Source organism: Rhinoderma darwinii, chromosome 8 (assembly GCF_050947455.1).
Source record: "Rhinoderma darwinii isolate aRhiDar2 chromosome 8, aRhiDar2.hap1, whole genome shotgun sequence".
NCBI classification, from domain to species: Eukaryota; Metazoa; Chordata; class Amphibia; order Anura; family Rhinodermatidae; genus Rhinoderma; species Rhinoderma darwinii.
In genome coordinates this window covers 124,947,408-125,019,496 of record NC_134694.1, presented here as the reverse complement: position 1 = coordinate 125,019,496, position 72,089 = coordinate 124,947,408, and the positions used below count along the sequence as shown (strand labels likewise).

General features: G+C 44.1%; 1 long non-coding RNA gene across 1 annotated transcript; it reads left to right on the top strand.

Moving 5' to 3' along the window:
• The first annotated feature begins 35,351 nt into the window (after positions 1-35,351).
• LOC142658909 (uncharacterized) lies at positions 35,352-51,112 on the top strand. The gene is made up of 4 exons (XR_012850224.1): positions 35,352-35,451; positions 40,038-40,126; positions 48,657-48,740; positions 50,863-51,112. It is a non-coding gene; the product is annotated as an uncharacterized LOC142658909 (long non-coding RNA).
• Positions 51,113-72,089: the final 20,977 nt, after the last annotated feature.

Genomic DNA, 72,089 nt, shown 5'->3' with positions numbered 1-72,089 from the left:
ATGGTAAGAGGTGTGAAAAGGCGCAAATTATAGAGAAAATATGGAGAGCACCATAATTTGCTACTTTTCTTCGCAATAAATGTGGCGTAAAAGCTTTAATTCCCTTTTATGTTGGTATTTTGTCTCAGATAGTATTTGAGCACTGTATGGTGATATTTGAGCACTGTATGGTGATATTTGAGCACTGTATGGTGATATTGAGCACTGTATGTTGGTATTATTTGAGCTCTGTATGGTGGTATTTTTCGGGCACTGTATGTTGGCATTTGAGCGCTGTATGGCGGCATTATTTGAGCACTGTATGGTGGTATTATGTGAGCAGTGTATGGCGGCATTATTTGAGCACTGTATGGTGGTATTATGTGAGCAGTGTATGGTGGTATTATGTGAGCAGTGTATGGTGGTATTATGTGAGCACTGTATGGTGGTATTATTTGAGCAGTGTATGGTGGTATTATGTGAGCACTGTATGGTGGTATTATGCGAGTTCTGTATGGTGGTATTATGTGAGCAGTGTATGGTGGTATTATTTGAGCATTGTATGATGGTATTATTTGAGCATTGTATGGTCGTATTATTTGAGCACTGTATGGTGATATTATTTGAGCAGTGTATGGTGGTATTATGTGAGCACTGTATGTTGGTATTATTTGAGCAGTGTATGGTGGTATTATGTGAGCACTGTATGGTGGTATTATGTGAGCAGTGTATGGTGGTATTATGTGAGCACTGTATGGTGGTATTATTTGAGCAGTGTATGGTGGTATTATGTGAGCACTGTATGGTGGTATTATGTGAGCACTGTATGGTGGTATTATGTGAGCAGTGTATGGTGGTATTATGTGAGCACTGTATGTTGGTATTTGAGCGCTGTATGGCGGCATTATTTGAGCACTGTATGATGGTATTATTTGAGCACTGTATGGTGGTATTATTTGAGCACTGTATGGTGGTATTATTTGAGCACTGTATGGTGGTATTATTTGAGCACTGTATGGTGGTATTATTTGAGCACTGTATGATGGTATTATTTGAGCACTATATGGTGGTATTATTTGAGCACTGTATAGTGGTATTGAGCACTGTATGGCGGCATTATTTGAGCACTGTATGGTGGTATTATGTGAGCAGTGTGTGGTGGTATTATGTGAGCACTGTATGGTGGTATTATTTGAGCATTGTATGATGGTATTATTTGAGCATTGTATGGTGGTATTTGGGCACTGTATGGTGGTATTATATGAGCAGTTTATGGTGGTATTATATGAGCAGTGTATGGTGGTATTATTTGGGCTCTGTATGGTGGTATTATTTGGGCTCTGTATGGTGGTATTATTTGAGCAGTGTATGGTGGTATTATTTGAGCATTGTATGGTGGTATTTGAGCATTGTATGGTGGTATTTGAGCGTTGTATGGTGGTATTTGAGCGTTGTATGGTGGTATGTGAGCACTGTATGGTTGTATTTGGGCACTGTACGGCGGTATTTGAGCACTGTTTGGTGGTATTATTTGAGCAGTGTTTGGTGGTATGTACTGAGGCGTTGTGTGGCACTCTACAGTATATTATATTTGCAGTGTTTGGTGGCAGGGTCTTTGTGTAATGTTATTTAGGCATCTATATATAAGTGTAATTTGTCCAACATATTGTGCTATATAATATATAGGGCTCCAACAGGAGGTACCTCACAGGCCACCATCCAATGTGAGGCCGGCCTTGAATGTACTAGTTGCTTATAGGAATGAATGGAAGTTCTTTCCCCCTTGATCCCCACACCGTCCTATTCAAGAATATGGAAATCCTGTCACCTGGGGCAGTAATAATTCAACAGTCTCCGCTGATAACATTGTAACGTTTTTTTTCTACATTTTTTTCGGACCTCGTGTTTTGTATCATGTGACTCCGCCGGTCACTTCGCCTTCTGTAGATCATGGGGAGGAATTCTATTTATTAGTCATTTAAAAATGTCCTTCAATATCACCCATAGGTCCCATCTGCAGATCCGCGCTACGACCGCACCATGTCATTAACCCCTTATACTTCACATGCCAGATTAATAGCATTTCCCTGTCTGGATCTAGATGTAAAATAATATCACCCTCCGATTATACCGTAGAACCGTCTTGTAAAGTCGCCTGGTGATGTGACTTATTACGGGTGAGGTAGCGGCTTAGAGAACAACAATATATATAATTATTTTTATTGATTCCCGGCTCAGCCGTCTCTCTCCACGTGATGGATACGGGCGGTGACAGGAGCGCTCGCGCCATTCCATCATTTTCTACGTATGAGGATGTTTTCTGCCTCCTCGGCACTTTCTTCATTAGTAAATTTGCTTTCAGTCGTTATTAACTCTACAATGTACACTAGTGGCTTCTGGGGCGACGGATCCTCCTGTTTTGTAGCCTCGGCACAATGTATTTACATCCTTATAATCCCAGTGTCTATTATGTAAAGCTTCACTGGGTGTTACATGATCCAAACCTTTCACCCCATGGTGGGGGATGGGGGGGGGGTCTATATACTTCGTATAGGTAAAGCTGCAAAGATAAAAAATGAGTCATTCTATAATATAAACCTTCTGTTTTGTTTCTAGTGTTCGGCTGCAGGCAGCAGTGTAAAGAATGGAGGTTATAGCTACGTGTCAGGTCTATATTTATGCATGTAAATACTTTGTATCCTCTGGTGTATACGAGATATAACAATGTGTGCGCTTATTATTACATGTGACATTTATTAAGCCGCATACATCCAAATACAATTGAGAAATTTACATATCATTAAACAGCCATGGTGACTAGAAAACCTCCATTCTTTACACTGCAGGCTGCACTCCAAGAATTGGGGAGGGGTGCAGACTGAGGAGTAACATGTAACCCCTCTGTGATAATGCAAAGTCTGTAACGCCCCCCCCCCCTATATACCATATGTTCTTTATAATACTGCTGTCGTCTTACGTGGCACCTCTCGGGCAGCAGGGATCTGGGGGTGACTGCCACCTCTGCTCCCCCTATAGCAACGCCCCTGGGTGCCGAATACGGCACAATTCTAGGCAGACAGCTTTTTGTTTTTTCTCTCCGAGTCGCGTCGAGTGGCTAATATTTCTCAAGGAGCGGATTATATAAACCAATCAGATTCAGTCATTTATTCTTATTTTGCAATGTAAGCTGCATTCTGATTGGTCTGCGCTTGCTCCTCCTACTAGTTTTTATACATGAGGCCTGTGCCACGACACTTTCCAGGCAGAGAATGAGTCTGATAGTTGAGCCAAAGTTGTCCAAATAGGCGCATTCTACGTAGTAAAGCGGATGTAACTTGGGGTGTAGCTGACGCATTTCTCCTCTGTCATGGGTGTCGTCCGTCCGTATTTTGCACCCATTTGTGAAGTATGTGCATAATGGAGACGGCGCAACAATTGAATGTTTTTTACAATAATATGCTGCACGCCGCCATCCATAGAGTCGACCGTTAGAAAAAAAAAGGGTTAAATAATGGCGCCATCGAAGGCACGAATATCAGGAGCAGTTCTACTTCAGCTCATATTGTCCAGTCTCCGTTCCTCTCCCGACATTGTCCGTTGCCATTATTAATGTTTTTGTATTTTGTCACCGAGCGCCAGAACCCGTTACGGAGTGACAGGCGGGATCTGCAGACGTCGGCAGAAAACCCAGCGCAGGCAGCAATGAGAAATACTGTTTGTCTGGCGCGTCCTGAGGCCGTCGGCAATATTTTTCCTGTTTGTTTGTACAGTCGCGACTCCTCATGGCGCGGCCGGCTCTCTCTCCGGCCGGGATCGCGGTGTCGGCAGATTATACTTTTTACTCAAACACCTCTAATTTCTGAACCGCAATTAGATCTAAACTTTTCGCCTGGCCCCGGCTTCACTCCGAGCTTTTGAGGAGAGCAATTAGGAAGAGTCGGGTGAACAGGTTACAAATTTATCCGTCTCTATTACTCTGACTGATTGAGCTATTAAGCCGCGCCAAACTCATTCTTTACCCGGCTGCTTTTCTGCCGCACTTTGACCTGCGCAGGTTCTGCATTCAAGATGAGACTTATTGAAAACTGTTCAGAAAATGTTAAGCAACTTCTGCAGTCAATAAAGTGGATTCTGCAGGCGCTGATAGCACCGGAGACTGAAACAGTGTAACAGTGAAGCAGCTGTGATGTGTCTGCTGACTGAGCCCGCAGGGGTTAATTGACGTTAGCTGCGCATTTCTGTAACCGCGTTGTGATTTAGTAATAAAAGTGACAACATATAAAAAAACAAACATCAAAACCTATAGTTCCGGGTCATTGTATCCCTCACGGTCCTATCCCTGCTGCCTGGGCCGAGAACATGAAGACGTATCATTGTATCGCCCGCACAAGTGGACAACGATGGCTGATGGTGCCCTGTACTGGAGCGTCAATCTCAAACTCATTTACGGCAAATGCGCCAAATCTAAAGATTTGCGCACCTTTTAATATATTTGGCGGATCTTTGGCTGTCCGTGCGACAGAAATGCAAATCTACAGCTGCTATAAGACCGTCTAGATTTACACCATAACTTATGCCGGTTTCTGACGTAAATGATGATAAATCTGTTACGGTTGAGGTCGCCCCTTCAGATAAACCCTGCCCCATTTTCTTGCCACTTTGGGAAAGGAGCTAAAAAAGTAAAAATAAGTAGATATGCGTGTACCCAAATGTGAAACTTTTCTACAGCAGAAAACCGGTGTAAAGCTTTTGCTATATCTCCCCCCCCCCCCCCCCCGTTAAATGATACAATTCTGTCTACCTGTAGCCACCAGTAGGGGGAGCTGACTGCATAGGAATTATACATTGATCTAAAAAAAACTATATTATGTGAGCTCCCCCTAATGGTGGCTGCAGGCAGCAGAATGTTATGATGTAACACTATGGGATCTGTATATGTAGAGAGCTCCCTCTAGTGATGACTTCAGACAGCAGAATGTTATGATGTAACTCTATGGGATCTGTATATGTAGAGAGCTCCCTCTAGTGATGACTTCAGACAGCAGAATGTTATGATGTAACTCTATGGGATCTGTATATGTAGAGAGCTCCCTCTAGTGATGACTTCAGACAGCAGAATGTTATCATGTAACTCTATGGGAGCTGTATATATCTGTATGTAGTGAGCTCCCCCTAGTGGTGGCTGCAGGCAGCAGAATGTTATCATGTAACTCTATGGCAGCTGTATATATCTGTATGTAGTGAGCTGCCCCTAGTGGTGACTGCAGGTAGCAGAATGTTATCATGGAACTCTATGGGAGCTGTATATATCTGTATGTAGTGAGCTCCCCCTAGTGGTGGCTGCAGGCAGCAGAATGTTATCATGTAACTCTATGGCAGCTGTATATATCTGTATGTAGTGAGCTGCCCCTAGTGGTGACTGCAGGCAGCAGAATATTATCATGGAACTCTATGGGAGCTGTATATATCTGTATGTAGTGAGCTCCCCCTAGTGGTGGCTGCAGGCAGCAGAATGTTATCATGTAACTCTATGGCAGCTGTATATATCTGTATGTAGTGAGCTGCCCCTAGTGGTGACTGCAGGCAGCAGAATATTATCATGGAACTCTATGGGAGCTGTATATATCTGTATGTAGTGAGCTCCCTCTAGTGGTGGCTGCAGGCAGCAGAATGTTATTATGTGACTGTGTGAAGTGAAGGAGAGGATTTTGTGGCAGATTCATCTTTAAAGACTTCATCGAATATAGCGGACCACCCCTATAAGAGCCATAATGGCCGTCGTTTCTTTTAATCACTTTTTGTAAAACACAAAAGAGAGAGAGTGTTGGGCACGCGCGTGTGATTGTAGCCCGTTTTGCGTGTGCAAAAAACGGAGCAAATTTCCTATATCTCATGTCCGTGTGTCTTTAGTGCGCTTTGCGTATTTTTTTTATTTTTATTTTTTATTTCTCTGCATTTCTTAGCAACTGATGCGTGAAACACGGACAGCACACGGATACTCTTCCATGGGCGACCACGTCCGCAAAAAGGCAGCAATTCTAGGACATCCAGTGAGGTCCACAAAATGGACACTCGCTGCATGGAAACTCGCGCATGTCTGAATAGCCCCATTGAAATGAATGGGTCCGTGTGCTTTCCACAGACAGCACATTGACGAGGAGCACGCTCGTCTGAGCCGCCACTACAGAATGTGCGCAGCGGACGGAGGGCGCGTCATGTATTTTATAGATTACTGTCATTTGTTTCCGGTTGTATTTGTAGAATTCTGTAACTTTGTCATTTTACAAACACTTCACCTCTGTGTGATCGACAGTCACGCTGACCACACGCTGAGGATTGTGCGCTGGAATTGGTGGCCTGTAGCGGGCCGGTCACCTGATGTTGGCTCCTCCCAGTTTTTCATGGTTTTCTTGATGGCCGTTCTTACTTTGATGCTTCTGATATAAGTTTTTTCCTTCCATTAATAAATGTGAGGAGTCGTCCCCTGCGCTTGGCCATCAGGTAAATGAGTGGCATGGCGGTTATGGCGAGTATAAGACCTCGGCGGGGGGGACGCGGATGTGACCGCGCGTTCTGTCCCGTCGGTTTGATGAATAAGATTCTGTGGAATTAGTGAAGTCTTCATCTCCAGCCTCTCCGCGTCCTCCTAGACTCCCACAGTCTTCCAGGTAAATGGCGTCTTGTACGATGGATGAACGGGTCTCGTCCAGACAAGTAAGCGATTTTTCTGCCACCTCGGTGGGGTCGAGGAGTGAAGTCATTACCTAATAACCTGTGAACACGCGGAAATGTTCAGCGCATTTCTTTACCTTTTCTCTCTTTTTTTGGACGTGATGAATCCGTTGGGACGCGCGGCGGTGAAATCTGATTAAATGGATGCCTGGGGTCACGACCTTGTCTAAACGCGCTGCAGCTCTCAGCATCAATCCTGCAGCGTTAAAAATGTCTGACCTTGCCGCGTGCGAGCGCCGCTGCGCTGTGAAACGACGGCTGCGGAGAAGAACCGGTCGCTTCAATGGGAAACCAGTGTCTTGTCCGTGTCGTGTGAGACGGTCGTAGGCGGGAAGAATGCCGCCATCTTGATGAACGTTATTTGACTTTTTTTTTTTTATGACTTTTTATTTCTTTGCAGCTCAGTCCAGGGATCTATATTTATTGCCCCCCCAGTCACTGTGGACAGATCATATGTGAATATACGTCATTACATCATTCCTCCCCTCCCCCGCAGTGCCCGGGTATATACTCTAGTCATATATTATAGTAAATCCAGTGGTCACCTGGAAAACCTCCACCACTACAAACAGGTGGAGTAAGAAAGACGCAAATCCACGTTCCAGACCCCGCAGGGAGCAGCGCAGCTCAATGTCCGATATTCACAAAGACCAAATATTTTCCATCCGTGACACAAAATCTCAGTCAACCTGCGGACAGGGGGGGCGCTATTTATGATACCGGAGCCGCCAATTGTATTCTGTTCACTATTACGTGTGACTTAGTATGAAATACTGGAGCCGGCAGTTGTGATTTCTTTTGTGCGCTATGATTGTGGAGTCTTACATTTGTGTGATATTGTGCAAATGACAAGCTCAGCTCTGCTACATCTGTACGGTTTTGTGGACTTGGAAGGAAACCCGTGTAAACATGAGGGAAAAGATTCAAACCTCGAGGTGTTGCCGTGTTTAGGAATCTTGACTGTGAACTTTGGGTGGTGAGATGATTATATTCTGTTTGACCTATAATGACCCCCAGATTTTGGGGGTTTTAGGGTAAGTGTGAGCACCTCCCTCCTTCAAAGGGTTTGTAGAAAGTGATCGGCCACAGAGTTTTGGGCACGGCCCTGTTGCTAACGCGTCGTGTGGCTTCCTATTGGTTAATGTTGGGGATCTGCGGTTTTAACCCCTTTAGGCTGTTGGAGGGTCGTCCGGGACACGTGACTACCACAAGGTGGGGGGTTGGGGTATCGCTCGTCATTGACCGGGTTATTTGGGTGACTACGAGTCCTGGGATGAGTACGACGCACACCTCACTATATCTAGCCCTGCCTTACACCACAATGTCACTTTGCTGATTATAACCCCCATCTTCCTCCATTTACTGTTAATCCTCTTCTAGTTTTTAAACTATTTACTTGACTTTTTGTGGAAATTTCTGAATTCTAGGGGGGGGGGGGTGGGCGGGGGGGATGAGTTCAACATTCGTTATAATAAAAGGTTTTTAGTTTCTTCTTTTTCTATGTTTGTCTTTGTTACCTCTCGCTGCTCCTAGAACATAGACATCGGGGTAGTGGCGGCTGCAGATGGCCGGGGTCCGGAAACGCGCTGTGTGAACAGGGACATCCGAGCGCTGGGCTTTTTGCGGTCGACGTGAATTAACACCCAAAATTACAGCCAAAAAAAATAAAATATAAAATTGCGAAAACTCCTAAAAAACGAAACCAATCTGGGTGCAGCATCTAGACGGTTATTTGCTGCGATGAGTTGGGGAAGTGCCGGCAGCAACGTGCAATATCCTTGGTCAAATATTCTTCCTGATTACTGATGTTATCGCCGCACTACGTTTAATTGCCACATTGCTGCGCGGCTCTCATTCTGATTTCATCGGTCTCCCTTTTGTTTATTATTTTACCCTCGGACTTTAACCATTGCATGTCCAGGAGTTGTGTAACCCATGTTAATAACTGGAGGGCGACATTGGTGGCGGAGTGACCTGCGTGGCTGAAGAAGAAAAAAGCTTAAAAGCCATCGAACCCGCTGTCACCCCGGGACCAGGTCCCTGTAAAAGAGAGGACTGATACTTTCCGTGCACGCTTATTATTTTATTTTTTTTCACTTTGGCGCGATCCCTATAAATGAGGGCGGCCGTAAGTTCTCTAGTAGAGATCAGATGGAGCATTTGTCTCTCTGACTTCTTGATTGATCTGTCCAAAAAAAATGCTGTCAGGGAAGGGGCGCAGAATGGAGCGTACGGTGTGCAAATAGAGCCCCCCCTCCTGCCATTGAGAAGGGTCGAGGAAACCGTATACATACGGCACCCAACACATTTCACCCTCCTTATCCCACTGGACCCTCCTCATATCCCTGATAAATGTGTTCACCCTACTAAATGGTCACCTGATCGAGGTGCTGATGGGAGAGACCCCCCCCCCCCCCCCCCTGTCAGAATCATGGGGCAATTCCTGCTGAGAAGGAAGCATCTTCCAATAGTCTGATTATATGCAAATGTTTTCCAACGCATTTCGCCCTCCTCCCCCTCTAACTTCTCTTATTATGCCCTAATCTAGAGGGGCCTTCCGGTGACTGATGCCCTTTAAACAATTGCCCTTCTTCATGAACAGATCGACACGTTTGATACATTTGGAGTGTTGATACTTTGTATCATTGTTACTAGGAAGAATTTATAGATTGAAATGAAGTCTGTGCCCCCTCGGTCCAGGTGCTTCTCATCTGCCAGTGTTTTCTGGGTATTCTGTGCTGCGTCGTCCCCTTGCAGCGATCCCGCACCACATGCTGCCGGCCTTTCACTCCTCCTGTCACTTCGCCCGGCGTTTGTATCTTTTGTTGGTGATCACATCGCTGGCTGAACAATGGCTGGATCCAAAGACGCTGAATTCCATTCCCACACGATTCTCCTCTCGGCTCGTCCATGTGCTCTTCTTTGTGTGGGGTGTCCTGCCGTTCTCATGGCCCCGATAAAGCTCTGTTACAGGCTGACACACTGTGACGCCTGCCTGCGCTGGGACTTGGGATATGCAGGTAGCAGGGACTCATGAACATTTGTGGGATCATGTTTCCTATTTCTTACGGGACCATGAAGGCCCAAACTACACGCCAGATTTTAGTGACCTCCTGACACCGTGATAACATTGTCGCAACAAAATTGCAACATGCGACACTTTGTCGTTACAACGTACCAGGCGGATCTTCTCATCATCTGTTCAGAGAATTGTCACTGCAATGAAAAGGACACGGCGTGTGACAAGTCTCGATCATATGATTGGCCGCCGTGCTGCGCCAGTACGCGATTATTCCCGTCTATTCACAATCATGTTTTTTTTTGTTTTTTTTTAAATGTCACTTTGCAATAAAAAATTCCAGAAAATAGTTGCCTGCACTTTGGGCCTCACAGCGAGTTTTGAGGTGCGACAGACGCGTGTATAGGAATACCTAGAATCACACGCACTCGGGGACGAAAATACAAAAATTGATGGCACTTTGAAGTCACTTTACACCGCAACGACGGCTTAGCACAACTCTGTAGCCAGATCGCCGCGCACTCCGTAAATTCATTGGGACTTTTTGTTGCACAATTTTTTATCACATCCTTAAATGAACCTGGACTTGACTCAGAAACAAAAGTTGCGCAACAAAGTCTGACCGCTGGGAACCGTGCAACAAAAGTCGCCTCATAGCCATAGTATATCATCGTACAGCGGCCGCGCAGTCATGGGACCGCCGCAGGGGAGTGTTACTGGATGTGGCAATTGAGTAACTTTTTTTATCTTTTCTTATTTCAACTGTTGCGTCGGAGGCTGAGAAAAGTTTCTTAAAATTGTAACTTCTGACCGATTCCTTGAATCTCCCTTTTCAAAAAATTTCAATCGACTGATGTTTCTATGTGCGTCAAATACTTGTGATTGATTTCCCTTGTTTTGTGGCGTTGCGGGTCCGGTTTTCATAGTTGGTGTGTTATATATGATTGTGGTGTTGCGGGTCAGGTTTTCATAGTTGGCGGCGTGTTATACATGATTGTGGTGTTGCGGGTCAGGTTTTCATAGTTGGCGTGTTATATATGATTGTGGTGTTGCGGGTCAGGTTTTCATAGTTGGTGTGTTATATATGATTGTGGTGTTGCGGGCCAGGTTTTCATAGTTGGCGTGTTATATATGATTGTGGTGTTGCGGGTCAGGTTTTCATAGTTGGCGGTGTGTTATATATGATTGTGGTGTTGCGGGTCAGGTTTTCATAGTTGGCGGTGTGTTATATATGATTGTGACGTTGCGGGTCAGGTTTTCATAGTTGGTGTGTTATATATGATTGTGGTGTTGCGGGTCAGGTTTTCATAGTTGGTGTGTTATATATGATTGTGGTGTTGCGGGTCAGGTTTTCATAGTTGGCGGTGTGTTATATATGATTGTGGTGTTGCGGGTCAGGTTTTCATAGTTGGCGGTGTGTTATATATGATTGTGACGTTGCGGGTCAGGTTTTCATAGTTGGTGTGTTATATATGATTGTGGTGTTGCGGGTCAGGTTTTCATAGTTGGCGGTGTGTTATATATGATTGTGGCGTTGCGGGTCAGGTTTTCATAGTTGGCGGTGTGTTATATATGATTGTGGCGTTGCGGGTCAGGTATTCATAGTTAGCGTGTTATATATGATTGTGGTGTTGCGGGCCAGGTTTTCATAGTTGGCGTGTTATATATGATTGTGGTGTTGCAGGTCCGGTTTTCATAGTTGGCGGTGTGTTATATATGATTGTGGTGTTGCGGGTCAGGTTTTCATAGTTGGCGGTGTGTTATATATGATTGTGGTGTTGCGGGTCAGGTTTTCATAGTTGGCGGTGTGTTATATATGATTGTGGTGTTGCGGGTCAGGTTTTCATAGTTGGCGGTGTGTTATATATGATTGTGGTGTTGCGGGTCAGGTTTTCATAGTTGGCGGTGTGTTATATATGATTGTGGCGTTGCGGGTCAGGTTTTCATAGTTGGCGTGTTATATATGATTGTGGCGTTGCGGGTCAGATTTTCATAGTTGGCGTGTTATATATGATTGTGGTGTTGCGGGTCAGGTTTTCATAGTTGGTGTGTTATATATGATTGTGGTGTTGCGGGTCAGGTTTTCATAGTTGGCGGCGTGTTATATATGATTGTGGTGTTGCGGGTCAGGTTTTCATAGTTGGCGGCGTGTTATATATGATTGTGGTGTTGCGGGTCAGGTTTTCATAGTTGGCGTGTTATGTATGATTGTGGTGTTGCGGGTCGGGTTTTCATAGTTGGCGGTGTGTTATATATGATTGTGGTGTTGCGGGTCAGGTTTTCATAGTTGGCGGTGTGTTATATATGATTGTGGTGTTGCGGGTCAGGTTTTCATAGTTGGCGTGTTATATATGATTGTGGTGTTGCGGGTCAGGTTTTCATAGTTGGCGGTGTGTTATATATGATTGTGGCGTTGCGGGTCAGGTTTTCATAGTTGGTGTGTTATATATGATTGTGGTGTTGCGGGTAAGGTTTTCATAGTTGGCGGCGTGTTATATATGATTGTGGCGTTGCGGGTCAGGTTTTCATAGTTGGCGTGTTATATATGATTGTGGTGTTGCGGGTCAGGTTTTCATAGTTGGTGTGTTATATATGATTGTGGTGTTGCGGGTCAGGTTTTCATAGTTGGCGGCGTGTTATATATGATTGTGGTGTTGCGGGTAAGGTTTTCATAGTTGGCGTGTTATATATGATTGTGGCGTTGCGGGTCAGGTTTTCATAGTTGGCGTGTTATATATGATTGTGGTGTTGCGGGTCAGGTTTTCATAGTTGGTGTGTTATATATGATTGTGGTGTTGCGGGTCAGGTTTTCATAGTTGGCGGTGTGTTATATATGATTGTGGTGTTGCGGGTCAGGTTTTCATAGTTGGCGTGTTATATATGATTGTGGTGTTGCGGGTCAGGTTTTCATAGTTGGTGTGTTATATATGATTGTGGTGTTGCGGGTCAGGTTTTCATAGTTGGTGTGTTATATATGATTGTGGTGTTGCGGGTCAGGTTTTCATAGTTGGCGGTGTGTTATATATGATTGTGGTGTTGCGGGTCAGGTTTTCATAGTTGGCGGTGTGTTATATATGATTGTGGTGTTGCGGGTCAGGTTTTCATAGTTGGCGGTGTGTTATATATGATTGTGGCGTTGCGGGTCAGGTTTTCATAGTTGGCGTGTTATATATGATTGTGGTGTTGCGGGTCAGGTTTTCATAGTTGGTGTGTTATATATGATTGTGGTGTTGCGGGTCAGGTTTTCATAGTTGGCGGTGTGTTATATATGATTGTGGTGTTGCGGGTCAGGTTTTCATAGTTGGCGTGTTATATATGATTGTGGTGTTGCGGGTTAGGTTTTCATAGTTGGTGTGTTATATATGATTGTGGTGTTGCGGGTCAGGTTTTCATAGTTGGCGGTGTGTTATATATGATTGTGGTGTTGCGGGTCAGGTTTTCATAGTTGGCGGTGTGTTATATATGATTGTGGTGTTGCGGGTCAGGTTTTCATAGTTGGCGGTGTGTTATATATGATTGTGGTGTTGCGGGTCAGGTTTTCATAGTTGGCGGTGTGTTATATATGATTGTGGTGTTGCGGGTCAGGTTTTCATAGTTGGCGTGTTATATATGATTGTGGTGTTGCGGGTCAGGTTTTCATAGTTGGCGTGTTATATATGATTGTGGTGTTGCGGGTCAGGTTTTCATAGTTGGCGTGTTATATATGATTGTGGTGTTGCGGGTCAGGTTTTCATAGTTGGCGGTGTGTTATATATGATTGTGGTGTTGCGGGTCAGGTTTTCATAGTTGGCGGCGTGTTATATATGATTGTGGTGTTGCGGGTCAGGTTTTCATAGTTGGTGTGTTATATATGATTGTGGTGTTGCGGGTCAGGTTTTCATAGTTGGCGTGTTATATATGATTGTGGCGTTGCGGGTCAGGTTTTCATAGTTGGCGTGTTATATATGATTGTGGTGTTGCGGGTCAGGTTTTCATAGTTGGTGTGTTATATATGATCGTGGTGTTGCGGGTCAGGTTTTCATAGTTGGCGTGTTATATATGATTGTGGTGTTGCGGGTCAGGTTTCCATAGTTTGTGTATTGTATATGATTGTGGTGTTGCGGGTCGGGTTTTCATAGTTGGTGTGTTATATATGATTGTGGTGTTGCGGGTCAGGTTTTCATAGTTGGCGTGTTATATATGATTGTGGTGTTGCGGGTCAGGTTTTCATAGTTGGCGGTGTGTTATATATGATTGTGGCGTTGCGGGTCAGGTTTTCATAGTTGGCGTGTTATATATGATTGTGGTGTTGCGGGTCAGGTTTTCATAGTTGGCGGTGTGTTATATATGATTGTGGTGTTGCGGGTCAGGTTTTCATAGTTGGCGGTGTGTTATATATGATTGTGGTGTTGCGGGTCCGGTTTTCATAGTTGGCGGTGTGTTATATATGATTGTGGTGTTGCGGGTCAGGTTTTCATAGTTGGCGTGTTATATATGATTGTGGTGTTGCGGGTCAGGTTTTCATAGTTGGTGTGTTATATATGATTGTGACGTTGCGGGTCAGGTTTTCATAGTTGGCGGTGTGTTATATATGATTGTGGCGTTGCGGGTCAGGTTTTCATAGTTGGCGGTGTGTTATATATGATTGTGGCGTTGCGGGTCAGGTTTTCATAGTTGGTGTGTTATATATGATTGTGGTGTTGCGGGTCAGGTTTTCATAGTTGGCGGTGTGTTATATATGATTGTGGTGTTGCGGGTCAGGTTTTCATAGTTGGTGTGTTATATATGATTGTGGTGTTGCGGGTCAGGTTTTCATAGTTGGCGGTGTGTTATATATGATTGTGGTGTTGCGGGTCAGGTTTTCATAGTTGGCGGCGTGTTATATATGATTGTGGTGTTGCGGGTCAGGTTTTCATAGTTGGCGTGTTATATATGATTGTGGCGTTGCGGGTCAGGTTTTCATAGTTGGCGGTGTGTTATATATGATTGTGGCGTTGCGGGTCAGGTTTTCATAGTTGGCGTGTTATATATGATTGTGGTGTTGCGGGTCAGGTTTTCATAGTTGGCGGTGTGTTATATATGATTGTGACGTTGCGGGTCAGGTTTTCATAGTTGGCGTGTTATATATGATTGTGGTGTTGCGGGTCGGGTTTTCATAGTTGGTGTGTTATATATGATTGTGGCGTTGTGGGTCAGGTTTTCATAGTTGGTGTGTTATATATGATTGTGGTGTTGCGGGTCAGGTTTTCATAGTTGGCGGCGTGTTATATATGATTGTGGTGTTGCGGGTCAGGTTTTCATAGTTGGCGGTGTGTTATATATGATTGTGGTGTTGCGGGTCAGGTTTTCATAGTTGGCGGTGTGTTATATATGATTGTGACGTTGCGGGTCAGGTTTTCATAGTTGGTGTGTTATATATGATTGTGGCGTTGCGGGTCAGGTTTTCATAGTTGGCGTGTTATATATGATTGTGGTGTTGCGGGTCAGGTTTCCATAGTTGGCGGCGTGTTATATATGATTGTGGCGTTGCGGGTCCGGTTTTCATAGTTGGCGGTGTGTTATATATGATTGTGGTGTTGCGGGTCAGGTTTTCATAGTTGGCTTGTTATATATGATTGTGGTGTTGCGGGTCAGGTTTTCATAGTTGGCGTGTTATATATGATTGTGGCGTTGCGGGTCCGGTTTTCATAGTTGGCGGCGTGTTATACATGATTGTGGTGTTGCGGGTCAGGTTTTCATAGTTGGTGTGTTATATATGATTGTGGTGTTGCGGGTCAGGTTTTCATAGTTGGTGTGTTATATATGATTGTGGTGTTGCGGGTCAGGTTTTCATAGTTGGCGGTGTGTTGTATATGATTGTGGTGTTGCGGGTCAGGTTTTCATAATTAGCGCGTTATATATGATTGTGACGTTGCGGGTCAGGTTTTCATAGTTTGCGGCGTGTTATATATGATTGTGGTGTTGCGGGTCAGGTTTTCATAGTTGGCGGCGTGTTATATATGATTGTGACGTTGCGGGTCAGGTTTTCATAGTTGGTGTGTTATATATGATTGTGGTGTTGCGGGTCAGGTTTTCATAGTTGGCGTGTTATATATGATTGTGGTGTTGCGGGTCAGGTTTTCATAGTTGGCGGTGTGTTATATATGATTGTGGTGTTGCGGGTCAGGTTTTCATAGTTGATGGCGTGTTATATATGATTGTGGTGTTGCGGGTCAGGTTTTCATAGTTGGCGTGTTATATATGATTGTGGTGTTGCGGGTCAGGTTTTCATAGTTGGCGTGTTATATATGATTGTGGTGTTGCGGGTCAGGTTTTCATAGTTGGTGTGTTATATATGATTGTGGTGTTGCGGGTCAGGTTTTCATAGTTGGTGTGTTATATATGATTGTGGTGTTGCGGGTCAGGTTTTCATAGTTGGTGTGTTATATATGATTGTGGCGTTGCGGGTCAGGTTTTCATAGTTGGTGTGTTATATATGATTGTGGTGTTGCGGGTCAGGTTTTCATAGTTGGTGCGTTATATATGATTGTGGTGTTGCGGGTCAGGTTTTCATAGTTGGCGGTGTGTTATATATGATTGTGGTGTTGCGGGTCAGGTTTTCATAGTTGGCGGTGTGTTATATATGATTGTGGCGTTGCGTGTCCGGTTTTCATAGTTGGCGCGTTATATATGATTGTGGTGTTGCGGGTCAGGTTTTCATAGTTGGTGGTGTGTTATATATGATTGTGGTGTTGCGGGTCAGGTTTTCATAGTTGGCGGTGTGTTATATATGATTGTGACGTTGCGGGTCAGGTTTTCATAGTTGGCGGCGTGTTATATATGATTGTGGTGTTGCGGGTCAGGTTTTCATAGTTGGTGTGTTATATATGATTGTGACGTTGCGGGTCAGGTTTTCATAGTTGGCGTGTTATATATGATTGTGGTGTTGCGGGTCGGGTTTTCATAGTTGGCGGTGTGTTATATATGATTGTGGCGTTGCGGGTCAGGTTTTCATAGTTGGCGGTGTGTTATATATGATTGTGGTGTTGCGGGTCGGGTTTTCATAGTTGGCGGTGTGTTATATATGATTGTGGCGTTGCGGGTCAGGTTTTCATAGTTGGCGGTGTGTTATATATGATTGTGGTGTTGCGGGTCAGGTTTTCATAGTTGGCGGTGTGTTATATATGATTGTGGCGTTGCGGGTCAGGTTTTCATAGTTGGCGTGTTATATATGATTGTGGTGTTGCGGGTCAGGTTTTCATAGTTGGCGGTGTGTTATATATGATTGTGGTGTTGCGGGTCAGGTTTTCATAGTTGGCGGTGTGTTATATATGATTGTGGCGTTGCGGGTCAGGTTTTCATAGTTGGCGTGTTATATATGATTGTGGTGTTGCGGGTCAGGTTTTCATAGTTGGCGGCGTGTTATATATGATTGTGGTGTTGCGGGTCAGGTTTTCATAGTTGGTGTGTTATATATGATTGTGGTGTTGCGGGTCAGGTTTTCATAGTTGGCGTGTTATATATGATTGTGGTGTTGCGGGTCGGGTTTTCATAGTTGGCGGTGTGTTATATATGATTGTGGTGTTGCGGGTCAGGTTTTCATAGTTGGCGTGTTATATATGATTGTGGTGTTGCGGGTCAGGTTTTCATAGTTGGCGGCGTGTTATATATGATTGTGGTGTTGCGGGTCAGGTTTTCATAGTTGGTGTGTTATATATGATTGTGACGTTGCGGGTCAGGTTTTCATAGTTGGCGTGTTATATATGATTGTGGTGTTGCGGGTCAGGTTTTCATAGTTGGCGGTGTGTTATATATGATTGTGGTGTTGCGGGTCAGGTTTTCATAGTTGGCGGCGTGTTATATATGATTGTGGTGTTGCGGGTCAGGTTTTCATAGTTGGCGTGTTATATATGATTGTGGTGTTGCGGGTCAGGTTTTCATAGTTGGCGGCGTGTTATATATGATTGTGGTGTTGCGGGCCAGGTTTTCATAGTTGGCGTGTTATATATGATTGTGGTGTTGCGGGTCAGGTTTTCATAGTTGGCGTGTTATATATGATTGTGGTGTTGCGGGTCAGGTTTTCATAGTTGGTGTGTTATATATGATTGTGACGTTGCGGGTCCGGTTTTCATAGTTGGCGGTGTGTTATATATGATTGTGACGTTGCGGGTCCGGTTTTCATAGTTGGCGGTGTGTTATATATGATTGTGGTGTTGCGGGTCAGGTTTTCATAGTTGGTGTGTTATATATGATTGTGGTGTTGCGGGTCAGGTTTTCATAGTTGGCGGCGTGTTATATATGATTGTGGTGTTGCGGGTCAGGTTTTCATAGTTGGCGGTGTGTTATATATGATTGTGGTGTTGCGGGTCAGGTTTCCATAGTTGGTGTGTTATATATGATTGTGGTGTTGCAGGTCAGGTTTTCATAGTTGGCGGTGTGTTATATATGATTGTGGTGTTGCGGGTCAGGTTTTCATAGTTGGCGGCGTGTTATATATGATTGTGGTGTTGCGGGTCAGGTTTTCATAGTTGGCGGCGTGTTATATATGATTGTGGCGTTGCGGGTCAGGTTTTCATAGTTGGCGGTGTGTTATATATGATTGTGGTGTTGCGGGTCAGGTTTTCATAGTTGGTGTGTTATATATGATTGTGGTGTTGCGGGTCAGGTTTTCATAGTTGGCGGCGTGTTATATATGATTGTGGTGTTGCGGGTCAGGTTTTCATAGTTGGTGGTGTGTTATATATGATTGTGGTGTTGCGGGTCAGGTTTTCATAGTTGGCGGTGTGTTATATATGATTGTGGTGTTGCGGGTCAGGTTTTCATAGTTTGTGTGTTATATATGATTGTGGTGTTGCGAGTCAGGTTTTCATAGTTGGCGGCGTGTTATATATGATTGTGGTGTTGCGGGTCAGGTTTTCATAGTTGGCGTGTTATATATGATTGTGGCGTTGCGGGTCAGGTTTCATAGTTGGCGGTGTGTTATATATGATTGTGGTGTTGCGGGTCAGGTTTTCATAGTTGGCGTGTTATATATGATTGTGGTGTTGCGGGTCAGGTTTTCATAGTTGGCGTGTTATATATGATTGTGGTGTTGCGGGTCAGGTTTTCATAGTTGGTGTGTTATATATGATTGTGGTGTTGCGGGTCAGGTTTTCATAGTTGGCGGCGTGTTATATATGATTGTGGTGTTGCGGGTCAGGTTTTCATAGTTGGCGGCGTGTTATATATGATTGTGGTGTTGCGGGTCAGGTTTTCATAGTTGGTGTGTTATATATGATTGTGGTGTTGCGGGTCAGGTTTTCATAGTTGGCGTGTTATATATGATTGTGGTGTTGCGGGTCGGGTTTTCATAGTTGGCGTGTTATATATGATTGTGGTGTTGCGGGTCGGGTTTTCATAGTTGGCGGTGTGTTATATATGATTGTGGTGTTGCGGGTCAGGTTTTCATAGTTGGCGTGTTATATATGATTGTGGTGTTGCGGGTCAGGTTTTCATAGTTGGCGGCGTGTTATATATGATTGTGGCGTTGCGGGTCAGGTTTTCATAGTTGGTGTGTTATATATGATTGTGGTGTTGCGGGTCAGGTTTTCATAGTTGGCGGCGTGTTATATATGATTGTGGTGTTGCGGGTAAGGTTTTCATAGTTGGCGGTGTGTTATATATGATTGTGGTGTTGCGGGTCAGGTTTTCATAGTTGGCGTGTTATATATGATTGTGGCGTTGTGGGTCAGGTTTTCATAGTTGGCGGCGTGTTATATATGATTGTGGTGTTGCGGGTAAGGTTTTCATAGTTGGCGGTGTGTTATATATGATTGTGGTGTTGCGGGTCAGGTTTTCATAGTTGGCGTGTTATATATGATTGTGGCGTTGTGGGTCAGGTTTTCATAGTTGGTGTGTTATATATGATTGTGGTGTTGCGGGTCAGGTTTTCATAGTTGGCGGCGTGTTATATATGATTGTGGTGTTGCGGGTCAGGTTTTCATAGTTGGCGTGTTATATATGATTGTGGTGTTGCGGGTCAGGTTTTCATAGTTGGCGGCGTGTTATATATGATTGTGGTGTTGCGGGTCAGGTTTTCATAGTTGGCGCGTTATATATGATTGTGGTGTTGCGGGTCAGGTTTTCATAGTTGGCGGCGTGTTATATATGATTGTGGTGTTGCGGGTCAGGTTTTCATAGTTGGTGTGTTATATATGATTGTGACGTTGCGGGTCAGGTTTTCATAGTTGGCGTGTTATATATGATTGTGGTGTTGCGGGTCAGGTTTTCATAGTTGGCGGTGTGTTATATATGATTGTGGTGTTGCGGGTCAGGTTTTCATAGTTGGCGGCGTGTTATATATGATTGTGGTGTTGCGGGTCAGGTTTTCATAGTTGGTGTGTTATATATGATTGTGACGTTGCGGGTCAGGTTTTCATAGTTGGCGTGTTATATATGATTGTGGTGTTGCGGGTCAGGTTTTCATAGTTGGTGTGTTATATATGATTGTGGTGTTGCGGGTCAGGTTTTCATAGTTGGCGTGTTATATATGATTGTGGTGTTGCGGGTCAGGTTTTCATAGTTGGCGGCGTGTTATATATGATTGTGGTGTTGCGGGTCAGGTTTTCATAGTTGGTGTGTTATATATGATTGTGGCGTTGCGGGTCAGGTTTTCATAGTTGGCGGCGTGTTATATATGATTGTGGCGTTGCGGGTCAGGTTTTCATAGTTGGTGCGTTATATATGATTGTGGTGTTGCGGGTCAGGTTTTCATAGTTGGTGTGTTATATATGATTGTGGTGTTGCGGGTCGGGTTTTCATAGTTGGCGTGTTATATATGATTGTGGTGTTGCGGGTCAGGTTTTCATAGTTGGCGGCGTGTTATATATGATTGTGGTGTTGCGGGTCAGGTTTTCATAGTTGGCGGCGTGTTCATTCAGACGGTACACTGCTACCACCACGAACGATACAGACGGCAGGCACACGTGCATACTAGCATAGCCACGCAGGGCTATTATCCCTATCCATGCATTGAAAAAAAATTTAACCCTATGTGTTGGTTTTGTCTGTATGTCTGTTTGCTGCAATAGCATAATAAAGATTAATAAAGATTAGTAATTTAACGGTAGTTGGGAAATAGGGTTCTCTCTGCCTTTGGCATTTGTTTACAATCATATATAACACACCGCCAACTATGGAAACCTGACCCGCAACACCACAATCATATATAACACACCAACTATGAAAACCAGACCCGCAACACCACAATCATATATAACACGCCAACTATGAAAACCTGACCCGCAACTCCACAATCATATATAACACACCAACTATGAAAACCAGACCCGCAACACCACAATCATATATAACACGCCAACTATGAAAACCTGACCCGCAACACCACAATCATATATAACACGCCAACTATGAAAATCTGACCCGCAACACCACAATCATATATAACACACCAACTATGAAAACCTGACCCGCAACACCACAATCATATATAACACACCGCCAACTATGAAAACCTGACCCGCAACGTCACAATCATATATAACACGCCGCCAACTATGAAAACCTGACCCGCAACACCACAATCATATATAACACGCCAACTATGAAAACCTGACCCGCAACGTCACAATCATATATAACACACCAACTATGAATACCTGACCCGCAACACCACAATCATATATAACACACCACCAATCATATATGATTGTGGTGTTGCGGGTCAGGTTTTCATAGTTGGTGTGTTATATATGATTGTGGTGTTGCGGGTCAGGTTTTCATAGTTGGTGTGTTATATATGATTGTGGTGTTGCGGGTCAGGTTTTCATAGTTGGCGTGTTATATATGATTGTGGTGTTGCGGGTCAGGTTTTCATAGTTGGCGGTGTGTTATATATGATTGTGACGTTGCGGGTCAGGTTTTCATAGTTGGCGGTGTGTTATATATGATTGTGGTGTTGCGGGTCAGGTTTTCATAGTTGGCGGCGTGTTATATATGATTGTGGTGTTGCGGGTCAGGTTTTCATAGTTGGCGTGTTATATATGATTGTGGTGTTGCGGGTCAGGTTTTCATAGTTGGCGGTGTGTTATATATGATTGTGGTGTTGCGGGTCAGGTTTTCATAGTTGGTGTGTTATATATGATTGTGGTGTTGCGGGTCAGGTTTTCATAGTTGGCGGCGTGTTATATATGATTGTGGTGTTGCGGGTCAGGTTTTCATAGTTGGTGTGTTATATATGATTGTGGTGTTGCGGGTCAGGTTTTCATAGTTGGCGTGTTATATATGATTGTGGTGTTGCGGGTCAGGTTTTCATAGTTGGCGTGTTATATATGATTGTGGTGTTGCGGGTCAGGTTTTCATAGTTGGCGGTGTGTTATATATGATTGTGGTGTTGCGGGTCAGGTTTTCATAGTTGGCGGTGTGTTATATATGATTGTGGTGTTGCGGGTCAGGTTTTCATAGTTGGTGGCGTGTTATATATGATTGTGGGGTTGCGGGTCAGGTTTTCATAGTTGGCGGTGTGTTATATATGATTGTGGTGTTGCGGGTCAGGTTTTCATAGTTGGCGGTGTGTTATATATGATTGTGGTGTTGCGGGTCAGGTTTTCATAGTTGGCGTGTTATATATGATTGTGGTGTTGCGGGTCAGGTTTTCATAGTTGGCGACGTGTTATATATGATTGTGGTGTTGCGGGTCAGGTTTTCATAGTTGGCGGTGTGTTATATATGATTGTGGTGTTGCGGGTCAGGTTTTCATAGTTGGCGACGTGTTATATATGATTGTGGCGTTGCGGGTCAGGTTTTCATAGTTGGCGTGTTATATATGATTGTGGTGTTGCGGGTCAGGTTTTCATAGTTGGCGGCGTGTTATATATGATTGTGGCGTTGCGGGTCAGGTTTTCATAGTTGGCGGCGTGTTATATATGATTGTGGTGTTGCGGGTGAGGTTTTCATAGTTGGCGTGTTATATATGATTGTGGTGTTGCGGGTCAGGTTTTCATAGTTGGCGGCGTGTTATATATGATTGTGACGTTGCGGGTCAGGTTTTCATAGTTGGCACGTTATATATGATTGTGGTCTTGCGGGTCAGGTTTTCATAGTTGGCGGTGTGTTATATATGATTGTGGTGTTGCGGGTCAGGTTTCCATAGTTGGCGGTGTGTTATATATGATTGTGGCGTTGCGGGTCAGGTTTTCATAGTTGGCGTGTTATATATGATTGTGGTGTTGCGGGTCAGGTTTTCATAGTTGGCGTGTTATATATGATTGTGGTGTTGCGGGTCAGGTTTTCATAGTTGGCGTGTTATATATGATTGTGACGTTGCGGGTCAGGTTTTCATAGTTGGCGTGTTATATATGATTGTGGTGTTGCGGGTCAGGTTTTCATAGTTGGCGTGTTATATATGATTGTGGTGTTGCGGGTCAGGTTTTCATAGTTGGCGGTGTGTTATATATGATTGTGGCGTTGCGGGTCAGGTTTTCATAGTTGGTGTGTTATATATGATTGTGACGTTGCGGGTCAGGTTTTCATAGTTGGCGTGTTATATATGATTGTGGCGTTGCGGGTCAGGTTTTCATAGTTGGCGGTGTGTTATATATGATTGTGGTGTTGCGGGTCAGGTTTCCATAGTTGGCGGTGTGTTATATATGATTGTGGCGTTGCGGGTCAGGTTTTCATAGTTGGCGGTGTGTTATATATGATTGTGGTGTTGCGGGTCAGGTTTTCATAGTTGGCGGTGTGTTATATATGATTGTGGTGTTGCGGGTCAGGTTTTCATAGTTGGCGGTGTGTTATATATGATTGTGGTGTTGCGGGTCAGGTTTTCATAGTTGGCGGTGTGTTATATATGATTGTGGTGTTGCGGGTCAGGTTTCCATAGTTGGCGGTGTGTTATATATGATTGTGGCGTTGCGGGTCAGGTTTTCATAGTTGGCGTGTTATATATGATTGTGGTGTTGCGGGTCAGGTTTTCATAGTTGGCGTGTTATATATGATTGTGGTGTTGCGGGTCAGGTTTTCATAGTTGGCGGCGTGTTATATATGATTGTGGCGTTTCTAGTTGCAGTTTGTTCCCTTTGGTTTCTCCCGGACTCCTCCACGTCCGGCAGGAGGAGCCGCTCACAGGTTTTCCCACATCGGCCTCCATCATTTTGTGTCCCTGGTTGATCAGCAGATCCTCTGGGCCTCCCCATATAACGCTGCTCCGCGCCAGGCCTCACGGCGACAGGTTTTTGTTGTTCTGTAATTAAAGGCACGTAATTCCGTTCAGCCGCTCGGCGCAGTTCGCGGGTTGATTATCTGCCCCCTTCTCCCGTCCTCACTGTCCAGACAATGAAAAGTAAGATACAGTAGAACTCATTTTCCCATTATTGATTTCACGCACCAGCTGGCGGCCCCTTCTCTCTTGTTCGTTTATATAACCCTCTGGGCAACTTTTTTTTTTTTTTGTCAGTACTTTTCTTTGACCATCTGCTAAATGCAATTCTTTTAATAATTAAAGACTTATCGTCCCTTTCCAAATAAACAAAAACGCTGGCGGTGCAGCTGAGAGAGAGGGACGGGGCTGCTGCTGCTGCTTCTTCTTCTGACACAACTTTATTTTAACTCCTTCAAGAAAAATAAAATGCCGTTATTTTCCTTAATTCCATTATTCTACTGATATTAAACCTTTTATTTTATTATATTTTTATAATTTTTATTTTTATAATATATTTTTATTTTTGCTTTTAGGAAACACACACTATAGATATACGTCGCTCCCGGGAACCATTCAAGATATTTCTCCTACAGGAGTTGTTCTCGTTCCCACTTAACCCCTTGTTTCTGACACCTGCATCTTATAATGGATCCGTCTATGGACCGTCGCAGTCCACGTCGCAGTCCACGTCGCCGTCCACATCACAGTCCACGTCGCCGTCCACATCACAGTCCACACCGCCGTCCACGTCGCCGTCCACATCACAGTCCTCATCCCTCCATATTCAGGCAAAATTCATGGCAATATCTCTTTTTGGCTTTGATGAATTTGAAAGCAATACATACATTTTCTTTTAAGAGTTTGTTTATATTGTTGACACATTTTTCAACATTAAAATACATCCCATAGAGCTATGAACATGATTAGATACAGGGGCTCAGCAGACCGTATCGCACACGATAGGGTTAGATACACTGGACGGTGTCTCGCACAATAGGATTAGATACACTGGACGGTATCACACATGATAGGATTAGATACACTGGATGGTATCACACGATAGGATTAGATACACTGGACAGTATCACACACGATAGGATTAGATATACTGGATGGTATCACACATGACAGGATTAGATACACTGGATGGTATCACACGATGGGATTAGATACACTGGACGGTATCACACATGACAGGATTAGATACACTGGACGGTATCACACATGATAGGATTAGATACACTGGACAGTATCACACATGATCGGATTAGATACACTGGACGGTATCTCACACGATAGGATTAGATATACTGGACGGTATCACACACGATAGGATTAGATACACTGGACGGTATCACACATGATAGTTTTAGATACACTGGACAGTATCACACACACGATAGGATTAAATACACTGGACGGTATCACACACACGATAGGATTAAATACACTGGACGGTATCACACACGATAGAATTAGATACACTGGACGGTATCACACATGACAGGATTACGCTGTGAGTAGAATACTTAGATCTCCAGGCAGCTGCTCGTCCGGGTTTTAACATTTTGCTTGGATGTAACGTTTCCTTCTAATCTCTAATATGTCCAGTAGTTTCTACAGAGCCTGCATGACATGAAGCTGCGTTATTACGCTGAGACTTTATTTCCTCCGCTGCCCTGCTGGTGTGTCAGTCTTATTATTCTATTCATGAACCAGGAGGCTCAGGATGAACAGAACTCTAGGTCTCCTGCAGGGAATTCTGGGAGGTCACAGTGACTATGTGATCAGATGAATGGCAGTGATTCTCATCCGTGACCGCGCTGCCCGTGGCGTTAATCTCTGGTGCTCCCGGAATATCACTGGAAGTGTGAAAATCACGACTCCCATCATCTTGCCACGTCCCTAGACCGGAAAATAAATGAACCTGTTACATTTTATATAAATATTGTAGCCATTGTCATCTGACTGACCGGGGAAACAATGGGACAATGCCGCCGCGCCGTTAAATTACAGGAATTATGACCCTGTTTAATTAGTGATATGTCACGCCACGTGATGGAATCGCAGATTTATCGAGTCATTTTTCAGAGGTCAGGATCACCGTCCATCTGAGCGAAAACCAGGCAGCGAGTCACGCCAGCAAATAGACGTTAAATGCAGAGAGTATATAAGATACCGCGCGTGTTCCACCGCCGCTGGGTTAGATCTGTAGTGTTCTGTCATAGTGATCCATTAAGGAGGTGTAAAAATGTTATCAAAGACCTTTACAATCAGAGAACATGGCGCTCTGTAATACAAATCTTGTTCCCAATTTTGCAGCAGTTCTCGGAATGCAGCCTGCAGTGTAAAGAATGGAGGCGTCTGTACTTTATCTTTCAGGTCATATAAACATCTATTGTATTGGGTTTCCTCCCCTATATAATATAGTGTATAGATCAGAGAATGCGTTGTATTGTAGACTATTACACAGAAACGTGAAATTCCGCAAAAATCAAATGACGTCTGTTGTTCCATGTGGACGTTGCGACTAAAGCAGAAACTGACAGTCCGAGAAGTCCTCATTCTGCTTTATTGCTGGTTGACAGCTAAGATTTGTCTCGTCCATGTGAGCGTGGTGGAGGCTCTCAGGAAATTGCTATTTTGCCCGTTCTTGAATGCTGCCCTGGCACTGACCACATACACAACTCCAGTCCATTGGGAAAGGACTGGTGCAGAGAGGGCTCCTGCCAACAACTCCACCCGGGATCCTGCCAACAACTCCACCCGGGATCCTGCCAACAACTCCACCCCACACGTCCATGTAGCAGCCTTATTTAAATATGATTAGAGGACCGCTTCCTTGTTCCTAGTGACGTAATGTCACCGCATCCTCCAATGGCTGTAAAGCGAAGTCTCGTTTCATCATTATGGGCTCCACGTTATCGAGATCTAGTCTTAAAACCAAGACTAAATGTCAGAAAATAACATGAAAGTCAGACGCCACCAGGAAAAATCTGGACTCTTGGGCTCCTAGGATTTTTCTATCCCTGATTAATCCCGTAGGAAGCAAGGTCCAGAAGAAGCATTCATTGGTATACATGCAGCTGGCGCCACACTTCTCCACCTGTATACATGCAGCTGGCGCCACACTTCTCCACCAGTATACATGCAGCTGGCGCCACACTTCTCCACCAGTATACATGCAGCTGACGCCACACTTCTCCACCTGTATACATGCAGCTGGCGCCACACTTCTCCACCAGTATACATGCAGCTGGCACCACACTTCTCCACCTGTATACATGCAGCTGGCGCCACACTTCTCCACCTGTATACATGCAGCTGGCGCCACACTTCTCCACCTGTATACATGCAGCTGGCGCCACACTTCTCCACCAGTATACATGCAGCTGGCGCCACACTTCTCCACCAGTATACATGAAGCTGGCGCCACACTTCTCCACCAGTATACATGCAGCTGGCGCCACACTTCTCCACCAGTATACATGCAGCTGGCGCCACACTTCTCCACCTGTATACATGCAGCTGGCGCCACACTTCTCCACCAGTATACATGCAGCTGGCGCCACACTTCTCCACCAGTATACATGCAGCTGGCGCCACACTTCTCCACCAGTATACATGCAGCTGGCGCCACACTTCTCCACCAGTATACATGGTGCTGGCGCCACACTTCTCCACCTGTATACATGCAGCTGGCGCCACACTTCTCCACCAGTATACATGCAGCTGGCGCCACACTTCTCCACCAGTATACATGCAGCTGGCGCCACACTTCTCCACCAGTATACATGAAGCTGGCGCCACACTTCTCCACCAGTATACATGCAGCTGGCGCCACACTTCTCCACCAGTATACATGCAGCTGGCGCCACACTTCTCCACCTGTATACATGCAGCTGGCGCCACACTTCTCCACCAGTATACATGCAGCTGGCGCCACACTTCTCCACCAGTATACATGCAGCTGGCGCCACACTTCTCCACCAGTATACATGCAGCTGGCGCCACACTTCTCCACCAGTATACATGCAGCTGGCGCCACACTTCTCCACCAGTATACATGCAGCTGGCGCCACACTTCTCCACCAGTATACATGCAGCTGGCGCCACACTTCTCCACCAGTATACATGCAGCTGGCGCCACACTTCTCCACCAGTATACATGCAGCTGGCGCCACACTTCTCCACCTGTATACATGCAGCTGGCGCCACACTTCTCCACCTGTATACATGCAGCTGGCGCCACACTTCTCCACCAGTATACATGCAGCTGGCGCCACACTTCTCCACCAGTATACATGCAGCTGGCGCCACACTTCTCCACCAGTATACATGCAGCTGGCGCCACACTTCTCCACCAGTATACATGCAGCTGGCGCCACACTTCTCCACCAGTATACATGCAGCTGGCGCCACACTTCTCCACCAGTATACATGGTGCTGGCGCCACACTTCTCCACCAGTATACATGCACCTGGCGCCACACTTCTCCACCAGTATACATGCACCTGGCGCCACACTTCTCCACCAGTATACATGCAGCTGGCGCCACACTTCTCCACCAGTATACATGCAGCTGGCGCCACACTTCTCCACCAGTATACATGCAGCTGGCGCCACACTTCTCCACCAGTATACATGCAGCTGGCGCCACACTTCTCCACCAGTATACATGCAGCTGGCGCCACACTTCTCCACCAGTATACATGCACCTGGCGCCACACTTCTCCACCAGTATACATGAAGCTGGCGCCACACTTCTCCACCAGTATACATGCAGCTGGCGCCACACTTCTCCACCAGTATACATGCAGCTGGCGCCACACTTCTCCACCAGTATACATGAAGCTGGCGCCACACTTCTCCACCAGTATACATGAAGCTGGCGCCACACTTCTCCACCAGTATACATGAAGCTGGCGCCACACTTCTCCACCAGTATACATGGTGCTGGCACCACACTTCTCCACCAGTATACATGCAGCTGGCGCCACACTTCTCCACCAGTATACATGCAGCTGACGCCGCACTTCTCCACCAGTATACATGGTGCTGGCGCCACACTTCTCCACCAGTATACATGCAGCTGGCACCACACTTCTCCACCAGTATACATGAAGCTGGCGCCACACTTCTCCACCAGTATACATGGTGCTGGCGCCACACTTCTCCACCAGTATACATGAAGCTGGCGCCACACTTCTCCACCAGTATACATGAAGCTGGCGCCACACTTCTCCACCAGTATACATGAAGCTGGCGTCACACTTCTCCACCAGTATACATGAAGCTGGCGCCACACTTCTCCACCTGTATACATGCAGCTGGCGCCACACTTCTCCACCAGTATACATGAAGCTGGCGCCACACTTCTCCACCAGTATACATGGTGCTGGCACCACACTTCTCCACCAGTATACATGCAGCTGGCGCCACACTTCTCCACCAGTATACATGCAGCTGACGCCGCACTTCTCCACCAGTATACATGGTGCTGGCGCCACACTTCTCCACCAGTATACATGCAGCTGGCACCACACTTCTCCACCAGTATACATGAAGCTGGCGCCACACTTCTCCACCAGTATACATGGTGCTGGCGCCACACTTCTCCACCAGTATACATGAAGCTGGCGCCACACTTCTCCACCAGTATACATGAAGCTGGCGCCACACTTCTCCACCAGTATACATGAAGCTGGCGTCACACTTCTCCACCAGTATACATGAAGCTGGCGCCACACTTCTCCACCTGTATACATGCAGCTGGCGCCACACTTCTCCACCAGTATACATGCAGCTGGCGCCACACTTCTCCACCAGTATACATGGTGCTGGCGCCACACTTCTCCACCAGTATACATGAAGCTGGCGCCACACTTCTCCACCAGTATACATGAAGCTGGCGCCACACTTCTCCACCAGTATACATGGTGCTGGCGCCACACTTCTCCACCAGTATACATGAAGCTGGCGCCACACTTCTCCACCAGTATACATGCACCTGGCACCACACTTCTCCACCAGTATACATGGTGCTGGCGCCCTCCACCTTTGTAATGTGCACTTGAGTTTGTTGTAAGTTTTTTCTTCCACCAGCAACTTTTTGTTTTTCTTCTTGAAGTTTGTGCTCTACTTTTACCAAAGCTGCTCGGGAACCTGCGTGTGTTTGCTCAGCGAGATGAAAGCCGTCCTGCGTGTTTGCTTTTGTGGATCGGAGATTTTTGGTGTTTGTTTGTTTAGAAGTATTCCCATCTTTCATATTTCTGTCCTTATAAACAAGATCTGGTTCCAGGCAGCTGCGAGCCGCGTCCCCGCTGATTCCTCCAGTAGACAGAGCATAAATAAATGTATCTTGTTAAACGTCGTCTCGATGTGAAGATAATCCCTGTGCGAAGTAACTGTGTTCAGAGCCGCCATATTGTCCATGATAAAATAATTATCACGCTTCAGCGTCTCGTGTTGGCGCACGGTTGACCTTTATGGTATATTGTTGGCACATGGTTGACCTTTATGGTATATTTTTGGCGCACGGTTGACCTTTATGGTATATTGTTGGCACATGGTTGACCTTTATGGTGTATTGTTGGCGCGCGGTTGACCTTTATGGTATATTGTTGGTGTGCAGTTGACCTTTATAGTATATTGTTGATGCACGGTTGACCTTTATGGTGTATTGTTGGCGCACGGTTGACCTTTTATGGTGTATTGTTGGTGCGCGGTTGACCTTTTATGGTATATTGTTGGCGCACGGTTGAGCTTTATGGTATATTGTTGGCGCACACGATTGACCTTCATGGTGTATTGCTGGCGCACGGTTGACCTTTATGGTATATTGTTGCCGCACCGTTGACCTTTATGGTGTATAGTTGGCTGGTGCACCGTTCACCTTTTATGGTATATTGTTGGCGCATGGTTGACCTTTATGGTATATTGTTGGCGCACCGTTGACCTTTATGGTATATTGTTGGCTGGCGCACAGTTCACCTTTTATGGTATATTGTTGGTGCACGGTTAAGCTTTATGGTATATTGTTGGTGCACGGTTGACCTTTTATGGTATATTGTTGGCGCACGGTTGACCTTTTATGGTATATTGTTGGCGCACGGTTAAGCTTTATGGTATATTGTTGGTGCACGGTTGACCTTCATGGTGTATTGCTGGCGCACGGTTGACCTTTTATGGTATATTGTTGGCGCACACGATTGACCTTTATGGTATATTGTTGGCGCACGGTTAAGCTTTATGGTATATTGTTGGTGCACGGTTGACCTTTATGGTATATTGTTGGCGCACGGTTGACCTTTATGGTATATTGTTGGCGCACGGTTGGCCTTTATGGTGTATTTTGTCCACATTCCTTGGCAGAGCCTTTATGAACTGGAGGACTGTGGGCTTACAGTATCGAGATAAGGGTCAAGCATCTTAAAGGGGTACACTACCTTATAACTGGTGGGACAGGTCACAATGACATCAGTCGGGATCATTCTCTCACTGACGTCCTGCTCAATAGGGGTCTGACCCAGTAAAAAAAACAAAAAACTGCACGTGACATAAGTTTAATTAGCTTTCCGGCGTACCTTGACCTCTTGGTTCGGGGGAATGGTGACCATGTGGCACAGCCCGGTGTGGCAATCCATTGACTGTTGCAGCCTTGGCCTTTACTCATTCACATCGGGGATATTGGGAAATCTGGGGTATACTATAGTGGGGTCCATAAATAATCACCTGACTGATGCATTACGTCTGCCTAAATTACGGGAAATACCGGGGGGGGTCTGACGCCTGTTTGTCAACCATTTTCTGATGCAAGCAGAGGGAGAAGTGGAACAAGCTGCTACATTGTAGAAACCGGACTGTAACCGGGAAATATTGATTGGAGGTTTCCTTGTTTCCTTTCAGTATATTCAAAGTATATAGTTAACCCTGTAAATGTTGAGTGCGCTGCTTAAGAACATTCACTCATGGATCCCTCAACAAAAGGAGCTTGTCAGGTGTTACCCGACACAAAGCGCAGGAAATGTCATCAGAAATCAATCTATTGTTTAGATCAAGTTTTTATGTTAAACTTATTTTTTAAGCATTTTTGGTGATTTCTTTTCTTCTTATACATTTTTTATTTATACTAAACAAGAATCCTATATATAGATCACACAGAATCCACCATTGACAATATGTGATGGACACTATACCCCTCCTCCCCCTCCCTGCACAGTGACCTCTGCACAGGTCACAGAGCATGCCCACTACACTCTCCAATAGAAGTCAATGGGTCAGCTCCAGACCACAGTTTGCTGCATATCTCCGAGTGTTGGGAACAGCAGTTTAGGCCGCCACCGTAATCCTGAACAGAGAACGGAATAGAAAAAAAGAAGATATATCAATATCTGGTCTTAATTAGTAAAAATAATATAGATGATACATTCCCTTTAATGAAGTGTGACCCCCCCCCCCCCCCCCGCTGTTATATTACTGGTGCGGTGACATCACAAGGAGTAGTTCCTGCTGTTACTGGGATGACGTTGGATCGGCTGCATCTCTGGTGAAGTGAACACTTAGGGCCCATTCACACGAACGTGAAAAACGTCCGTGTGCTGCGCAGGGAAATCACGCGCAGCACACGGACCCATTGATTACAATGGGGCAATTCACACATGCAGGAGTTTACACGCAGCGAGAGTGCATGTCCTATATTGAAGTCAATGGGTGCGTGAAAATCCGTGTGCGGTGCGTGATTTGCGCATCAATTCAATTGAAAATATATATTTTTTTAAAAACGTGCTTTGTGAGCGCGTGAATAGCACATGCCCCTCGCAAAGCACCCTGATGCATAACGGACCAGGTTCACGCGTGTGAATCTGATACACTCGTGTGAATGTAGCCTAAATAAAGCAGCAGTGAAGGATCATGGGACTTTTCTAGGTGCGCTTGTTATGGTCGCCTGTAGTCGCGTGCTGCTGTGTCAAAGTGGGTTCTAGGGGCTATTTTTGGGTTATGTTTTGCCCAGTAGGGGTACAATGTAGAATGGGGTGCACCAAGAAAAATCTAAATGGATCCCTTGACCAGCCCATCATGGACGCCCTTGAAACTCTCTCTACTTTTAAGCAGTTCTGATACAGGAGATTGAGGGTTGTACTTAATGGCGTCCTGCGTAGAGCAGTCTGTACTGGACGTCGTGCCTCCTGGACCGCATCGCCGTGATCTAAGGGCTCCGTGATAAGAGACTGGATGAAACAATAGATGGTCAATAAGACTGAAACATAGAAAGACTGAGCGGAAAACTGCAACGTGATGTCACCCCGGGGAGCAGCCATTGTACAACGGACAAGGAACAGAATTGTGTCCCATACAGTGCAGATCAGGGGAGATAAAAACAGACAGACGTCACAAAAACGTGGGGGGTGACGGGAGAGCGACTGCTGCAGGAGATTTATGTCAATGACAGGTGTAAAGCTTCAGATCGAAAGTAGTGAAATAATAAAGAAAAAAAATAGATCGTAAGCTCTTCAGCTCATCAACATCCTCCCTGTGTACAGTATAAAGGATCTGCAGTCCTATGCAACACCACAGATAACACAGTGATAACTCTCTGAGTACAGATAATGCAGTAGTGTTACCTGCAGTCCTATGTAACACCACAGATAACACAGTGATAACTCTGATTACAGATAATGTAGTAGCTGTTGCCTGCAGTCCTATGTAACACCACAGATAACACAGTGATAACTCTCTGAGTACAGATAATGTAGTAGATGTTACCTGCAGTCCTATGTAACACTACAGATAACACAGTGATAACTCTCTGATTACAGATAATGTAGTAGATGTTACCTGCAGTCCTATGTAACACCACAGATAACACAGTGATACCTCTCTGACTACCCATAATGTAGTAGATGTTACCTGCAGTCCTATGTAACACCACAGATAACACAGTGATAACTCTCTGATTACAGATAATGTAGTAGATGTTACCTGCAGTCCTATGTAACACCACAGATAACACAGTGATAACTCTCTCTGATTACAGATAATGTAGTAGATGTTACCTGCAGTCCTATGTAACACCACAGATAAAACAGTGATAACGCTCTGATTACAGATAATGTAGTAGATGTTACCTGCAGTCCTATGTAACACCACTGATAACTCTCTGAGTACAGATAATGTAGTAGTGTTACCTGCAGTCCTATGTAACACCACATATAACAGTGATAACTCTCTGAGTAGATAATGTAGTAGATGTTACCTGCAGTCCTATGTAAAACCCACAGAAAACGTAATACAATAAATTGGGTTATATAACCGACTTGGCTCCACTACATCTAGATGTGATGTGTCGCTCTCCTCGGGCCTCGATTATCAGACACAATGTCATTCTCCGCATTTGTACTTGCGATCGTATTATGTTTTGTCACAAGACAAACATGGAGGCCATTACACTCGTAATCCGGTCGGCCACAATTCTCCGCCAGTAAAGAGATTAGGTCTGCTAGATGACAAGACTGTAATTAAATAACAATAAAAGAGACGATACCCGGAGATATTGCGGAGCGAGGTTACGGCGTCACGGCCGGCCTAAGGTAAACTAACCTCTGAAAACCGAAGAGATGGAAACTGGTGAAGGTTTCAATTATCTCTGATGTGTACGAGGAATGGAGAACGCACAGAGCAGAATGCGCTCACCGGGGCGGGGAAGGTTTATCGTATAGCGGTAATAGCAGAGCCGAGAGCGCGTCCTGATCATTAACCCCTAAAATCCCCAAATAGAAAACCCTAATATATTCCACCAAGTGCATAAATATTCTGTTCAGCCTTTTAATTATCGTCTTCTGGGAAAGCTGGGTGACGAGCAGTATAGCTGCCATTTCAGTTCCCACCCAGCTTTCTGAAGTGACTGAATTCCGTCCAGTTACGTAGTGATACCCCCCCCCCCCCCCTCCAGTTCGGTTGCACAGTTTTACAATACTTATGTAAACCAAAAACAGCAGCACAAATATTTACCCTGTCCTGATGTTTGCTACAATGTATCAGGGCAGATAAAAAGTATTAGTCTGTTTTCCAGGCCGTTTAGTTTACAGAGAATTGTCTAGACTGGATACAATTGTAACAAATCTTCAGCTGTGAGGCAAATTAGATCTGTACATGGTTTAATCCCCTGTATATAAATAAGGATATTTCCATTCACTGACCGTAATCAGAAACTTGATCAATTGAAACACGCCTGTCTATTAGAAAGTTGTTGTATTTTTATATGATGGTAAAGCTAAATTTACATAAAACCAGAAATCCCTATAATTATATGATATTGATGAAGTGTGGCGTACAGTGAGGTCAGGAGGTGACGCGTCAGCAGAGCTGAATCTTAAAAAATCCCCCTGTATATCTTTACGTCACAATGTAGCAGTGCGTCATCTGTGCGGTGACATGACTTCTTCTCCTTCATCGCTCCCTCCTGGTCAGACCATCACTGGAGGACCGCTCAACAAAAGCTTTAGCCGACACAATGACACAGAGCACGGCTTAATGAAGTGTGACGCCCCCAGCTGTCATGTTACCAGTACGGTGACATCACAAGAAATACCGCGGCCATAAATCACCGGCCTCACATCTACTGTCTCTGCTGCAAGTCCAGACTCAATAAGAGCACCAAAGGGAATTCCAGCAGCTTCTAATGTCTTATTACTTCACAGATTAAGATAATTCTCTAGATACAATATCCATAAAAAATACAACACCCCCAACTCACATGGTACAAATGTTCTTAAAATAGGTTGTACTAAATCCTTTTATCTAATTCTAAATGTTCTTCCCATAATGCCTCACGACACCGCAAATTTAATGTATCCCTAACCTGGGAGGAGCTTTTTCCTTTGCTCAAAGACGCCCCTTACTAAATAATGTAATATTGGAATACTGCCCCCTATGTAGAAAAATATAACTTTTAGAATACTGCCCCCTATATACAAGAATATAACTACTATAATACCGCCCCTATATACAAGAATATAACTACTATAATACTGCTCCCTATATACAAGAATATAACTACTATAATACTGCCTCCTATATACAAGAATATAACTACTATAATACCGCCCCTATATACAGGAATATAATTACTATAATACTGCTCCCTATATACAAGAATATAACTACTATAATACTGCTCCCTATATACAAGAATATAACTACTATAATACTGCCTCCTATATACAAGAATATAACTACTATAATACCGCCCCTATATACAGGAATATAATTACTATAATACTGCGCCCTGTATACAAGAATATAACTACTATAATACTGCTCCCTATATACAAGAATATAACTACTATAATACTGCCCCCTATATACAAGAATATAACTACTATAATACTGCCCCCTATATACAAGAATATAACTACTATAATACTACCTCCTATATACAAGAATATAACTACTATAATACTGCTCCTTATATACAGGAATATAACTACTATAATACTGCTCCTATATACAAGAATATAACTACTATAATACTGCCCCCTATATACAAGAATATAACTACTATAATACTGCTCCTATATACAAGAATATAACTACTATAATACTGCCCCCTATATACAAGAATATAACTACTATAATACTACCTCCTATATACAAGAATATAACTACTATAATACTGCTCCTTATATACAGGAATATAACTACTATAATACTGCTCCTATATACAAGAATATAACTACTATAATACTGCCCCCTATATACAAGAATATAATGACTATAATACTGCTTATATACAGGAATATAACTACTATAATACTGCCCCCTATATACAAGAATATACTACTATAATACTGCCCCTATATACAAGAATATAACTACTATAATACTGCCCCCTATATACAAGAATATAACTACTATAATACTGCTCCTATATACAAGAATATAACTACTATAATACTGCCCCTATATACAAGAATATAACTACTATAATACTGCCCCCTATATACAAGAATATAACTACTATAATACTGCTCCTATATACAAGAATATAACTACTATAATACTGCACCCTATATACAAGAATATAACTATTATAATACTGCTCCTATATACAAGAATATAACTACTATAATACTGCCCCCTATATACAAGAATATACTACTATAATACTGCCCCTATATACAATAATATACTACTATAATACTGCCCCTATATACAAGAATATAACTACTATAATACTGCCCCCTATATACAAGAATATAACTACTATAATACTGCCCCTATATACAAGAATATAACTACTATAATACTGCCCCTATATACAAGAATATAACTACTATAATACTGCCCCTATATACAAGAATATAACTACTATAATACTGCCCCTATATACAAGAATACAACTACTATAATACTGCCCCTATATACAAGAATATAACTACTATAATACTGCCCCCTATATACAAGAATATAACTACTATAATACTGCTCCTATATACAAGAATATAACTACTATAATACTGCTCCTATATACAAGAATAAAACTACTATAATACTGCTCCTATATACAAGAATATAACTACTATAATACTGCCCCTATATACAAGAATATAACTACTATAATACTGCCCCTATATACAAGAATATAACTACTATAATACTGCTCCTATATACAAGAATATAACTACTATAATACTGCCACTATATACAAGAATACAACTACTATAATACTGCCCCTATATACAAGAATATAACTACTATAATACTGCCCCTATATACAAGAATATAACTACTATAATACTGCCCCTATATACAAGAATATAACTACTATAATACTGCTCCTTATATTCCTGTATATAGGGGCAGTATTATAGTAGTTATATTCCTGTATCTAAGGAGCAGTATTATAGTAGTTATATTCTTGTATACAGGAGGCAGTATTATAGTAGTTATATTCTTGTATATAGGGGCAGTATTATAGTAGTTATATTCCTGTATATAGGGGCAGTATTATAGTAGTTATATTCCGGTATATAACTACTATAATACTGCTCCTATATCCAAGAATATAACTACTATAATACTGCCCCCTATATACAAGAATATAACCACTATAATACTGCTCCTTATATACAGGAATATAACTACTATAATACTGCCCCTATATACAAGAATATAACTACTATAATATTTCCCCCTATATACAAGAATATAACTACTATAATACTGCCTGCTATATACAAGAATATAACTACTATAATACTGCCCCCTATATACAAGAATATAACTACTATAATACTGCTCTTATATACAAGAATATAACTACTATAATACTGCTCCTATATACAAGAATATAACTACTATAATACTGCCTCCTATATACAAGAATATAACTACTATAATACTGCTCCTATATACAAGAATATAACTACTATAATACTGCCCCTATATACAAGAATATAACTACTATTATACTTCCCCTATATACAAGAATATAACTACTATAATACTGCCTCCTATATACAAGAATATAACTACTATAATACTGCTCCTATATACAAGAATATAACTACTATAATACTGCCCCTATATACAAGAATATAACTACTATAATACTGCCCCTATATACAAGAATATAACTACTATAATACTGCCTCTATATACAAGAATATAACTACTATAATACTGCTCCCTATATACAAGAATATAACTACTGTAATACTGCCCCCTATATACAAGAATATAACTACTGTAATACTGCCCCTATATACAAGAATATAACTACTATAATACTGCCCCTATATACAAGAATATAACTACTATAATACTGCCTCCTATATACAAGAATATAACTACTATAATACTGCCCCCTATATACAAGAATATAACTACTATAATACTGCCTATATATACCAGAATATAACTACTATAATACTGCCCATATATACAAGAATATAACTACTATAATACTGCCCCTATATATAAGAATATAACTACTATAATTCTGCCCCTATATACAAGAATATAACTACTATAATACTGCTCCTATATACAAGAATATAACTACTATAATACTGCTCCTATATACAAGAATATAACTACTATAATACTGCCCCTATATACAAGAATATAACTACTATAATACTGCCCCTATATACAAGAATATAACTACTATAATACTGCTCCCTATATACTAGAATATAACTACTATAATACTGCTCCCTTTGTACAAGAATATAACTACTATAATACTGCCCCTATGTACAAGAATATAACTACTATAATACTGCCCCCTATATACAAGAATATAACTACTATAATACTGCCCCTATATACAAGAATATAACTACTATAATACTGCCCCCTATATACAAGAATATAACTACTATAATACTGTCCCCTATATACAAGAATATAACTACTATAATACTGCCCCTATATACAAGAATATAACTACTATAATACTGCTCATATATACAAGAATATAACTACTATAACACTGCTCCTATATACAAGAATATAACTACTATAATACTGCCCCCTATATACAAGAATATATCTACTATAATACTGCCCCCTATATACAAGAATATAACTACTATAATACTGCCCCCTATATACAAGAATATAACTCCTATAATACTGTCCCCTATATACAAGAATATAACTACTATAATACTGCCCCCTATATACAAGAATATAACTACTATAATACTGCCCCCTATGTCCTGGGTAGTGTAATTCTGTCTTTTGGTTATGTGTAGACCAGTAGCTGACATTTACCTCCCTCCTTGATAAAATTCCTTCCATTTCTTTTCTTGTTTGGGGTGAGATTCCAAGTTTACTGATTCCCACGATTTCGTTCCAGCTGGTTAGATGATAAAATATGTTCCATTATTTCAGCGGAAAGATGAGCAATTAACAAACATTCTCATTTATTTTGCTGAGATGCGTTAATGCAGATAAAACAAATCCCTTTTATCTTGCGCTTTTGTTTCTTATGGAGGGATCCAGTGACTCGGGTTCCAGGACCCCACAGCTCCCGGTGAGCCCGGCCCTCGCCCGTGAGCCCTTAATCCTTTCTCGATTGCAGCCCTTTTGACATCCAAATGCCCCTTTCATCAGCCCTAATCCAGCTGTGTATTTGTATTGAAGGAGACTATGAAACCGCCGGCTCTGGTGTAAACCCACCTCTCCGAAGGAAAACATACAGCGCTTAACCGGCTTCAGGAATGGAATCGAGGGTGAGGACACACAGAAAGCGGAACCCTTTACTATCACTGCTCAATGTATCTCTGTTATGGAAGATGTTCGTGGCCTTCAGACGTGGCAATTATTTTCTTTTATCGTTTAATTTTAGAGCTGGAAGCAACACATTGCATGTGCTGTAAATCATTGGGCCCACTGCCCCATCTGATGATCCCACTGTGGGACCAGGTCCTCAAAGGGATTAGTGTAACCTCACAAGGAAAGAAGTGTAGCAACAATGTACCGAACAACGGGGCGGTAATGGGAATGTAATCCATTAGACACTAGGGAAATCCTGACGCACTGACCCCTGAAGTCCAGGGGTACATTACTTACCCTGTACTGATCCTGAGTTACATCCTGTATTTTACTCCTGAGCTGCACTCACTATTCTGCTGGTGGAGTCACTGTGTACATACATGTGTACATACATTACATTACTTATCCTGTACTGATCCTGAGTTAGATCCTGTATTTTACTCCAGAGCTGCACTCACTATTCTGCTGGTGGAGTCACTGTGTACATACATTACATTACTTATCCTGTACTGATCCTGAGTTATATCCTGTATTATACTTCAGAGCTGCACTCACTATTCTGCTGGTGGAGTCGCTGTGTATATACATTACTTATCCTGTACTGATCCTGAGTTACATCCTGTATTATACTCCAGAGCTGCACTCACTATTCTGCTGGTGGAGTCACTGTGTACATACATTACATTACTTATCCTGTACTGATCCTGAGTTACATCCTGTATTATGCTCCAGAGCTACACTCACTATTCTGCTGGTGGAGTCACTGTGTACATACATTACATTACTTATCCTGTACTGATCCTGAGTTACATCCTGTATTATACTCCAGAGCTGCACTCACTATTCTGCTGGTGGAGTCACTGTGTACATACATTACATTACTTATCCTGTACTGATCCTGAGTTACATCCTGTATTATGCTCCAGAGCTACACTCACTATTCTGCTGGTGGAGTCACTGTGTACATACATTACATTACTTATCCTGTACTGATCCCGAGTTATATCCTGTATTATACTCCAGGGCTGCACTCACTATTCTGCTGGTGGAGTCACTGTGTACATACATTATATTACTTATCCTGTACGGATCCTGAGTTATATCCTGTATTATACTCCAGAGCTGCACTCACTATTCTGCTCGTGGAGTCGCTGTGTACATACATTACTTATCCTGTACTGATCCTGAGTTACATCCTGTATTATACTCCAGAGCTGCACTCACTATTCTGCTGGTGGAGTCACTGTATACATACATTACATTACTTATCCTGTACTGATCCTGAGTTATATCCTGTATTATACACCAGAGCTGCACTCACTATTCTGCTGGTGGAGTCACTGTGTACATACATTACATTACTTATCCTGTACTGATCCTGAGTTACATACTGTATTATGCTCCAGAGCTACACTCACTATTCTGCTGGTGGAGTCACTGTGTACGTACATTACATTACTTATCCTGTACTGATCCTGAGTTATATCCTGTATTATACTCCAGGGCTGCATTCACTATTCTGCTGGTGGAGTCACTGTGTACATACATTATATTACTTATCCTGTACGGATCCTGAGTTATATCCTGTATTATACTCCAGAGCTGCACTCACTATTCTGCTGGTGGAGTCGCTGTGTACATACATTACTTATCCTGTACTGATCCTGAGTTACTTCCTGTATTATACTCCAGAGCTGCACTCACTATTCTGCTGGTGGAGTCACTGTATACATACATTACATTACTTATCCTGTACTGATCCTGAGTTATATCCTGTATTATACACCAGAGCTGCACTCACTATTCTGCTGGTGGAGTCACTGTGTACATACATTACATTACTTATCCTGTACTGATCCTGAGTTACATCCTGTATTATACTCCAGAGCTGCACTCACTATTCTGCTGGTGGAGTCACTGTGTACATACATTACATTACTTATCCTGTACTGATCCTGAGTTACATCCTGTATTATACTCCAGAGCTGCACTCACTATTCTGCTGGTGGAGTCACTGTCTACATACATTACATTACTTATCCTGTACTGATCCTGAGTTACATCCTGTATTATACTCCAGAGCTGCACTCACTATTCTGCTGGTGGAGTCACTGTGCACATACATTACTTATCCTGTACTGATCCTGAGTTACATCCTGTATTATACTCCAGAGCTGCACTCACTATTCTGCTGGTGGAGTCACTGTGCACATACATTACTTATCCTGTACTGATCCTGAGTTACATCCTGTATTATACTTCAGAGCTGTACTAGCAGTTTTGCAGGCTTCATATTTCAAACTCCCAGCATTCCCTGCTTGTTCAGAGTCTGCACAGAGCTTTGTGTATTTGTAGAACTGCTGTAATATGTATACACAATCTTTTACCTCTTTCAGGATATTTTCTGGTGAAGTAGAAATATTAGAAATAATTGGTGGCATTGTGTAAATGTACAGAGGAAGTGACTTGTGGGAAATGTTCTCACACCAGACGTTGGACCATTTATATATTTTGTCTTGTTACATTTTTGCATTACTTTCATAGCGGATTCTCTGATAAAGGCACAATCCAGGCGAAACTGATACGTTTTTATGCCTAGTGCAATGACAGAAAGGGCGGAGCAATTCTTGTCATGCCCCGCCCTTTGTCATTGCACTAGCCATTTCTCAGTGTATTAGTCTTGCCTGGAGTTTTTTAAGTATGTCAGTCATAAGGACACCAAAACGTTGCGATCAGATCTGAATGGTAATTTAATGGAACTGATATCCGCCAGTCCTCTGATCCCAGAGACATTTTGTATTTTTCACGTAACCGCATGTTTTTCATTTGCATTATGTGACTGGGATTTTATGGCCTCTGCAGTAAATTACGTCTCGTCACTTCGTAGACTTCCTGCCGGTCTTATTGAATCGGACCCCACACTCTCCATGCGATGCACTCCGATCTCACGCTATGTATTTACATGTCGTCTACACCCCCATCCACTTTGACCTTGTAATTCTGCTCTCGGTTGGAAATGTAATGCAGAGTGACGAAGATAATATTGTTTACACAGACATTAAGTGGAGTGACATTATAGTCAAGCAAGTGTCACATCACCCTAAGTGAAGGCGGCTTAATTACCATAATCCTGTGAATGCTAAAATCCCGGGGCCTTGACTGGCATAATAATGCGCCATTCTGCAGCAGACATGTAATCACCCATTAAAGCGACATCTTTGTAAACCGGCGTTATCCCTGTGACCCCAAATTATTGAACTGGACACAAGATTCTATATTTTATATTTCCGGCTGCAATTTTTCTTACAGGTTAAGGAATAGACACAATGTGTTGCCCCTTCCACCCCTGTAACATTGTATCCCCCAGTAATAATATAGTATTGTATCCCCCAGTAATAATGTAACATTGTATCCCCCCCCAGTAATAATGTAACATTGTATCCCCCAGTAATAATGTAACATTGTATCCCCCCAGTAATAATGTAACATTGTATCCCCCCCCAGTAATAATGTAACATTGTATCCCCCAGTAATAATGTAACATTGTATCCCCCCAGTAATAATGTAACATTGTATCCCCCAGTAATAAGATAATACTGTGTCCCCCTGTAATAATGTAACATTGTATCCCCCCCAGTAATAATGTAACATTGTATCCCCCCCAGTAATAATGTAACATTGTATCCCCCCCCCCCAGTAATAATGTAACATTGTGTCCCCCTGTAATAATGTAACATTGTATCCCCCCCCAGTAATAATGTAACATTGTATTCCCCCCCCCAGTAATAATGTAACATTGTGTCCCCCTGTAATAATATAACATTGTATCCCCCAGTAATAATGTAACATTGTATCCCCCAGTAATAATATGTAATCATGTTTTCAGTACGGGACAGTAGTTCCACGGAGAGGCAGGGACTCCTAGCGTCGGTGTGACTATTATATCCTCCAGAGACATTACATCATATGTGACTGATATCAGCCGCTCCTCTTATAACACTCCAGCACTATTATATCCTCCAGACATTACATCATATGTGTGACTGATATCAGCCGCTCCTCTTATATCACTCCAGTACTATTATATCCTCCAGAGACATTACATCATATGTGTGACTGATATCAGCCGCTCCTCTTATATCACTCCAGTACTATTATATCCTCCAGAGACATTACATCATATGTGACTGATATCAGCCGCTCCTCTTATATCACTCCAGTACTATTATATCCCCCAGAGACATTACATCATATGTGACTGATATCAGCCGCTCCTCTTATAACACTCCAGCACTATTATATCCTCCAGACATTACATCATATGTGTGACTGATATCAGCCGCTCCTCTTATATCACTCCAGTACTATTATATCCTCCAGAGACATTACATCATATGTGTGACTGATATCAGCCGCTCCTCTTATATCACTCCAGCACTATTATATCCTCCAGATACATTACATCATATGTGACTGATATCAGCCGCTCCTCTTATAACACTCCAGCACTATTATATCCTCCAGACATTACATCATATGTGTGACTGATATCAGCCGCTCCTCTTATATCACTCCAGTACTATTATATCCTCCAGAGACATTACATCATATGTGTGACTGATATCAGCCGCTCCTCTTATATCACTCCAGCACTATTATATCCTCCAGATACATTACATCATATGTGACTGATATCAGCCGCTCCTCTTATATCACTCCAGTACTATTATATCCTCCAGAGACATTACATCATATGTGACTGATATCAGCCGCTCCTCTTATATCACTCCAGCACTATTATATCCTCCAGAGACATTACATCATATATGTGTGACTGATATCAGCCGCACCTCTTATATCACTCCAGTACTATTATATCCTCCAGAGACATTACATCATATGTGTGACTGATATCAGCCGCTCCTCTTATATCACTCCAGTACTATTATATCCTCCAGACATTACATCATATGTGTGACTGATATCAGCCGCTCCTCTTATATCACTCCAGCACTATTATATCCTCCAGAGACATTACATCATATGTGTGACTGATATCAGCCGCTCCTCTTATATCACTACAGCACTATTATATCCTCCAGACATTACATCATATGTGTGACTGATATCAGCCGCTCCTCTTATATCACTCCAGTACTATTATATCCTCCAGACATTACATCATATGTGTGACTGATATCAGCCGCTCCTCTTATATCACTCCAGTACTATTATATCCTCCAGAGACATTACATCATATGTGTGACTGATATCAGCCGCTCCTCTTATATCACTCCAGTACTATTATATCCTCCAGACATTACATCATATGTGTGACTGATATCAGCCGCTCCTCTTATATCACTCCAGCACTATTATATCCTCCAGAGACATTACATCATATGTGTGACTGATATCAGCCGCTCCTCTTATATCTCTCCAGCACTATTATATCCTCCAGACATTACATCATATGTGTGACTGATATCAGCCGCTCCTCTTATATCACTCCAGCACTATTATATCCTCCAGAGACATTACATCATATGTGTGACTGATATCAGCCGCTCCTCTTATATCACTACAGCACTATTATATCCTCCAGAGACATTACATCATATGTGACTGATATCAGCCGCTCCTCTTATAACACTCCAGTACTATTATATCCTCCAGAGACATTACATCATATGTGTGACTGATATCAGCCGCTCCTCTTATATCACTCCAGTACTATTATATCCTCCAGAGACATTACATCATATGTGTGACTGATATCAGCCGCTCCTCTTATATCACTCCAGTACTATTATATCCCCCAGAGACATTACACCATATGTGTGACTGATATCAGCCGCTCCTCTTATATCACTCCAGCACTATTATATCCTCCAGAGACATTACATCATATATGTGACTGATATCAGCCGCTCCTCTTATATCACTCCAGTACTATTATATCCTCCAGAGACATTACATCATATATGTGACTGATATCAGCCGCTCCTCTTATATCACTCCAGCACTATTATATCCTCCAGAGACATTACATCATATGTGACTGATATCAGCCGCTCCTCTTATAACACTCCAGTACTATTATATCCTCCAGAGACATTACATCATATGTGACTGATATCAGCCGCTCCTCTTATAACACTCCAGTACTATTATATCCCCCAGAGACATTACATCATATGTGTGACTGATATCAGCCGCTCCTCTTATAACACTCCAGTACTATTATATCCTCCAGAGACATTACATCATATGTGTGACTGATATCAGCCGCTCCTCTTATATCACTCCAGTACTATTATATCCTCCAGAGACATTACATCATATGTGTGACTGATATCAGCCGCTCCTCTTATATCACTCCAGTACTATTATATCCCCCAGAGACATTACACCATATGTGTGACTGATATCAGCCGCTCCTCTTATAACACTCCAGCACTATTATATCCTCCAGAGACATTACATCATATGTGACTGATATCAGCCGCTCCTCTTATAACACTCCAGTACTATTATATCCCCCAGAGACATTACATCATATGTGTGACTGATATCAGCCGCTCCTCTTATATCACTCCAGCACTATTATATCCTCCAGAGACATTACATCATATGTGTGACTGATATCAGCCGCTCCTCTTATAACACTCCAGTACTATTATATCCCCCAGAGACATTACATCATATGTGTGACTGATATCAGCCGCTCCTCTTATATCACTCCAGCACTATTATATCCTCCAGAGACATTACATCATATATGTGACTGATATCAGCCGCTCCTCTTATAACACTCCAGCACTATTATATCCTCCAGAGACATTACATCATATGTGACTGATATCAGCCGCTCCTCTTATATCACTCCAGTACTATTATATCCTCCAGAGACATTACATCATATATGTGACTGATATCAGCCGCTCCTCTTATAACACTCCAGCACTATTATATCCTCCAGAGACATTACATCATATGTGTGACTGATATCAGCCGCTCCTCTTATATCACTCCAGTACTATTATGTCCTCCAGACATTACATCATATGTGTGACTGATATCAGCCGCTCCTCTTATATCACTCCAGTACTATTATATCCTCCAGAGACATTACATCATATATGTGACTGATATCAGCCGCTCCTCTTATATCACTCCAGCACTATTATATCCTCCAGAGACATTACATCATATATGTGACTGATATCAGCCACTTTTTTTTTAGACTGCTCCCTCACTGTTATAAGCTCTGATATTATCATTGTTAAATGGGAAGGGGCTGAGAAATGTGTTGGGCGCTGATGAAAATACGTAACCGTTTTAATAAGTTAAAACCATTATTCCCAGGCCCTGAGATGTAATAAGAGCAATGAGGACTCGCTGTCTGTATGAATCTGTGTATGAGCATTTCTCCCTACAGTCATCCTTCCTGATGGTTACTAGTACACAGTCTTTTACCTTTAAGTGTAACTCTCCTCAATACATAATAATTCACACGTGACTGTAGTGAACCCCAGTATCACTCACATGGGTTCAGGAAGTATGACCAGCTGAAAAATACTTACCAAGAAGCTGCTGCACGTCTGTCTGTGTGTCTCTCATTCTCTGTTCCTGCTTCCTCTCCACTTTCCATAGACTTCTGGGCACGTGTCTGTGTTTTTCTCTTCCACCTCATCCTGCTTCCCCCCTCTCTAAAGACCTCTATGGGCAGTGTTAGTGTTTCTTTGGCTTTCTCTTCCTGTGGCCTCCTACTGATCCCCCCCCCTTTCATAGACTTGTATTGTCAGCTTGTCTATGTCTCTTTCTCTTCCTGCTCTCCCTCCCTACTCCATAGACTTGTATAGGCAGGCAGTCAAGAGACACCCCCACTTACTGCAGGCCGTCTCCTATTTCTCTGTTAATAGGGACAGACTTTGCTTGACAACAAGGGGTGGACCGCAGATTACAGGAAGGGAGACACCTAGTGGCAGTAACTTCACACAGAATTTAACTAAATTGTAAGAGTAAGTAAATGACAAAGTTGATCTATATCAGGTATACTGAAAGATGAGCATATATTGTTTAAAAAGTTAGTGTCCGTTTAATTGTATTACGTGAAGACGACTTAATTGTTCATATATTTTGCATTTGGGTGGTGGAGCCTGTGGCTCCCCCTTGTGGGCTATTTTTTATAGAGCGCGTTATATATTTTCAGCTGCACCTATGCCATGGTGTGTAAAGGGCCCAAATACCCGTGTGAGACCTAAGAGGACAGGAGGGCTATAAATGGTGATGATTAAGCCCCGGCACAGATCTTGTATTGGGTCCCAGGAGCTCCCCCCTGCGTCTCGTTACCTATGTGTGTGCTCGGATTGGAAGGAATCTCTTATTCATCTAATGTGTTGGCCTTATGCTTAATATTTTGTGGAAATAAAAAAAAAAGTATAAAATTTTTTAATTTAAAATAATTATTTCTTTTTTTTTAAGTGATTCCTATGATGAGGCGACTGGATATTTTCATTCAGTGTTTTTAAAGTTGCAAAATTCTTGGTCTTCCCTTTATATTCCAATGTAAGTAACAGTATTGTCAATTTACGGACTATCAGGGTTTGGATAAAAGGAATGTTACCCTATAGGATATATCCAGAAACTACTCGAGGTCCAGAAAATGGCCAAACGAAAGCAAAAAATCCTCCGCTCACACGGATTAATATGTGTTATATATTTATTAAAATAAGTATTAGGGGGGGGGGGGGCGGAGAACCTATTTTTTGATTTTGTATAGGACGTAGATTGACATGATATAATTTATTATAGAAATAGATAATTCATGCGCTGCCCCGCCCAAAAAACGATACATTTATAATGAATATAAAACATATATTCAAAAACAACAAAAAAAAATGAATGATACAAAATAGTAGCCAAAATAATAAAAATTAATTAAATATATCGAAAAAATAATATAATAAAATAAGACATTACCCTCCCCCTTCCAAAAAAAAATTAAATAAATTGTGAATAATTCATTAGAAAATCATAAAAATATATAATAAAATAATAAAAATGCCCAAAAAATAAACGATACATGCCCTCCCCGCCGAAATATATATCATTCTAATGAATGATCAAATATATATAGGAATTATGAAGTATAATATAAAGTAATAAACAATAATAGAATGATTGATCGCTCCATGGCCTTGTGTGGCCAAAATACTGAAAAAATAGAAAATAAAAAAAAAATAGAAAATAATAAAAATCAAGTCTTTTTTTTTAATTCTCATGCATTAGACTTCAGGAACTTGTGGCTGATCCGGTTAATGAAGAGGTTAATATTGTGTGATCGTTCTGAAGGCTCAATCTCCTTCATAAGTCACCGTGGGCGCTAGGAGATCCGGTTTCCGTGGCGTCATCTCATAAATCACTCGTCGTTATGACCCATTATTATGATTCTGACGGCCTCACGTCGCCCTTTTTACTCCATTTGAATATTTTTTTTTTGTGTCCTTTCAATTTACTTGACAACATAAAGATTTATAAAGAAACAAAATGTCTGTTTTGTTTCGCACCTTATTATTTATTCAACTGTTTGTCCTGACAAAGCGCTCCTGACATTTGGCGGTCGCGGCGTTTCTGCATTATTGAGCAGTTTTCCCTGCGCCGCTCACAAACGTGTTTTTTAAACATGGATGCAGCGCAACCAGCGAAAAACACCAGAGGAAGAGATAGGAGGGAGGACGCCGGTTGCCATGGTGACCTAAACTGATCAATTTCCTGTCACCGTTATAAAAGAGTCGCTCTCCTGTGGCCGCCGATACTAATTACTAATGCAGGCCTCTCGCTAACATGTTCGGTTTACAGATTAAAGCCGTTCATGCTTAATTTATCATTTATAACGTCCTCCCACAATCGCAACGCCGGACGGGATGAATAATAACCGCGCTTGTTTATACAATTTCCAACTTAACTTCACTAATTAGTTTTGCAGTCGCTGCATTTACAGTACGAGGTCGTTTATGTAAAACTAGCGCAACCGTCAATATCCGCAGTGTTTTTAAGTTTCGGACAATCTCATTGCAGATTTCACGTGTGTCGTTGCTTTGGACGAGAATGCAAACGCGCGATTGGTTGCAGTCGGCAGCGCAAATTGTACATCCGTTTTAATAATATCTCAGTTGTTTACAAACCGTTGTAGCCGTAGAAAACGGTGCGAGCACATCCGGAGCTTCCTGCTTCATGAATAGAATACCAGTACAGTACAGACTGACACTTACACCAGCAGAGAGGAAGTATGCTTGACCTCGTGCTTGATTAATGTCGGGTCGGAGCTCTGCTGTGGTGCATTGTGGGAGATGTAGAGATTGCACCAGGCACTAAACATTACTAGGACACAAGATTTTTCACAAGGCAGCATAGCAGACTGCAGAGCATCATGGGACCGCAGCTCCGCAAGGGTTGTGCCTGTCAGCGCATTGCTGACGCCTTCCTAATGGCGGACTTGCAAAATGCAGCTCTGGGTGTGACTAGAGTATAAGACAATGAAGTAAAGTTTGCAAAACATTCCAGGACTATATAATGATGATTGTAGGTGTGAACTGGTGCTCAGAGGTGGGGCTGCAGTAAAACTTGGATCGAGTGGGGGGATCCATGCAGGATGCGGAGCGGTTGATGGTGTACTTGTATATTATAGGATGACGTCTCATCAGCCGCTCCACCATCACAGAATAACGTCGTCTTGTGTTAATCAGCGCAGGAAAAGTCAGAAGAATCCCCCCGAGAGCTGAAGTGAGCAGCGAGCGCTCCCAACTGCTTCCTTACCCTACAGCTGCATCCCGCGGGCTCGGGGCTGCGTGCCCATCTAACAGCCTGTGCTCGCAGGTGCTGCTGCGTCTCAAGCGCCGGCTCGGTGACTTTCTAGCAGGAATTTTACATTATATCAGTGTCAGGGTTAAAGCTTCAGCACCTTTAAATCAAAGGGAAACGCGGTAAGGAGCACAAAGAGATGTGAGTCAGATGATGTACTGAATGCATGAGAACCGGAGCCGCGGGGCTGATGGGGGATTTCATATCATATAAAGAGAAAAGGTGTGCCTGGTTCTGACACCTGCCCACCGGCACATTCCCATGGCTTGTCACCCAGCTTTCCACAGATCCTGTATCCCCGCTACTTTCTCTCACTTCCCTGTCAGTCTTCACGGCAGTTTCACAATTCTATAAATGAACCAGGAAGCTCAGGATGAACCGCAATCCAGGTAGGGCAGTGAAATGACACAAAGGGACAACTGAAGCGTTAGCTTGTTATTTCTGATAATCTAGAAGGTCTTGAATACGTAGACAGATGTTTGTGGAATACGTCGTCGTAGGTGCCCCTTAAAGGGATATTTTCTGGTTTATAAAAATTTCAATTTACTTTAAGGCCATGTTCAGACGTGGCGGAGATTTTCCGCTGCAAATTTTGGGGCAATTACGCAATGAATTTGCGCCAACATTTGTAATTTGACAGGTAATTCAGACGTTGCAGATATCACAGCGGACTCGTCACAGATTTCAGTTTTTGCATTGCAGAGGCCGAAATCCGCAGTGAAATTCCGCTTCTTCTCCGCAACAGACAGTGCATGCTGGGAGGGAAAATTCTGCACCGCAGCGGATTTTTCTGCAACGTCTGAACTAACTTGTCTAAAAATGTATTGAAACAAATGTAAAAAACGCCTGCAGGAGAATTCCACAGCACCTCTGCCACGTGTGACCGTGCCCTTAGGTGATAAAAAGCTGGTCTGGTCATGTGATGCACACAGAGGTGCATGGCTCGTTACAATACAGTTATTAGAGCTGTGTCCATCACATGACCAGGGTGGATATTCATTCTCCAGGGGGTAAACCATGAAAGTTCCTTGTAAATGACAGCAAGCAGTGATCTTGAGAACCATGAGGAACTGATAAGAAAAAGGATATTGGAAACTGTATAACTTTTTGGTATAGAAAGAATAACCCTCATCCTCCCACCGTCCCCTATGTTGTCGGCTTTGTACCGCAGTATGATGGACACCGGTGTATGCGTCACCGCGAGTGAGAACGGAAGTCGCCACTGAAATTGGCGAGAAGATGGGTTTATGGTATTGGGTCAATTCCTGCTAACTCAGCATTGCACAGATCCCGGGCCTGGTGATGTGAGACTGGATCATTGGGTGCCGGATTACTGGACTTGAACTAATATATACACACAAATGGAAGCCGCTATATATCTGTGGCACGCAGCTCTCGTTGAAATAAAAATGTTGGTCCTGGATGTGCTGGATCTTCGAGAACGAGAGTCGCTGTTTCCCATGGGTGTATCTAAGGGTGTATCTAAGTTAACTTAGTCTTCCCCTATCTCGGGTACAGAATATTATCTTAATCCCCCTCTAATCTTCCTGACCTGCGTCTCACCCGCCCCTATATACCAGATGTAAATGTAACTCGTAGAAGAGGCTTGTTACATCCGTCAGTTCTTCACGGCCATCCATCAAACACCATGAAAAATGCAACCAATCGACTCGCAATATAAATGTTCTCCCGCCACAGTCCTTATTTCCTGTAGCTGGAATATAAACCATTGTGGCGGAGGCAGCGCGGCGACGCTGATCTATTAGCGGAGCCTCAACACGGGCTGATAATCTCCAGTGTGACATACTTATCACCCACTCCGGCTGACCAGGTCACTGTGATAACACTGAACCCAAGAACTATCCCAAATACAGAATATCGGAGAACGCAGCGCACCCCTCCCCCGCCACTATAGGTCCCTAATGCTCCATATATCCCTTTTCTCCGGCCCAGCAGACGATTAACTTATAAATCACCATTAATTGTTTGTGGATATAGAACATCTTAGTCAGTCTGGCATTTTATTGGCTCGGAACCGTCGTCACAAATGTCACATTAATTCCTACAATGGAAAAACGAATTGTAAAATAACTTCGCATTTGATAGTTTGTGGGATTCTGTAATGTGGAAACAGATGTTTAGTGCCGGAATTATCCGCAAAATGATTGCCCAATCTGTCTGTTAACTCAGATCTATCCCGTCTCTCCTGCCGCTGCTTAATAATGGCCGCATCTTATTACACGACTGTTTCTTCAAGATTTCTTCCAGGATCCGTATATTACAGACAAAAATACAGAATTGTCACTGACCATTATATCACGAGTATATGGCTCCTCCGATGCCCAATCGACAGAATTAATATATATATACCGCGGAGTCACTGTGTACATACATTACATTACTTATCCTGTATTATACTCCAGAGCTGCACTCACTATTCTGCTGGTGGAGTCACTGTGTACATACATTACATTACTTATCCTGTACTGATCCTGAGTTATATCCTGTATTATACTCCAGAGCTGCACTCACTATTCTGCTGGTGGAGTCACTGTGTACATACATACATTACTTATCCTGTACTTATCCTGAGTTATATCCTGTATTATACTCCAGAGCTGCACTCACTATTCTGCTGGTGGAGTCACTGTGTACATACATTACATTACTTATCCTGTACTGATCCTGAGTTATATCCTGTATTATACTCCAGAGCTGCACTCACTATTCTGCTGGTGGAGTCACTGTGTACATACATTACATTACTTATCCTGTACTGATCCTGAGTTACATCATGTATTATACTCCAGAGCTGCACTCACTATTCTGCTGGTGGAGTCACTGTGTACATACATTACATTACTTATCCTGTACTAATCCTGAGTTATATCCTGTATTATACTCCAGAGCTGCACTCACTATTCTGCTGGTGGAGTCACTGTGTACATACATACATTACTTATCCTGTACTTATCCTGAGTTATATCCTGTATTATACTCCAGAGCTGCACTCACTATTCTGCTGGTGGAGTCACTGTGTACATACATTACATTACTTATCCTGTACTGATCCTGAGTTATATCCTGTATTATACTCCAGAGCTGCACTCACTATTCTGCTGGTGGAGTCACTGTGTACATACATTACATTACTTATCCTGTACTGATCCTGAGTTACATCCTGTATTCTACTCCAGAGCTGTACTCACTATTCTGCTGGTGGAGTCACTGTGTACATACATACATTACTTATCCTGAGTTATATGCTGTATTATACTCCAGAGCTGCACTCACTATTCTGCTGGTGGAGTCACTGTGTACATACATACATTACTTATCCTGTACTTATCCTGAGTTATATCCTGTATTATACTCCAGAGCTGTACTCACTATTCTGCTGGTGGAGTCACTGTGTACATACATTACATTACTTATCCTGTACTGATCCTGAGTTACATCCTGTATTATACTCCAGAGCTGCACTCACTATTCTGCTGGTGGAGTCACTGTGTACTTACATTACATTACTTATCCTTTACTGATCCTGAGTTATATCCTGTATTATACTCCAGAGCTGCACTCACTATTCTGCTGGTGGAGTCACTGTGTACATACATTACATTACTTATCCTGTACTGATCCTGAGTTACATCATGTATTATACTCCAGAGCTGCACTCACTATTCTGCAGGTGAAGTCACTGTGTACATATATTACATTACTTATCCTGTACTGATCCTGAGTTACATCCTGTATTATACTCCAGAGCTGCCCTCACTATTCTGCAGGTGAAGTCACTGTGTACATATATTACATTACTTATCCTGTACTGATCCTGAGTTACATCCTGTATTATACTCCAGAGCTGCACTCACTATTCTGCTGGTGGAGTCACTGTGTACTTACATTACATTACTTATCCTGTACTGATCCTGAGTTGCATCTGTTCACGTGTAGCAGATTTGTTGTTTACATTTCTGCAGCAGATTCATGGAGTTCTGCAACAAATCTGCAATGTGTGAATATACCCCATATACGTCTGGCAAGCCCTTCAGCTGTGTGGGGAGATGTTAAATAGCAAAGAGATCTTAGAAATGGTGAGGAATTGGAATACAGAATATTAGTTGCTGAACTTTTTATTATACAGGGATTATAATGTATTTACATAAAACTGTACCGGCCCTTTAAATTTCTCAGTGTTTCTCTGCATCTTTACCCGGTTAATTGGGAACGTGCTGAGCGTTCCTCCGGCCGTCGGTGACCGGAATAATTTCTGGCGCAAACTCTTGAGATTCAAAATCAAGTAAACAGAATGAGCGACATTAGCGGAATCGCAGAGGTAAACGTGAGGGACCTGTCAGGTGGCGGTGACATTGTCACACAATGGAGGCTGTGTAATATGCGCTCGCTCCCGCAACAAGTCGCTTTGCATTTGTAGTGAAGGAAACATCTTAATGACGCTATGTTCACACGGAGTATTTTGCCGAGTTTTTTGACGCGGAAACCGCGTCGCAAAACTCGGCAAAAACGGCCCGAGAACGCCTCCCATTGATTTCAATGGGAGGCGTCGGCGTCTTTTTCCCGCGAGCAGTAAAACTGCCTCGCGGGAAAAAGAAGCGACATGCCCTATCTTCGGGCGCTTCCGCCTCTGACCTCCCATTGACTTCAATGGGAGGCAGAGAAAGAGTATTTCACGCTGTTTTATGCCCGCGGCGCTCAATGGCCGCGGGCAAAAAACGGCGCGAAAATCGCCGCGAAAATCGGCGTGCAGGGAGAGGCATATCTGCCTCAAAGTTCCAAACGGAATTTTGAGGCAGATATTCCTCCCCCAAAATACTCAGTGTGAAGATAGCCTTATTGCGCAGAGATGCGTAAATGAAGACGCCCGAGTGTCGCGTTTTTCTCTTATGATAAGATCTGTATATATTTCAAGGCAGATTATAATATTCCGGAGGCCTCATATCCGGCCTCCGCCCCTTCCCTTAACCATCACTTAAATCAACTTTTTTGGTGGGTGAGGTGATGGTTTTGGGGTGAATGATTCTCGGAGACTCCCATCACTAATATTCCCCTTATCCAGATGTTTGGACCTCGTACTCCTTGTGCTCTGTATGTAAATGACCTGCAGCCCCCGCATGTTCATAGAGGGTCCCCCCGCAGAGGCTCACACCGTCCCCGTACTAGTGCACACCATCCTTCTAGTACTTGTTACCCCGCTTACCCCTTGTAGGAGAGAAGGGACCCAATGACTAATGCAGATCACCAGAGTAAGTTTTGTGCAGACACTGAACAAGCAGGCGGTGCTGGGAGATTTCAGCTCTGAAGCCTCTGATCAGAGGTGGATGTGGATTTTAAGGTTTTGTTCATTTTGTACCCCCCTAAAGTTGGGTTTCTCTGGACCGGGATGGATTAGGACAATGTTCAATATAAAGTGAATCTGCGCCCCCGATATTGATGTCCTTGAAGACAATCTGATAAACTTTATAGAGGAGACATTTCTATTGGAGACGAGTTCCTGGAGTAGTTCTGACCCGCTGTAATCACTCAGAACTGGGGGAGGGGGCGCTGTTATATTAGGGTATTTAGGGATTTACTGCTACCTGTGGCGAAAAGTGGAACTGCAAGAGAAAATATAACAAATATCACTTTAATGTAACCTTTCTCTAAACATGATTATTTGAAATGGATTTTTATCAGCTATCTCCTTCATTAGACGTTTCCAGATGTTGATTTTTTCCTAATTGTTCCGATATTTCCTCGCAGGAGCTCGGGACGCCACTTTTCCACCGCGGTTTTGTTATTGTATGTACTGCAGTCCTTGCTCAACCTTTCATCGTGGCCGCGTGTTCCTCTGAAATGACGGCGCGGACGGATAATTCCGTCGGCTTTACTCATATCTTTTCAGAGCTGACGGATCAAGAATATAAAGTGTTTGATATTAATCATCGCGCCGACTGTCGCCGGTTCCTTTCTGTTCAGATCACTTTTCCTGACAATCTCATTCCCTCCCAAATACTTACAGCCGGACATTAAATATCATCAGTTATGTTTAACAATATTCGCTTCATCTACAATTGCTCCCATAGATGGGGGCGCTGTTACATTGGCATCTTCATAGATTTACTTCTACTAGTGGTGAAAAATGGTACTGCAAGTGATATATGGGTTTTATGTAAAAAAAAGAAGCTTAATTATTGTATAATGAAACGTTTTTCAGCTTTCTAGACTGTTTTGATTCTAAACTATTTTTTAAGGTGTTTTTTTCTCGTTGTCAGTGCATTGTTTACATCTACGGGCTAAAAACCCGTCCTGTTGATGTGCCCCTGCCACACGCGCACGGCTCGTCACAATGTATCAGGGCTCTCTCTTCTCACGAGCCCTGCAGCTGTGTGACCGAGTCTGGGTCAGGATGGAGCCATTAAATATACACCCAGAGGCCGATCTCAAGATATAAATAAGAATGTCGCCATTCACTGAGCGTAAGAAAAGACTAAAAGCCACGAACACCTAATACCGCCAGTCTAGACGATCCTCTGAGCGAAAGACATCAGCAGCACAAATCTCTCCTGTCCTGGTAGTTTGTTAATATGTATCAGTGCAGGGAAAATGTATCTGTGCGTTTAACTCCAGACTGAGGACTGTCTAGACTGGATACAATTGCAACAAACCCTCATCTGTGGGAAATATTAGTTGTATGTAGTGTTAAGTCTCTGCTTGCTCTCAGTGAATGGGGCGATGTTTATATCGAGAGATCTTGAAAATTGTGAGCAAATGTAAAGTGTATTAGGAGGTGTCAGAACGTTTCATTCTCGGACACGGCCGCCTCCTCGTCTTCATCGCCACGCGGTTTTGTTGCCTGTGACACTTTTGCACGGTGTAGTTTGTTATGGAGTCAGAATCGTATTATGTGACCGAACACCAGAGCGTTTCCTGCATCGTGAGCGCCTCGTAGTTCTAATCATGTGACTCTACAAGGCTCGGGCTGTGCCCTTTAAGAAGTAATCAATCTGGAAAAACGCAGCAAGTCGGGGAGCGGCAGGAAATCCAAGAACAGAATCTTCTGGAGAATAAGGCTCAGTTCACACTAGCGTTCATACACGTTTACCTCCGTCCGAGGAGGAGAGGATCGAAGGATTAAACGGAAACCTAGCGAACGGAGACAAACGGAAAGCAGCTGAAACAAAAGAATTACCATCAAAATCAGTGGTAATTCCATCGGAACCGCTGCTTTCCGTTTAATCTTTCGATCCGCTCTTCCTCTGACGGAGGTAAATGTAAATTATCGCTAGTGTGAACTTAGTCTAATAGAAGGAATGAGCCGCGGGATGAAGATGACGGTGTCTGTAATACTCGGGTGATGGCGTCCTCATTACCTTTTATCGATGTCGCTGTGGATGTCGTAATTCTGTGTTTTAAAAGACTAAGTTCGATCAATTCCCTCTTCTACGGCGACTTTCTGTTATTAGGCCATAAAGTAAAAGGGAAAATCATCTCCGACTTCTCCGGGACTAAGGCCCCATGGACACGACCGTAAAATCCCCCGTAATTATGAGGCCATTCATTTCTGTGGCTGACGGACACCTGTATGTTTACCGGAAGGTGTCCGTGCCCTAGAAACTTACCGAAAAAAATAGGACATGCCCTATTTTTATATTTTACAGACCGTGCGCCCATACTTTATTTTGGAAGCACAGCCCGTAAATATGGCTGGATGTCCGCGGCCGTAATTACAGGCACGGTCGTGTGCATGGAGCCTTTAATCTGTGCAAAATAACGGAGTAGGGGGAGGGGGAAGGTTCTCACTTTCACCTGACTCAGAAGATAGTTCAACAGATAAACTCAATGAAGCCCTGTCATCTTCTGAAATACTCTGTGCTGCTGGGGACTATACTTCTCAGTGTGTGACCTCCCAGAAAATGAGCACAGTCCTCCCCTCTCCTGAAATAAACACTTGGCCACGTCTCAAAATAAACCAGTGCGAACCGGGCCTAACTATGCTAACCACTAAACCACCGTGCTGCTATCCACTGACCCCCCCCCCCGTGCTGCTATCCACTGACCCCCCCCCGTGCTGCTATCCACTGACCCCCCCCCCGTGCTGCTATCCACTGACCCCCCCGTGCTGCTATCCACTGACCCCCCCCCCGTGCTGCTATCCACTGACCCCCCCCCCCGTGCTGCTATCCACTGACCCCCCCCGTGCTGCTATCCACTGACCCCCCCCCCGTGCTGCTATCCACTGACCCCCCCGTGCTGCTATCCACTGACCCCCCCCCCCGTGCTGCTATCCACTGACCCCCCCCCCGTGCTGCTATCCACTGCCCCCCCCCCGTGCTGCTATCCACTGCCCCCCCGTGCTGCTATCCACTGACCCCCCTCCATGCTGTGCTGCAATCCACTGACCCCCCCCCCGTGCTGCTATCCACTGACCCCCCCCCTCCATGCTGTGCTGCTATCCACTGACCCCTCCTCCATGCTGTGCTGCTATCCACTGACCCCCCCGTGCTGCTATCCACTGATGCCCCCCGTGCTTCTATCCACTGACCCCCCCGTGCTTCTATCCACTGACCCCCCCCCCGTGCTGCTATCCACTGACCCCTCCTCCATGCTGTGCCGCTATCCACTGACCCCCCCCTCCATGCTGTGCCACTATCCACTGATCCCTCCTCCATGCTGTGCCGCTATCCACTGACCCCCCCTCCATGCTGTGCCGCTATCCACTGACCCCTCCTCCATGCTGTGCCGCTATCCACTGACCCCTCCTCCATGCTGTGCTGCTATCCACTGACTCCCCCCGTGCTGCTATCCACTAATGCCCCCCGTGCTTCTATCCACTGACCCCCCCGTGCTTCTATCCACTGACCTCCCCCCCGTGCTGCTATCCACTGACCCCTCCTCCATGCTGTGCCGCTATCCACTGACCCCCCCCCCCTCCATGCTGTGCCGCTATCCACTGACCCCCCCTCCATGCTGTGCCGCTATCCACTGACCCCCCCTCCATGCTGTGCCGCTATCCACTGACCCCCCCTCCATGCTGTGCCGCTATCCACTGACCCCTCCTCCATGCTGTGCTGCTATCCACTGACCCCCCCCGTGCTGCTATCCAGTGATGCCCCCCGTGCTGCTATCCACTGACCCCTCCTCCATGCTGTGCCGCTATCCACTGACCCCCCCTCCATGCTGTGCCGCTATCCACTGACCCCCCTCCATGCTGTGCCGCTATCCACTGACACCCCCCTCCATGCTGTGCCGCTATCCACTGACCCCCCCCCTCCATGCTGTGCTGCTATCCACTGACCCCCCCCGTGCAGCTATCCACTGATGCCCTCCGTGCTTCTATCCACTGACCCCCCCCCCCGTGCTTCTATCCACTGACCCCCCCCGTGCTGCTATCCACTGACCCCTCCTCCATGCTGTGCCGCTATCCACTGACCCCCCCTCCATGCTGTGCTGCTATCCACTGACCCCCCTCCATGCTGTGCCGCTATCCACTGACACCCCCCTCCATGCTGTGCCGCTATCCACTGACCCCCCCTCCATGCTGTGCTGCTATCCACTGACCCCCCCCGTGCAGCTATCCACTGATGCCCTCCGTGCTTCTATCCACTGACCCCCCCCCGTGCTTCTATCCACTGACCCCCCCCCTCCATGCTGTGCCGCTATCCACTGACCCCCCCCTCCATGCTGTGCCGCTATCCACTGACCCCCCCTCCATGCTGTGCTGCTATCCACTGACCCCCCCGTGCTGCTATCCACTGATGCCCTCCGTGCTTCTATCCACTGACCCCCCCCCCCCGTGCTTCTATCCACTGACCCCCCCCTCCATGCTGTGCCGCTATCCACTGACCCCCCCCTCCATGCTGTGCCGCTATCCACTGACCCCCCCTCCATGCTGTGCTGCTATCCACTGACCCCCCCGTGCTGCTATCCACTGATGCCCTCCGTGCTTCTATCCACTGACCCCCCCCCCGTGCTTCTATCCACTGACCCCCTCCTCCATGCTGTGCCACTATCCACTGATCCCTCCCCTGCCGCTAACCACTGACCCCTCCTCCATGCTGTGCCGCTATCCACCGACCCCTCCCCTGCTGCTAACAACTGACCCCTTCTCCATGCTGTGCCGCTATCCACTGACCCCTCCCCTGCTGCTAACCACTGACCCCTCCTCCATGCTGTGCCGTTATCCACTGACCCCTCCTCCATGCTGTGCCGCAATCCACTGACCCCTCCTCCATGCTGTGCCGCAATCCACTGACCCCTCCTCCATGCTGTGCCGCAATCCACTGACCCCTGCTATCCACTGACCCCCCCGTGCTGCTATCCACTGATGCCCTCCGTGCTTCTATCCACTGACCCCCCCCGTGCTTCTATCCACTGACCCCCCCCCGTGCTGCTATCCACTGACCCCTCCTCCATGCTGTGCCGCTATCCACTGACCCCCTCCTCCATGCTGTGCCACTATCCACTGACCCCTCCCCTGCTGCTAACCACTGACCCCTTCTCCATGCTGTGCCGCTATCCACTGACCCCTCCCCTGCTGCTAACCACTGACCCCTCCTCCATGCTGTGCCGCTATCCACTGACCCCTCCTCCATGCTGTGCCGCAATCCACTGACCCCTCCTCCATGCTGTGCCACTATCCACTGATCCCTCCCCTGCTGCTAACCACTGACCCCTTCTCCATGCTGTGCCGCTATCCACTGACCCCTCCCCTGCTGCTAACCACTGACCCCTCCTCCATGCTCTGCCGCAATCCACTGACCCCTCCTCCATGCTGTGCCGCAATCCACTGACCCCTCCTCCATGCTGTGCCGCTATCCACTGACCCCTCCCCTGCTGCTAACCACTGACCCCTCCCCTGCTGCTAACCACTGACCCCTCCTCCATGCTGTGCCGCTATCCACTGACCCCTCCTCCATGCTGTGCCGCTATCCACTGACCCCCCCCCTCCATGCTGTGCTGCTATCCACTGACCCCCCCCCCTGCTGCTATCCACTGACCCCCCCCCCCCATGCTCCTGCAGTCCCGGGGACACCGTGGAACCTCACATTTGGGGCTGATTTCTGGGTTCTCCGCTTTATCTTGGTCGCGCTCTTCAGTGTTGTGAAGGGTTTTGCGTTTTCTCGTTGATGACATCACAACGTTCTGTTCTGTGCATGGGAAAGTCCATCTCTGGCATTTCCTCTTTGCTCTCGTTTTGCAGTTAACTCTTTAAGGTCTTCGTTGTGCACATTCCCTGCGAGGCCGTGGAAAATCCAGCAGTTATTTCTGTCATGGCTGCGATTTTATTATTTTTTTAATTTATTTAATTTTGTAAAGTTAAAAAGGCAAAATATTAAGTGGAGATTTAAAGATTATTCACTTGTTGTTCTTATACAAACATTTCCTACTAACATCAGTTACTAAGAGGGATGGGAAAAGACTCCCCAGAGGGGATCAACCCAGATCAGCCTGAATGTGGGGGATGGGCAGAGCGCGGCTGGTACCCCGGCCCCCCACACAAGATACTCATCATGTTTAGCTTATCGGGGGTGACCCGTCTGATCCCATCCAGTCTAGAGATGTCGCATCAAACCCCAGGGTGTACCAGCGGCCCCAGCCATCAAATGCCAGTCATAGTCCTGCCACCCTCTTATGTGGTAGAGGGGCCCGTCAGGGCCAAAGCCTTGGGGTAAATATCCCCTCTGCCCCTTGGCTGGGTTCACACCGAGTTTTTTGACGAGTTTTTTCACGCGGAAACCGCGCCGCAAAAACCGGACAAAAATGCCTCCCATTGATATCAATGGGAGGCGGAGACGTCTTTTTCCAGCGAGCGGTAAAACCGTCTCGCGGGAGAAAGAAGGGTCATGCTCGATCTTCGGGCGTTTACGCCTCTGACCTTCCATTGACATCAATAGGAGGCAGAGAAAGCGTATTTCGCGACGTTTTATGCCCACGGCGCTCAATTCCAAACGGAATTTTGAGGCAGATTTTCCTCCTGCAAAAAACTCAGTGTGAACCCGGCCTTATAGTTACCTGTGGGGTCCGAGCTGTGAACGTCCGCAGCAAGTTATTGGATTCTTAGCAGAAATGTTTTACAATTGGGGTAAGGACCCACGTGGTGGTGGCGTCTGTGTGGCCGGGGTGCAACCACTTTCCACAAATCGGCGCGATTTTTATATGATTGTTACTGCTGCTGATCTGGAAAAGCGCGGACATTACCATTCATTTAAATATTGCGCCGATTTGCGGTAAGACATACGCCGGCTCCATATTAGAGAACGGTTCCGTGTAGCAGCGGCCGCAGCCCAACTCTTTACGGTTACACCTCTGTCTCTATCTCCCCCTATACGACCCCTGCGCCTCCGGCGGCCGTCAGTCCTGTCCTCCACCTGACGACGGTTCACGTATTTTTGGATCCAGTGCGTCTCTAGAAGCTGAACTAGATCTTCACTTTTATCAAATTCTCAATAAATCTTACACGACAGTTTATGTAACAAAGTGTCAGAGACGGTGCGGCTGATGGATGTGACCCGTGCGACATCAACACCAAACGTCTGTAAATGTCAGTCCAATGTGAGCGCCAGCGGATGAGGGGGGGGGGGCGCCGCTGCACCAGCGCAAAAAACAAACAGCAAAATGTTTATCTTTATTTACCGATCCCTGAGATGCAATTTCCAATTTATAAATTAAAGATGAGATTTTTCCTGGAGATCCAGTCGGTGGGTAACGGGAACGTTCGCTGCGGCTGCTGCTACATTGTAACAACTAATATTTCCAGAATCATCTCAAGAAGAATATTTAATAAATTTAGTGCATCTTACTCCAGCGGGCTTCTACTTAAGACTGGCCATGCGCCATTTAGTTAATTCTCCCTTTAGTGTTTCATTAGAAGAATGTTCTAGTTATGTGCGAGGTCTCCGATGGAAATTTAGATAACTTATGGAGTAGCACAGAGTATTTCAGGAAATTTATTGTGCTGGTTTTGTGGTAGGCCGTGACCCAGGAGAAGAAAAAAAGACTGTGCTGTCTCTTTGGAGGACATTTTTTTATTTTTGTACGTCCCTTTTTTTTTTTGTCCTTTTCAGTTCGCCATTAATGGCGTCAACCACTGAGGACTGAATTTTTATCTCTTCTGTCTCTTTAAATAAGCGTCTTCTAGACCACCAAGGAGCGACGTCTCCTGCAGCAAAGCTTCTTAATGCGGCTCCTATAATATGTATGAATAATAAACAACAGGAAAGACGTTATTTAAGGCTGAGCTTACGGTCGCCCCATGAACTTCCCGCCGCTCGCAGTTGCCAAACTCAATATGAAGCCGCGCAATCAGCAGAGGAGATTAGTCCTATAGTGTTATTCACCAGCGTTGAGGATCTCGCTGGCTCGCCGCCAACCCAAACTCTCCGCGACCAAGTCATGAGCCGGAGCGCGGTCTTATATTTAATTTTATCCTGGAAATTAAAACCTAAAACATAATTGGTCACAATATAAAGAAAATGGAAGCGCAGATTACGGATCACGCTGCGGTGGACGATTCCTTGGCTGGAGTTTGGGAATGGTCAATGAATTGCGCAGCGCAGATAACTCAGCGCATGATGTTTCCATAATCTGCCGCCATAGACCAGACCATCGATTTCTGATCCGGGTACTGAAATTGTTCACATTTTGGGCGATCGAGGCAAAAACTGCGAGAGATCGGCGGGATTGTAATGATCTTCTGTCCTTCCTTGATTTTTTTGTCTGATTATCATCCAGGATTAGAAAAACATGACAGCGCCGCACCTGTCCACGGGTTGTGTATGGTATTGCAGCTCCTCTCCATTGGAGTGTAAGGGGCTGTTCTGCAATACCTCATACAACCTGTGGACTGGTGTGGCGCTGTTTTTGGAAGAAAGCCGCCCTGTTTTTCTAATCCTCGACATCCCCTATAAAATAATCGTCCAGTCTTTTATATAAATGAATCTTTATCATTTTACACTCAAAACTTCTACAGCTTTCTGATAGTCCGCGGCCCCGTTTATCATTGTGCGCCAAACAGGGTCTAATCTGCTGCGTAACATTTATTAACCGCCACAATTTAGAGCCATTTGCGCCATGACGTTCGTTTCTACAAGAGGAGTGATAAGTGGATGACCAGGACATAGACACATTTATGAAATTAGACTTTTTAAACTAGTCACAAAAAAGCGTCAAATGAGGAAAATAAAGTCCCTGGCGTACAAGAATTGGCGTGATTTTATCCCGTGTGGTGGCCAAGCAGGGAACGCGCAGAAATGTCACATCACATGTCAGGAAGGTTTAACTCAGAAATTTGCTATGTGACCCCAACTTTTGCAAAAATGTGGGCTTGTTTGTTTTAATGCCTTATATTTTTTTCAAGATCATTGCTTGCTGTCAGTGAATGGAAATAGTTGTGGTTACATCCAGAGGCTAAACACTCATACACAGATTAATAGAGGAGTTTACGTCAATTCCGATATCTAATCTAGAGAATCTTCTGCAGCTGCACATCCCTCACCTGTGCTGATCGTTTGCTGCAATGTATCTTTTTAATAGACTTGGTGCGTCAATCATTATATTTTCGAGATCTGTGTTTTTGCTTTCGGTAAATGGAAATATATATTATTGTTTACATCCAGAGGTTGATAACCAGTACATACCTAATATTTCTCACAGCTGAAGGTTTGTTACAATTGTATCCAGTGTAGTGAATCCTCTGTAAACAAAACAGCCTGGACTCCGGTGTGATAAATTTTACCTGCTCTGATACATTCTAGCAAACTACCAGGACAGGAGAAAGATTGGATCTGCTGTTACATGTTTAGACTGGTTACAGTAGCAAACCCTCAGCTGTTAGAAGAATTATATCTTTATTGGTTTTCAGCCTCTAGAAAAAAATCCGGTTTACATCCAGATGCTAAAAACTCCTTGTGATCGAAGGCTGAGGACAGAGGTGGCAAATATTCTGCTCTGCGGATCGTACTGTAGATTTACTGCGGATTTCACGCTGTACATTAGAAAGTGAAATCAAATCTGCAGCGTTCTCCTGTATCCCCGTGTGACCCCATCCTCATGTATCACACTGTAGATTGCCGTGGATTTGTGGCACTGAATCCACACCACAAATCTGCGCCAGATTCACCAAGTCGTAACATAACCTAAAACTTTTCCCGGCTGATAGTTTGTTACAGTTGCATCCAGTGCAGACAATAAGCGCTTTGTTTTTCCCACAGGCATATACTGCAATGTTTACTCTGCGCGCCCTCAGGCCTTATTCACATGAACGTGTCCGTTTTGCGCTCGTATAAAATGCAGCGTTTTTCCTGCGTTGCACTTCTGTGTGACATCCGTGTACGGCGCTTGTCAGCGGTTTTTACGCGCATCATGTCATTCGTATGTCACGCGTTATTTACGTCCGCAAAATAAACTCAAGGAGGTGTTTTTTATTTTTCTCATCATTTCTTTAGCAACTGTTGCGTGAATCACGGATGTGCGTCCGTGTGCTGTCCGTGATTTTCACGCACCCATTGACTTCAATGGGTGCGTGCTGCGCAAAAAACGCACAAGTATAGGACATGCGGTGAGATTCACGCAGCGAACACACGATGCAGGAAAAACACGGACTGTCTGAATGGCCCCATTGACTTGCATAGGTCCGTGCAACGTCCGTTATTTTCACGCGCGTAACGCAGACCTGAAATACGCTGGTGTGACTGCGCCCTTAATGGTGAGAGGTATTAACCCTGTGATTATCATCAGTAACAAAGCTGCATCTGCGGAGGTGAAAAGAAAGATTCAACAAGTTACAAAAAGTTTGACGTTTTTGACTCCAGAACTTTATCATCACATTTACGAACGTGGCTGATTTTTTTACCGGTTTGTTACAGATTTGAGCCGCGCTTTCGCACCGACTGGCAGCGACAAAATACTTAAGTCGTCTCCTTGATGAACCGGCTTCTTTGTTACAAACTATTCCTTTTAAGTAAATGACACAGTTTTTAATTTGGCGGATCCAGACCACTGAATCCAAAGGTTACGGGGTGTGTTACGCTTTAATTAAAAGTAACCGCTGATTTAATGGCTATTGTGAGACTTCATATGAAAAAGGAGGAAAAAAATGAGATTGCTGGAGGGCGGACACTTTACGTTAACCCTTCCCCCGCCGCTGCTGTCACATACATGAGCTCCTTCTGTCCGGCATCATTGAGACCTGATAGGTGCCAGATTATCGGACTTTCTGGATCATTATTATGGAACTTGTATGTTTGAGTCTTTATGTTGCCGTTTTCTACACTCTGGTCGCTGGAGGGGAGTGTGAATACGCCCCACCGTCCCTTTGTATGCGGATGGCAACGCTGGAGCTACTCCGACCCAGAGTCACCTCGTTACTAAATGAAAGCCTTCTCCGGTGTTTCCCTTCAGGCTGGGTTCACACCTTGCAGTTAAAAATGCGTCGTTGACCTCGACATGTGAACTCAGCCTTAACTTTCTGAAAAACCGAACCACATTCGTATGACGCCGGCGCCAATTATCTGCTCGCCAACACCAGGTCAGACCAGACGCACATTCACACAAGACATAAAATGTGTCGCGCATCAATATAATGATTATTTAGCGTTGGTCGCCATCGTGGCTTCTGGAGAACGGTCTATGTTCCCCATTTGATGGATATATTAAGGCCGCCTCTGATTTGCCCAGGAGCGCCCATTTTTCCGCTTCATTTGCATGAGCCCCACCCCCTTTTGAGGTCCGGTTGAGAGGGATGCGTTCTATAACTTTGAAAACTTGATTGGAGTCTAACTGTAGCGCAGTCCATGGCGAAAAAAGTTAATAAAAACTCAGTACGCCCTAAAGACTGCGCTATTCTAAGAGTGAAGACTCTGATCACGACCGCACACATCCGCCGCACATTACCGCCACATCAGAATGGTACGGTTTTTTACATTTATTTAGCTAGATTTGGTAATAATTGCGCCATTTTTGACAGTGGAATCCTGACTTACGTTTTGATACTTTGTATAAATATTCTTTCAGGGAAGTCTTAGGCGTTGTTCACACTGTGTGTATTTGACACATTTTACACGCCGAAAAACGAATCAGAAACGCATGGGAAAGCGCATTGTAGAACATATGACGTTTTGTGTTGTTTTTTTTTACCCGCACGTTTTAAAAACCGCGTTGTGTATAAAAAAGTGTCCGGTCATTTCTTGGCGGGTAAAACGCTCCAAAAACGTGTCTAATTCCCATAGTCAATGGGAGTCTAATTACGCGCCAAAAAAAACGCCTGTATTTCAAGAAGCGCTTTACAAAAAACACTGGCGTTTTTGACACATCGGTTTTTTTGAGCGCCTTATTGATCCATCTTGTTGCTGGTCGTGTTACAGGAGCTGCGAGACGGTCGCAACGCAAGACGAGGACGATCCAAGTGTTTGTTGTAACCTGACAGATTGTGCGGGGGTGGGGTCCGTCGTCACCTTGGGGCCCTCTTCTTGTAAATCGACTGGAGGGGGGGGGGGACATATGGTTGTGGCGCTCACCAAGGTACCAGCGGGTACAGGATCTGTGTCTCAGGGCGCCCATTGGCACGTCTGGCAGCTCGGTTTCCTGGGAAAGGAATTGCTTTCAAACATGAGTAATTGATGAATTGTATGTAATATGCAAATAGGAAGGCATAAATCTCCGCAATGACAGCTTAATTTATGTGAGCCTTTAAGAATGCGGGATTAGATTTTAATTAAATATCTTCAAAGGCACCCTGACTTGTTAAATTTTTTGGCTGCTGCCTGGATCCTTCTGCCATGGGGGAGGGTAATAAAGTAATTAGGAATTTTTTGTGTGCAATCGAACATTTCGGGCAGGGGTCTCTGACCAGTGGCTCTCCAGTTGTTGCAGAATTACAACTCCCAGCATGTCCCGACAGCTGCAGACAATCTAGTCAACGCTATCTGCACTCATACATTGTAGCAAACGGTCAGCAGAGGAGACAGATCAGAGCTGCTGATGTGTTTACTTCAGGGGATTGTCTAGACTGAATACATTGTACCAAACCCTCAGCCGTATTAGGTCTGGACGGATTTTCAGCCTCTGGATGTAAATAAGAATGGTCTCTTTCACTGACAGCAAGCAGAGATCTTGAATTGAAACCCATAGTCTATTAGAAAGTTGCAGAACGTCTTATTACACAGGGATTAAGCTTCATCAATGGAAACCCAATTAAGAAATTGATTTGGCAATTCCCTAATTTGAGGGGAGGGGATACTATAGCGCAGGTGTGCCCGTCATGTATATATATGACCCCTGGCGTGTAGTGGCCACTGTGGATTAGCTGTCGCGGTCCGGCCTCCATCTTCCCTGCGTTCTCATCGGTGGGGTGTTCCCTCGTTAACATTCTGAACCAATTATTCCGTTCATGTTCTGGGGGTTAAGCACTGGAATCATAATGACTACTGAGACATTGGGCCAAAGCTCGGAGCCGCTGACCCGGAACACATCATTTCCTGACGTTTCATGTGGACGGCGGTGATTAATATCATCCTCAGATGGGGGAGCAGGAGGGGAAACATGATGGGGGAGCAGGAGGGGAAACATGATGGGGGAGCAGGAGTGGAAACATGATGGGGGAGCAGGAGGGGAAACATGATGGGGGACCAGCCGCCGACTACCAGGAAAACACCACAGGCAGTTGTTAATAGATTATAGGAAGACTAAGGGTATGTTCACACGGCCTAAAAATGGCCGAAAAAACGGAAGCAGAACGCCTCCAAACTTCTGCCCATTGATTTCAATGGGAAAAACGTTGTTCTGTTACGACGGGCCGTTTTTTTTTTACGTGGCCGTTTTGAACAACGGGCGCATAAAAAAATGGCCATGAAAAACGCAGCGAAAAATGCGACTAAAAAACGTCTGAAAATCAGGAGCTGTTTTCCCTTGAACACCGCTCTGTATTTTCAGAAGTTTTTTGTTTTTTAAGTGCACATACCCTAATGATTACAGTCCAGAGCTTAATACAGTGCGGGAGCGTTATAAGAGGAGCGGCTGATATCAGTCACATATATGATGTAATGTCTCTGGAGGATATAATAGTACTGGAGTGATATAAGAGGAGCGGCTGATATCAGTCACATATATGATGTAATGTCTCTGGAGGATATAATAGTACTGGAGTGATATAAGAGGAGCGGCTGATATCAGTCACATATATGATGTAATGTCTCTGGAGGATATAATAGTACTGGAGTGTTATAAGAGGAGCGGCTGATATCAGTCACATATATGATGTAATGTCTCTGGAGGATATAATAGTACTGGAGTGTTATAAGAGGAGCGGCTGATATCAGTCACATATATGATGTAATGTCTCTGGAGGATATAATAGTGCTGGAGTGATATAAGAGGAGCGGCTGATATCAGTCACATATATGATGTAATGTCTCTGGAGGATATAATAGTACTGGAGTGATATAAGAGGAGCGGCTGATATCAGTCACACATATGATGTAATGTCTCTGGAGGATATAATAGTACTGGAGTGATATAAGAGGAGCGGCTGATATCAGTCACACATATGATGTAATGTCTCTGGAGGATATAATAGTACTGGAGTGATATAAGAGGAGCGGCTGATATCAGTCACACATATGATGTAATGTCTGGAGGATATAATAGTACTGGAGTGATATAAGAGGAGCGGCTGATATCAGTCACACATATGATGTAATGTCTCTGGGGGATATAATAGTACTGGAGTGATATAAGAAGAGCGGCTGATATCAGTCACACATATGATGTAATGTCTCTGGATGATATAATAGTGCTGGAGTGATATAAGAGGAGCAGCTGATATCAGTCACACATATGATGTAATGTCTCTGGAGGATATAATAGTGCTGGAGTGTTATAAGAGGAGCGGCTGATATCAGTCACATATGATGTAATGTCTCTGGAGGATATAATAGTGCTGGAGTGATATAAGAGGAGCGGCTGATATCAGTCACATATGATGTAATGTCTGGAGGATATAATAGTACTGGAGTGATATAAGAGGAGCGGCTGATATCAGTCACATATATGATGTAATGTCTCTGGGGGATATAATAGTACTGGAGTGATATAAGAAGAGCGGCTGATATCAGTCACACATATGATGTAATGTCTCTGGATGATATAATAGTGCTGGAGTGATATAAGAGGAGCGGCTGATATCAGTCACACATATGATGTAATGTCTCTGGAGGATATAATAGTGCTGGAGTGTTATAAGAGGAGCGGCTGATATCAGTCACATATGATGTAATGTCTCTGGAGGATATAATAGTGCTGGAGTGATATAAGAGGAGCGGCTGATATCAGTCACATATATGATGTAATGTCTCTGGAGGATATAATAGTACTGGAGTGATATAAGAGGAGCGGCTGATATCAGTCACACATATGATGTAATGTCTCTGGAGGATATAATAGTGCTGGAGTGTTATAAGAGGAGCGGCTGATATCAGTCACATCTATGATGTAATGTCTCTGGAGGATATAATAGTACTGGAGTGTTATAAGAGGAGCGGCTGATATCAGTCACATATGATGTAATGTCTCTGGAGGATATAATAGTGCTGGAGTGTTATAAGAGGAGCGGCTGATATCAGTCACATCTATGATGTAATGTCTCTGGAGGATATAATAGTACTGGAGTGTTATAAGAGGAGCGGCTGATATCAGTCACATATGATGTAATGTCTCTGGAGGATATAATATTGCTGGAGTGTTATAAGAGGAGCGGCTGATATCAGTTACATATGATGTAATGTCTCTGGAGGATATAATAGTACTGGAGTGATATAAGAGGAGCGGCTGATATCAGTCACATATGATGTAATGTCTGGAGGATATAGTACTGGAGTGATATAAGAGGAGCGGCTGATATCAGTCACATATGATGTAATGTCTCTGGAGGATATAATAGTACTGGAGTGTTATAAGAGGAGCGGCTGATATCAGTCACACATATGATGTAATGTCTCTGGAGGATATAATAGTGCTGGAGTGATATAAGAGGAGCGGCTGATATCAGTCACACATATG